This window comes from Gordionus sp. m RMFG-2023, chromosome 1 (assembly GCF_954871325.1).
Source record: "Gordionus sp. m RMFG-2023 chromosome 1, tfGorSpeb1-WG-v2, whole genome shotgun sequence".
In the NCBI taxonomy this organism is placed as follows: domain Eukaryota; kingdom Metazoa; phylum Nematomorpha; class Gordioida; order Chordodea; family Parachordodidae; genus Gordionus; species Gordionus sp. m RMFG-2023.
In genome coordinates this window covers 77,149,563-77,212,904 of record NC_088775.1, presented here as the reverse complement: position 1 = coordinate 77,212,904, position 63,342 = coordinate 77,149,563, and the positions used below count along the sequence as shown (strand labels likewise).

Below are 63,342 nucleotides of genomic sequence, written 5' to 3'. Positions count from 1 at the left end.
TAATTACAAAACATCATAGGTTTTATCTGTTGCATAATAATTTTTTAATCTGGTAGAGACAATATGTAAATGCACCCGAAAAATGAAGGAAAAATTTATACTTTTAATGCTATATTTAAGATCTTGTTCCTTATAAATAATGAATAAATCTATTATGGTCATTGTGCCCCAAACTCCCTCAAACTTCCTAGATAAATTGATAAGGAAGAGTGGCCGGGCAAAGATTTTTGTTGTTTCGGGACGAAAATTATTCGAAGAGCTTTATTATCACAAAATAACGAACTTAGTTAATCATTTTTAAGTGAATCCCTGAATAATAAACTTATATTATGAGTAAGTACGCAATGCATTATAGTTATATATAAATAATTTATGAATTAGGTAATATTATTAATAAATATATATATTTATATTAAATGCATAAGAAACATAAATTCTAAATTCCGTCGTTCCCCCGTTTATATTATGTTAGCTCATGTAAAAACTTTAGTCTATTTTTAGAACAAAACTCAGTTGGAAAAAAAAAATTCTAAATAATTATATTATGCTATTAGTCCTACTTAGAAGTTTTATAACGAAATATTAAAAGTTGAAAGAATTCTGATGAGTTCTAATTAAAGTGGTTAAAATAAAATACTTTTGGTCCTTTAGTATGATAAAAAAAATTATATATATTAAAAATTGTATAAAAATAATAATTTAATAAATTTTGACATTGAAAAAAAAATATATTAAATTTTATAAAATATAAAATAAACAAAGATAAACTCCACCTGCTAAAAAAAATATTTAGATTTCCAAGATTTTCAAAAGTTAAGTTCAAATAAATTTTATAAGGGATTTTTACTTCAAATTTTCATTTATATCATTCAAATAAAAAAATATTTTGTCACCAAAACTACAATTGTCATATTTTGACATAAGTTAATTTTGGAACAATAAATTTAAATTTTACGTTTTTTATTATAAAAATTTTAGAAAATAATATAATTCAATTAAAAAATTTTTGGCCCATTTATTCTAAATAGAAAGTGATGATTAAGCTTTTATAATCGCGGAAATATTTTAGTGATATTGTAAGATACTGTTAAAATGTGTATTATATATATTAGCTATCGCTTAGTTTCAAAATTTTTTGAAGATCCATTATTGGTAAATTACCCAATTTTGGAAATTCTATTAAGCTTCCCATTTTAATGAAATGCGTAGATAGTCGATTACGAACTTAATATAGACAAGCATTTGATTTTTTCGCCGATGTTAAAAAATGTTTATATAAATTTTATGATAGAAGAAATTACATATATTACTAATGATATTTCCTTTATATTAGCTATTATATGCAAATCTAATCCATGGGAATAAGTAGGCTTTCAAAAGCTCATTGTTTAAAAGAATTTCTTTAATTGGCCCGCCCGTGGTTTCTGAAAAAGGTTTACCCGCTGGTTCATTTATCTAAATTTTTTATTTAATCAGCCTATTGTTTACAAATATCTTGATTTTTGGAAGTAGGCAAGCCCATCCTGCTCATTTTAATATTCATCCGCCCGCCGGTCTATGATTTAAAAAATATTTGTGCCCCTCCAAAATTTTAAATTTTTATTTCCAGACCTCTATTTTTCATCTCCTTAAGAACTGATCGTTTACATGAAAAACAGGGATTAAAAGCAAAAAATTATCTGATGATTGAGGCCAATAATTGTTAAATCTAATATTTTGATTTAAATGCTAAATTAAATTTTAAATCATATCATTAACAGTAAATATTTTTACTCAGTTTGACTTTACAAGATTGAGAATCATTTTCATATTAATTAGTAACAACTGGTAGATTATGATCAACCAATGTTTTATTATTTCTATCCTAAATTGCGATGCTTGAAATAATAATCATGATTTTGTTGAATGGAGGTTATAATAAATAGTGTACAATTATTTGGACAATATTTATAAATAATAACCTGACGATTTTTTTTTCTATTAACATGATCGATTTATTATTAGGATAATTTCTGGAATGATATTGAGGGCGAAGGGTGAAATTACTTTAGAGAGAAGGGTTTAGAGGGGAATTTACCTCCAGAAAATTTCAGTCATGTAGACGCTGCCTGTAGGTATTTGTTTTACTACTATACAGAGCTAAACTTATAGCTCTTTATTAACCCAATAAAAATGTTAACCCTACTGTTATTGGAATCACTTGACCACGGTTTACTACTAGTTAGTAGTTAATAGAATACTGCTTACTTTATTTAATACTATGACACAATCAAGTGGGTATAAACGCAAAAGGTTAGTCTGAGACTTCTCTTCATGTGAACCGTATATACCCTTATTAATGATATTCTAGTTAATCGATTTTTCAAATTCCTTTAATTTCTAAAAGCAACTAATTTCTAAAACCCATTATCATACTATCTACTCAGAATTAAGAAAGGTGAACTTGAAGATTTAGCTAATACTTGTTTCTCCTAAATTATGTAAGCTAATATAGTCTAAGATGTTAGCCGGACATCAGTCATGAGGGTTAGAATGGAAAGCGGAGTTGGAGGATACATGGTCGTGCACTGTGGCGTACAAGGTATATTAATATACTTGTGTTTTGCTTTGTAATTTTTTATAAAATTTCAAAATTTATAGTTTTTGGTAGATTGTAATTAAAATGTCAATTTTCTTTCATTAAAATACTATAATTAACCATTTAAAGCTCGACTTTTTAAAATAAAACTAAAAAAAATTTTTTATAAAAAATCTTCATTTATATATATACACCAAAGATGAAATTTTTATTTCGACTTTTATTTCATAGTATAAAAAATCATGATACAATTTGACATCATTGAGCTACATGTATAAAAAAATATTTATTTATTTATTATGAAATGTTTTAAAACAATTCCTATCCTGGTTAAATAAATAAATTTCACATTTTTCACACTTTTTCTTAATTATGCGCTAACACATAGTTTACACCTTTTTCAAGTGTTGGAAGCTTCTGGCTAGTGCTCTATATTATCGTATCTAACGTCTGATATTATCTGAGGTAACTTAGATCCTTTTTGTATTTTTCTTTTACTAATTTTACCTGCCATTGATAAAGCAGTCACTATTTGAGAATTAAAAAAAAAAGTTTTATATTCATTTTTTTTTGAAGTAAATGTCTTCGATACAATAACCATGCATTCACAATGCAGGTATCAATTGAAATATTATTCGAAGATAGAACCTTCTACCTTTTATATCTACTCTGTAGCATTCCACTAGCATATAGTGTAAATCTCTCCCATTCCTTCATTATATTTTTTTAAAATACAAGGCCTAGTGATCTGAATAAAAATTTTTCCCGTCAAGAACCATCGCCTCACATCTTCTATTGGGTCGATAGTATTGAAGGATGATATAACATGAACAAATTTGTGGTCAAACCATTTGACAATTATATTATTATTAATGTCAATTTTGTAGTCGAAACTACCTCTCCCCTTTTTCTTGAGATCGCGATCGCTTTTCAAATTGCAACCTTTTAGGTAATTGGTGTGAAGTGCATTTATGGGTGAATCTATATCCATATTGACAATGGGATGATTAAAATTTCACTATCATCAATATCTGTTTCCGAAATATCACCTTCAATTATAATTATTTTATTTGACATCTATAAAAATAAAATATTTAAATTCAATGTTAATAAAATAACTTATTAAATTCCCAATGAATTAATTTGGGATCATAATTTTAAAATTGTATTTACAAAAATTTATAAAATTTAAAAAAATATATAAATTCATGAGGACATACTTGAATATTTTGTCTTCTTTATAAAATTAAGACTTTTCAGAATTTTTCAATTAAAATGTAAAATCAAGTAATTTAGAAAAAATCGAAACGGAAATATAGTCGAAAGTTACGTGATAATAAAATAAAAACAAGAGCATATTTTTTTTGATTAAAAAATATGATTGGATACATTCTATATTTATTTTAAAATGTTAAATTATGCAATATGATGATGTCAAATTAGCTCACAGGACTTTAAAGGGCTAAATAACTTAAATAAAACAAATTTGATAAGGACAATAAAAACAAGTCAATACGATACATCAGCTTAGCCACTCGACAGATTCTTATGCGAGACAGGAAAAGGTTGTGCTCCTTTCGCCTTGTTCCGGAGTTACTAGGAAAGTTTACTGATAATGACTCTAGTAGACCCGTGAAAGTTTTATGATGAGCATCTTCTAAGAATAGGCTTAAAATATAATACGAAGCGAATAATGAATTATTCGTGTTCGATTATTTTATCGAACAATTCACAATTCTTAAAAATAAAATTTACTATTCTTATTTGATTTGCATTCACATAAATGATTCAATTCGTTTAGGAATTGAAACAAATAATTTGTTACTTGATTAGTTTTCGAATAGGGCCTAATAAACAACAATCACCGTACAATTTTTTTTAAATTTTATAGCTTCAAAAATTAATGCGATTCATTTTAAAATAGATCCATTCCTCCATGGGTATATTCCCAGATCCAAATTAACAAGCGATAGCTAAATATATAACTTGTTAACGACCTCAAATAAATACCTATATTCTTATATTTTAAACAAAAATAATTAATTAAAAAGAGTAAAATCATTATTTGGATTGCTTTATGGAAATTAACTTTATTTTGACCCATATTCTTAGCCCTATCTATAAGTTTATTATAACCGGTTCAAGGGCCAATTCTTTTTTTAATTTTAAGAGTCACAAGTTTTGATTCAGGTTCTTATCTGTCCCGGTTATAAATTCTGTTTTTTTGGCGGTGTTGGTTTGGACATCGGTATCCGCTAAATAGGTGGTATCGGTGCGTCAAGACTAAATAGTGTGTTCTAAAACGAGCCAACCAAACAAAGTGGATGGCCACCTCAAGTATTTAGCAATGTAATGGAGATTTAGTACATTTTTAAGTGTATTGAACACAAGTAGACCATACTATATTGATTTAAAACTGCTTTTTTATGTTTCTATTCTGAGGCATTTGCTGAGATAGATAATAGATTCTGCAAGTTTTTAAAATTTTAAATTTGACTTTGCCTAAATATTTACGGGTTCTTTTTGATTGAAATATAGATAAAATAAAAAGGAATTTTTGAAAAGAAAGAAATTAATACATTTATTTTTTTTTAAAAAAATTTAATATAATAAATAATTATAAATTATAAAAAGTTTTATAAATGATTAATATAAAATGTAATAAAAATAATTTACATTGCCACATATTTGGGGAGTGGGGGAAATATTTATATTTTATAAAATAATAAGGCAATAGAGAATATAAAATAAAAAATGGGGTTATAAATAATTTTATAAATAAATATACATCTTTATTATAATTAACCGCAATACATGAATATTATTTTTAAATTAAAAATAAAAGGGTAGTAAGTATAAAGCTAAACATAATTACGTATACATATAATAATGGGGCGTTTTGGTCCATCTCACAAAAAACCTTTTTTTCGCAAATAAACCCTAATTTTCCATTAAAAAACTTTATATTATTTATTTGCGAGAAATCGTTTGATAAAGGAAAAAAATCAAAAATTATATACTTAAGAATATAAATAGTGTGTAATTATTATAAATTACAATAATTCATGAATAATTTCAAAATTTCCCAAAAGCAATATTTCAAGATGAGGGAATCAAAGCTTTAAGTATGTTTTGTACTTCTTCGCTGATGGCCAAGAAAGAAAATTCGTATTGTTCCTATTTTTTTTTAATAAAAAAATATTTTAATCAAAATATTTATTGAAATTTCATATATATTTTTTTCGTTTATTCTTATAAATAATAAACATAATAATAAGGAAAAAGAAAGAGTTAACTTTAGTAGCGACCATCTTCATCCTCTGATCTCTCAGGTATTCCACGGATGCTTCTATATCGATTTCTTTCACCCCTTCGTAATTATTTATTTTTACAAAAAATACGATTAAGTACAGGAAAATATATCATCAAAAATGTTGAATTTTGATGATATAACGGTGGTAGTCAAGTCATTGCGTCATTGAATAGAACTTAAAAATTTTACTCCTTAATTTTCAATCATGAATAATTATTTGCATCCCAAAAACTATTTAAATAATATCCTTTCACTCAATAATGCTCGAATTAGTATAATTCTTGAATTAAACAATGATTTTAAAAACCTTTATTTAATCGAGATAGAATCATATCTATTAATATGTACGTTCCAGTACGTCCTGATCCATCGCTTTACAAAAATTTATTTTTATTTAAAATTTTAAACATAAATTATTAAATATGAAATTGATGGAATAAGATAAATTTTTAAAAACCAACCTTTATAACAATATTATATACCTGTGTTTAGTGTTGTTAAACGACTCAATTTGAGTCGATTCTCAAAAACGGCCAACTTAATATTTAATCCAAAAAAATATAACGCAAGACTGAAAATTGTGCTAATAGATGACACAAAGGTTTGGACATCTATTAACAAAATATTGAGGCTCAGGCAAATTATTTCTGGCCAAAATATTTAGTTAGCCGTTTTTAAAATTCGGTTCAAATCAAGCTGTTTAACACTATGTGTATTCAATTTGTTTACCTGTTACAAATAAAAATGATAATTAAAAATCTTAGAATCAATTTAATAATCACATTTAACTCCTCTTTCAACGAGTATTGACATGGCCTTAATTGAATCCCAAAATATTTCAATGAGTAAATATCTTCCTACTGGGATTCAATCTGTCCAAAAAATGGTTTATGCATCTAGAGCGAAAAAATAGTATTACAAAAAAAAATAAACCTGCAATGGACAACGATAGGTGTAGATCTCCCTTTGTATGATTTGTTGATTTTCCTTTTTTATATACAAAAAAAATTAAAATAGGAATAAATAATTTTAATAACAACACAAAGGCAAAGAGCCGATCATATCTGCTATATATTTTATAAAGGGAAGCTATATAGCGTAAGCGATCGACGCCACAAAGCATAAAAAGAAGTATGATTACAGCACGTGATCTAAATCATCATAATATGTTTATAGATAAATGAAGGAATGCGGATTAGTTTCTAAAATTTTTTTACTACTTTTCAAAAATCTTAGCCAATCAAAATTTAAATTTAGACATTTTTGTATTAAAAAAAAACTTTGCATCGAGCTAAGAATCTTGCATGTAAATTGAGTGGATTTTCGATATCCCGCTCTCAAATGATACAAAAAATAATAATAAATAAAGTGGATAAGCGATAACATCGAAAATGGGCATGCGACAAATAAGAGAACATTTATTTGCTAGCTAATAATAATAGAAAAAAAAGAAATATAAACTAACCATAGTGATAATGCGCAAAAAATATTCTCTTTTAAAAAAGATTGAAAAAATATATATATATGAACAACGATAAATATACATTTCAAACCAATTACGATATCAATATTTATAAAAACTGACAAGAAATGGTTTACCTTCATTTAATTTTCGGAGGAGAAAAAAAAATTGAATCCAAAACTTTCCAAAATCTTAGAAGTCGTTATAAATTTATTTTTGTAAGAAAGGCATTCTCGAATTTTATTGATTTAAAAAAAATTGGGGGGTTTTATTTTTATTTGACATAATAATATAAATATAATTTATGTAATCTGACACGATAAAAGAGGGAATTTATGATAATGAAAAGACATCGTAATTTTATATATCTAGACTAGAGCTCACAAATCAAATTTTATCTTTAGCCGGAGTCCGGCTTGAAATTTTAAATTAAAAACATAAATTAGAATGCGCTTTTATGATGTAAGGTTTCAAAAAAAATCACTAATTTGTATTTTATCTTTATCACAGAGAAAATTTTAATTATCGTTGACATTTTTATATTTTTTCTAAAATATATAATTTTTAAATTCATGCCTGCCGGAACCCGACTTGCGCTCTAATATATACTGCGATGAAAAGAAATATACATTTAAAAAACGAAAAACGAAAGGAAATATAAATTTTTTTAGTTTTAAATTTGAATAAATTTTAAAAAGTAAATCACAATATACCATAAAGAGATGAGTATGGGGATAAGGCAAGCAAATTTTTTATTAACAATTAAAAAAGAAAAATTGGTAAAATTTAAAAAAATAGCTCTCTTTATTAAGTTTTTATTTAAATCAGTAAGAAGTAGATGCAAAAAATGGTATCAAAAAATCAGTTATAATATTCTTTTTAGAGTGACAAATTAATTTTTTTTAAAAATAAATTAAACAAATAAATTCTAAGGCTAAGCATTTAACTTCTTAAATATGATATTTTCAGTTGCATATTCCTTTGTGAGAATTATTAAATTTAAATTTTAGAGAGCATCGCATATATAACAGGGTTTTATCTCCACTTCAATTAATTTTGCAGAAGAGTAATATGTTTAAAAAATATAACCTCCCATGTTGTAATCAAGGAATACATTTTTAAATATTTTTAAAAATTAAAAATATAATAGATACTCCCTGACCTAATTTCGACAATTGTGAAGTAAAACCCTGTACTTAAGTAATTACATGAATTTAAGTAAAAAGTTGGTAATTTTTTTGAATCTAATGAATGGCTAATAATACGTCCTAAAATAAAAATAAAATAAGTTAAAAATTGTTAAAAGATAGGGAAAAAAAAGTCGTTTTTTTAACTAGAAAGTAGCTACAAAAAACGTTAAAATTAAAATTCTTTTAAAAACAAAGGTTTTAATGAATTTTAAATAAAAAAAATTTTTTATTGTAAATGTTGAAGCCCTGACTTAATTTCGACCAAAAATTGTGAAGTAGTTAGAACCCTGTACTTAGGGTATATATTACATTAATTTAAGTTATGCCTATTATTTTTTGAATTTTTTAATAAAGAATGGCTAATAATACGTTTAATATAAAAAATAAGTTTAAAAAAGTTATTTTTACTTTTTTTAAAAAAAAACAAGATAATACTAAGAAGTGGCCTAAAAAACGTTTAAAATTAATATTCTTTTAAAATCGAAAGTTTTTTATTTTTTAAATAAGATTCAAAATTTTTTAAAAAAATATAGCCTCACCCATCACTTTTGTGACTATGCAATTATTAAATTTTTTTGGATACGTTTTTTTTCATGAAAAAAAACAAGTCAAAGAAAGAAAATTATGGTTGTAAAATAATTTTTTCGATGGCTTTTTATTATTTTCTTTTAAATAAATTGCTAAATCACAAAAATGATGCCAGAAACTAATACGATATGATAAAGGAAATGGGGTTGGAGACGAAGATGGAGGAATTGTGAATTAAAATAAAAACGGCTTCAATCTCTCACTTTTTCAAACTATTTTTTTTCTCTTTATTCTTCCTTCCGTACTTCCTATATTTCTTCGCTAACTGGGGTTTTCCTCAAAAATAATTTAAACAAGGAGTGTGCCTATTTTTTGAGGATATGCATATTTCCTTTATTTAAATAATTTTCTGCTCACATTATATAAAAAATATATTAAACAATTTTCATATGCAATTTTTTTTCTAATTAATATACCCCGATAATGTTATAATTAAAAATAGGATAGAAGATATCATCGGTCGAATTTGTATCGGGTCGGATAATGCCGGCCTCTAACTGTATTGGTACACCCCTAGATTTAAATATGTAACCACCCCCATGAACCTACTTAAACATATAACGGTTTTAAAACCTCCTAAATTCGAGCAAAGTTTTTGTGTCACTAGGGACACCATCCGAGCACCAGGCCGTGTAATGGAAAGAAGTCAGGGTTCGCGTTTCGTTGGAGGATAAATTTTTCAGGTAAAAGCTTCTCACAACGTAATCATTGCACCACAAATGCTCGCTCACTAGATATACCTATTTTTTAAATATAATTTACGGAAAAAGAATAGAATAAAGTAAATAAAACATGAAAAAATAGAATAGAAGAAAATTAAATGAATGAAATTGCAAATTAGTCTAATAGGAAAGGTGATAAGAAAATAATAGACAACATAATATGATAGAATGAAGTATAAGAGAGCAAAGAAATGTGAGAAACTTCATAAATGTCGTAGAGTTGGACCCCTTTGTCTGGCCAGTACTTGAAATGGGTCTGTTTCTCCTCCAGGTACTCCTGCTTCGAAGTCAGGTTAACTATTATGCAAATACCACGATCCCATACCAACTTTTTGCATTTTTTAAGATAAAAAAAATAAATATAATGAATAAATTAAAATCTTGTGACTGGAACAACATTCAGATAAACAATCTTAATCTTAAAATATATAGTTTCGAAATATATTTTATTTTTATAATTATTCTAATTCCCATTAATCACTTGATTTTATAACAAGTTTAGGAATATTAATTATAAAATTGAACAAATTTATTCTTTATGATAAAAAGCTTACAAGTTTTTAAATCCTTTTTAACTGAATGCAAAAAAAAAGATTTATTACCTGCCAAAAGTCACATGCCGATTCGTGTTCAACAGGGCCTTGGGCCGCAATGTAAATAGGTCGTCTGGGATCTGACTCGCAAATAGGACTGGCGTTTATAAACTTGAGATAATTCGCCTTTGATTCGTTACCCTCTAAAATTGTTGAGGCATTAGTTTCTTTCGAGATTCGCGTGTTAGAGGATTCTCCGTTTTCAGTCCTTCGCCATGCCAATTCTATTCTATTGAAAGGGTAAGGTAAGGTACCCCATGGGTTCCTGGCCTGGAAAAAAATTCTAATCTGTATAAGTCTATTAAAACCGCCCATAAGTTACAACCTTCACCTATCCCTTACGGTACATTAATTTTTGATAAATATGAATCATTTATGGTTTATAATTTATTTCGAACCAATAATCTTTAGATAAAAATAAAAGGAGTTTTACATTCCCTCATTTTAATTAATAAAAGAGAAAAAACTTGAGAAAGACGGGCTCCGTTTTCGGCCTTGAGCCATATAGATCGCCTACGGCGCGATTTTTCGTCATTCTTTGATTCAACAGGCTTGATCTCCGGAGTGCTTGTCGTTTCTGAAATATTCTCTATAATTTCCGTCGCTTTATCGGCCAAATATTCCACCGAGCCATTCTGAAGGGCCGAATCGTCCCCTTTCTTCTCGGTCTCACCCGGGAGCAGCAAATATCTCCATTCCTTGAGAAGTATTTCGTATTGAACCTTTGGAGAACTAAGGGATTTGGGAGGAAGTAAATCGAGATCGGTGGAGTGGAAAGAGGAAGCTTCCGTAAACGGTGAAGGCACGTAATCACAGAGCGAGTTTGACCATTCGTTAAGCGTGAGTTGGCGGTGGGCTAAACGTTTCGACATATATTCCTTTTTGTTAATAAAAAAGATTATCTCTCATATTGGTGATCAGAATTTTCGAAAACCTATTAAACACGATTTGCATCGCCTTACAAGATCTCGATCCTTTCCTGTTAAATGTTTTCATTTTATGGGAGAAGGGCCTCCTATCCTTTTTTTCATCGCATATACTCACGCCATTTAATAATATGCCTAACATGTTTCCTCGCCGATTCCCAACCAGCTTTGTGCTAATTGGAACTTAGCTCCTACTTTCGAATGGTTAATTTCAATTATGAAAAATATTATGAAAATGGAATCCCCACTTATTATTTATCATATTAAATCATCTTAGGTTTCTAATAATTTTTCCTGAGCCTTGACTAATAAACAAATAATATGTTGTCAAAAAGAGTTTAAACGATTAAGTCATATAGATCAACCTCCTTATCCTTAATCTGATATCTTTAATAAAAAAAAAATCTGCTTTTAATAGGGGAGTGGGAATATTTATTCTATTTCTCGTATCAATTCTCTAATCTAACTAATCATAAAACACAAACCCTTAAGTTAAAGAAAATATTCAAATAAGCTCACTTCGAGATCTATATAATAACAATCTGCAAGCTAATGATATATATATTAGAATTCTGCAAATTACGGCCAGGTCCGTACCCTTATTTTTTTAAAATAATTTCGGATTAGGCTGGGTTGGGCCTAATATTTTTTAAAAATTTCGGGTCGGGCTTAAATTTTCAAATATGATATTACATTTTGTCAAATAAATTGATATATTTTAAACTCTTGCAAGAAACAAGAAGCTAATATTTTATTTGAATAATATTTTTTTTACAATAAAAAAAAATTATTTTTCCATATTTAAATTAATCCGGGCCTGGCCGGGCGGACAAATAATTATATTTTTATTTAGGTTCGGGCTTTCCGGGACAAATAAAAAAATTTTCTGGCTGGGCCGGGCTTGAAAAATTAGGTCCGATTTAAATCACTAATATATATTTAATTAAATAGAAATAGACTGTATTAGATAGGATAGAAAGAGTTGTAAGTCGTAATAAGTAAAAATTCTTAGTAAGGACAATCAATAACGTTACCAGCCCTGAGATAAAACATTCACTTAAATCATCTTCCTTTTTTGCTTCTTTAACACATAACCCTGCATTCATAGTTAGCGCGAATTATATAAAAATAGACAAAAATATAGCGTGTATGCAGGGCAACTCCTCATTCAGAGTTATTTGGGGTGGAGAATACAAATATATACCGTTTTGTATTTGTATAATTAGCCATGAGGGAAGGATAAGAATATCTTTTTAATTAATTTTACCAATACTAAACGACCAGTAGTGGGATCCATTTTGTTGATTAAACCTTCTTCGTTCCTGATAACCGCAAAATAATAATAAAAAAATCAAAAAAATATAAAATGTTAGTTATCGAAATTGTGTATTATATTATAATAAGGGATCCTAAAAGAACTTTTTTTTGTCTTACCATATCTTTCCATTAAAATTTTTACTTTCATAACTGTTCCTAGTGTTTCTGAGAAATCGAAAAATTCTGAAAATCTCGGTATGATAATTTTTAAACTAATGTTTCCATCCTAATCCCCATGTTTCTCGAAAATATATCACTTTTTGGTTACGAAATGTTCCGAGCCTCTGCAGCTTATTAACATGATAATAATTTTAAATTTTATGAAAAATTGAGTCCCTATATTTAAATAATTTTTAAAAAAAATTCTCCCACTATGTTACTTTTAACTTCTTATATACTTTATTTCTGCTATTCTTATTCCTCCTCTCTTAAATAAATTTTAATCCTTCTTTTTTTCTTACCATGTATTTCTTCTGCTCTGCGCAGACCCCGGATTATTGGTAACCAAATGATGGTTCAGACTGTTTTCGCTAAATTTTCTGGCGTCCTTTTGGGAACCGGTTTTAATCACACTATTTTTCTTTCTGTTCTTATCAGTCGTCCTATGTTGTTAGTAAATTTAAATAAGTATATATTTTTTCCGCAAACATTTTGAGAAAAAACTTTAAAGATCTTCAAAATTGAAATCCTTTTTTATAAAAAAAATTTGTGATTCCATCATGAAAAGATTTTATATGTACATAAGAATTCAAAATGATTTGAAATTTTAGGCCAAATTTGATCAGAGCATTTTCAAGAAAAATCTTCATTGGTTTTTTTCATCTTCATTTTTATTTTAAGCAGTTTACGAAAATCCTAATAAAAATAGAATCAGGAATGACAAGACTTTTAAAGTAATGTTGGGCGATTCAATATTTAGAAAATAATATATTCTGGTTATGAAATTGCTAATATTTAAGGAAGGTCATTTACTCTAATTTTTTATTCTATTTTATTTTCTTTTTGCTTTAATAATAATCAAAATAAATTTTGCAAAATTTCCCCTTCCCTGCTTACTTAACGTTTCTAGACTTTTGGGATTTGTTCGTCTCTTTGTCCCGAATGAAAAAAGCTGCCAAATTCTTCATCAACCCTATATTTTCTTGACCAGCCAACGTAGGGGATTGTTTGGGAGAATTCGATTCCTAAATAATTGATTTGAAAAAGGGATGGAATAAGTGCCAAAAAAATAAAATTAAAATCTTAAATTTTGTGTGGGCTATTTCAATTTTCCTAAAAGTAAAACCGTCGATTATTTAAATTTAGTCTTTTGACAGACATAAACAATGTGAAAATGAAGCGAAATCCTAATATTGAATTTTTAAAACAGTGAATGTCAGTAAGTTTAGGGAAAATGATAACGAGTAAGATAATCAAAGTTTTCCGGGATTTTGATTGAAAATAATAATATAATTTGTAATTCTGGTTGTTAAAAAAGAATAAAATAGTTCAAAAATTATTATTTTTAACTAATATAAGCGTAATGTTAGAGAGAAATTTTGAGTGAAGTTATCACTCTAAACTAATGAAGAATTCAATTTTGATAAAGTTTTATTCATCAATACAAATTGGTAACGCGAAAAAAAATGTGCGTGAATAAACGTAAAGAAGGAAGATATAAATACACAACTAATTTTCAATATTACCTTTTTCCTCGAACTCCGGTCCTTATCTTCGCTACTCTGTGGGGTAGCGGATTGACGTGGACGGGCCCATTTGGGGGTAGCGTACCTCGTCGCGCTTCCCTCTTTCTCGCGGCCTTTCAATCCTAGTTCCTCACTTTCCGTATTTTCATCGCTGCCCATATCTTCAATAAGCCCTTTTTCGTAACCGTCTCCGTCTTCTTTTAGCTTCTTGTTTCTGCGGTAATGTAGTAAAAGGTAAACACCTACGAATAGGAGTACCACTGTCAAGGTCACAAGTAGGACGGACGATATGAAGAGGATTTTGCTCTTAAGTTGGATCTTGTCATAGTTTTTGAGCCGACTTCTCAGGGTGCCTTCGCCGGGCTCCTCGAGGAAAAGGTTGTCTGAGTAGGAGGGAGATAAAGCCATAGATTTTGCAACTCTGGAACCGATTTGCTTGTCCTGTTGCCATATGTATGGTTCCTTCTCTAGCTTGGCCTTTATAGGGAATATTTTATAATTAAGAATTAAATTTTAAAACAACATTATTAATAATTTTTACTCTGTAAAATGTAGTGTAATTTAAATAAAGGACAAAATAAATTTAAAAATAAAAGGAGTATTTTTATTTTAATAAGACAGCACTAAAAGTATACAGATTTACACTTGACTAAATTTAGCAGGTAAAATTATCGAGAATATTAAAATGAATTATAAAAGTTTTATATTCGTATATAGGGTGGGTATATAAATATTATGAGATAAATCTGTAAGTAAACACCATGACAGGGGTAGTATATAAAGCCAAGGGTCCCCTCCATTTAGGTGTCCATTCAACATTAATTCAGAGACGATTGCAAAATATATAAAACAAATATTAAGCATATCGAAAAGTTAAAATATCATATTACTGGATTCGAAATATCGTAATTACAGGAAATTTGTTTATTAATTAATCCTATTGCTAAATTTGTAACTAAAAAATATGAAACAAAAATTATAATAAAAAAATTATATAAAAAATTTAATGAAAATAATTAGACCTATAAGTATACTAGAGTAGAGATCTGCAAAGTTAGACCCGGCCCGTGCCCGGCCCGAACGATTTAAAATAATCGGGTTCGGGCCGGGCCTAATATTTTTATAAAAAAATCGGGCTGGGTCGGGTCGGACCTTGGAAATTTTTTAAAATATATCTATAAATTTATCAATTTATATTAAATTTTTTATGAATAAAATTTTTTGATTTTATTTATTGAAACTAAACGCCATATAACATATGTCTTTTATTTTGAGTAATTATAAAAATTAATTTCTACATTTAAATAAATTCGGGTCGGGCTGGTTAATTTTTTAAAAAAATTTTCGAGTTCGGGCCGAGCTGGCAAAACTTTTTTAAAAAATTTCGGGTTCTCGGGCCGGGCCGGGCTTGAAAAATTAGGCCCGATGCAGATCACTATACTAGAGTCTAACCCCCATTTTATTAAGGCCTTAAGGAGACCCAATCTAAATTTTAGAATAGATCAACTTACCCCAAATTATGTATATTATGGCCAGTCAGCCCTTGCACACAAAATATAAATTTTTTTTAAAAAAAAACAATTAAAATTTATAATCTATTTCTATAAAAAAAATTATATTAATCCCGGTCCAAAATGCTACAAATTATTTTTAAATAGTTCCCTTTTAAAAAGATTTTCAATTATAAATTGGTAAATGATTGACGTTAAGCAGAAAAACTTTCGAGGAAAAAAAAATAAAAATATTTTAGACTTTTGGTTATTCGCGAAAAAAAAAGAAGATATAATTAAAAAATCGATATAATAGACATGGGACAGAAATCAAATCATCCTCCAATTTAAAGTGACCACTTTGATATTGGTTTATAATAAATGTGATCATTTTACAGAAGTTCTGTAAGCAACTTTTTATAATCTTAGCATAAATAAGCAAAGAATGATCAAAATAAATACAATTTGTATATATGAACAAAATAAGAAAATATAACCCTTATACACAACCGCACTCTTTAAACCTCGTCAATTAAAATTTCAAAAAAAAAGAAGTATTTTTTTTTAATTTTACGAGTAAATAATAATTTGTAACAAATTTTGAAAAGAGGTGAGAGGGGAAAGTTTGAACTTTTTATAAATATTTCTATTTGGGAAAGATTTGTCTTAAAATGATAGAGAATACAGTTTTAAAAAAGCAAGAAGAAATTCTCTGAATCAAATTAGACAAAAGTCGTTGACTCTGAGGGTTATAAAATGGCTCTTTATGAATTAGGCATATTATTTTTTTTATAACGGTAAAATTATCATACAAAAAAATATACGAATACAAAATAAAACTTGCTTTTTAAAAATCAATAAAACTTTTTATAAAAAAAAAAATTATGAAAAAATGAAAGAGGGGAGGGGTGGTTTAAAAAAGAAGAAGAAAGTTTAAGGATTTGTAGAAAAAAAATAAAACTTCCAAATATGACCATCTCCTTATCCTGAATCTCTTTAATTCGTTCCCTTCCCTGACATAATCCTATATGAAATTTTACAAGGGGTCGAATTTTGTGTAAGTTGACTAAAACACTAACCGCACCAGAGTGATCACCTTATGGAGTTATTTATAATTAGACTTATCTTTATTTGAGAAAAAGTTGTTTTGGTTATAAAAAAATAGTAAACCTTCTTATTGATTTTTCGATAAAATAAATGTTGTATACTTAATTCTTCTCTATTCTCTTATTTTCTCTTGTTCCCCTTAATTCATCTTTTCTTAACCGTAGATATCCACTTCATGGTGGAAAGGGAGGGGGTAAGGCATATCATTATTGAAATTGGAAGAGGGTAGTGAAGTGGGCACTATTGATATTAGAATAAAATTGGAGGAAAGTAGAGGAGGGATTTGTTTTTTAATTTCTTTTTTTTTGCCATGAAATGGATTTCCTATTTTCCCTTAATTTGGATTTCCATTTATTTTTCGATAATTTGGTTTACTATTTTGATTTGGTAGACCATTGAGAAGTGCCCTCCTTCCAACGTTCCTTCCAGAATTTTTTATTTGTTTTTCCAAATAATTTACAAATAAGAACAAGAAACATTTTTTTTTAACTCGTAAATTAGGTAATTCGGTAAAACGATGAAACTTTTTCTTAGTTTATCATTTATTATTATCAGAGATTTGCAGACTCCGGATGCCCCGGGTCTTCTAAATATTATAATTTCAAATATCCAGCCGGGATTAAAACATTAAAAAATCCGGGCCGGGACTAAATATTTTAAAATTAAAAAAATATACGGGGCGGGTCGATTTTTAAGAAATAAATTTAAATTATACCAATTAACCAGTTGGAAAATCATGTAATAGACCGTTTAATATTTTTTTAATGCTCATATTTTTGATTCCCTTTCGAAATAATTTACAAAATAGAAACAAAATTATTCAAATAAACAAAATTTTCAGAACGCGCCGGTCCGTAAAATGATGATAAATAAAAACCAGGGCCGACCAAAAAATTTTCAAGGCCGGCTCTAAAATATCGATCTCTGCAAGGTCTATTATTTTTGATAAATGACGGCAAATAAATTCGATTGTGAAACTAATATTTACAAGGTATATCCAAATGCTTTTAAAATTTCAGGCGTCTAAATGCTTAGGCCTTGTCCTGGTGCGTCTTATTTTTAAAATTTATTTTTGTATAGCCAAAGCTAACCAGATTTTGAACTAGGAAATCCTTATTTTTGATTTGTTTTAACATTATTATATTTATTTTATACAAATAAAACAAAAGCACGTTACAACTTACATAAATCTAAATATCCTCTTTCTTTTTAGGCTGTTTAAGGCTAAAAAGCCTGTTTTTAGAAATAAGACGCACATGACTATTTCCAGTACTTACTCCTCTAAATATCAAAAAAACAGAAAACAAGATCTGTCACCGTTTTTGAGACCAAATAAAATTGTTCCGTTCTATGGAGGGGCAAAAAAAATAAATATAATTGCCTCAAGTTATATAACTCCTTCTTAATTTTGAATAAAGCATTCTATTCAGAAAAGCAGCGCAGGACAAACTTTTTAGTTTTTGAAATAAAATTTAATAACAAAATCATAATTCTATTCAGACTGCTATTTAGAAATTCTAAAAGATAATCTACATATTACCAATTCAAAGTCGCAGCCTTATTCTCTTTTTTAGGAAATAAAACATATAAAAAAATGTATATATTTGATTTTTTTTATCTTACTTATCGGGTGATGAAACTCTCGCTCGCTACTCAGACCAAAGCGAAGAATAAAAAATTAAAGAATCCTCATAAACGTTTTGCTACGTTACACGATTCATTATCTAAGATAAAAATCTATTTTCATATTTTAGAGGTATTTTTAATCTTTATCAGAAAATGATTTTTTATTTTTTTAAATTAAGATATAAAACTTATACGCAAAATAAATTATGGAAAATAGAAAAATAGGAGAAAATTATATTCTCCTTTAAAAAAAAAAAAGATTAAAAATGAATTTACGTCAATTGACAGAATAATAAATTTAAAATTTTTCAAAATTTTTATTTTCTTTTTTTAGAAAAATTTATAATTTATTTATTTTATTTTTATTAGAGAAGAATTCCATTTTATTGATCTTTTTCTTTTTATTTCGCCTTTTTTTAAAAGATTATTGCGAAACATAGATAGATATTCAAGGTCCTTTTTACTTATTTCTTATTTAATCTTTTCTCGCTTTTTTTAAAAAACTTAATTTTCTTTCTTTTTTGTGGTGAAGAAATTTTATAATATAGATTTTAATTTAATTCATAATATTTAGCATATAATATATATGATCAAAACCAAGAATGATCGAAAACTATTTTATTTTAAATTAAACAGGAAGATATACTCGAAAATTTTAATTTGTAATAAATAATTAAAGGTTTATAAATATAATATCTAATAGGGATTCAGATCATTAGGTGATTCTTAGCAATTCTTTTCATAGTTTTGCACCCAACTGCCGGAACCTTAAAAATACTATAAATTGATCTTTTGGTGGGGAAATTTATTTTACGTATTTTGACCAGAAATTGCATATTTTGATTACTCCTTGTCATATTTATGGTGGTAAATAAGCAGATTCGAATTAGAATTAGGCTATGGCGAAATATCGTGATGTCGTTCAAACAATGCGTAACTCTTAAAAATACGATAGCATAGTTAGCATAGTTGTATAATTTACATTATGTATCTTATAAATTAAGTATGGCTTGGACATCGTGGTATTCCGCGTACTATAAACAAGGCCTTAGGGCAAAAAAAATATGCAATATATTATAGCTTAATATAAATAATTAGTAAATGACTATAGGTAATATTAATCATAATAATGTAAATATTAAGGTTATTTATGCGACATTTTTATATTACAATATTGACTTATTTAATAAGTATGTGAGAATAGCAAAAAAAAGGCACCTGCATTATTTCATGGGGGGATGAGGGGAGACGGGCTGTATTTAGTTAGGGGAGGGGGGATAATTATGGTCTTGCCCAACTAAAAAATATACAATTTGTTCTTACAAATAAATCAAAAACAAATTTTATATTTGTTCTTTTTTCCCCAAAATTAAAAAAAAATAAGGGCGGTCATTCATTTATTTGTAATAGTTTAATCAAAATATCGAGTGAAAGAAAAACAAACATATCACCTCATTAAAATTAATTGAAGGGAGTCATATATATAATATTTTAGAAATTTCGTTTGTTTCTAAATATAATAGATCCAAATTTTAGGAAGGCTAAAAAAAATTATATATTTATCCGTAAAACGACAAATTGCATTTTAAAAAAAAATAATTATATGTATTTTTTTAAAAAAATTAAAGGCAAAGTTAAGTAGGGGAAAATGTGAAAGGAAAAAATTTATCATATAATAATTAAATTATAAATTAAAATGTTAGCTAAATTTAAAGTATAATTTAAATCAAATTATAATAGTGTCTAGCCGTCAAGAAATAAAAAGATAACATAATAAAATTTAATTATGAATTTATATATATAGGTTTTCGCAAATAAATCAGTATAATAAATATTTTATTAAAAAATTCAACCAGAGCCCAGACTGATTAGTGACCCTTTACTATCTGAGCAACTGCCCAAATTTATACTTTAAATATTTTTTATAAAATGATAAGGAGGTGATTGAGTACAATGAATAACTTACTGGCTAGACTTTTATTTTTATAATGAAAAAGAGAAGAGGATTTAAATTTATTATACTTTTCAAATAAAGTGCATAATGATAATAATGATATGAAACAAATTTAACAATGCCAAATCTAATTATAATTTTATGGAAAAAAAAAATCTATTACAAAATAATATAAAGTAAATAAATCGATGTTGAAGTATATTTAGATCTGAAAATTCTAAATAATTTAATTAAAGTATTAGATACTGATTAAATTCAATTATTTCGAGAAATATATATAATGGTATATTTAGAATTTTATTTAGTTAGGACGTTCAAAATAGTCGTTAATGGGGGATATATATAGCACGTTTTGAGCTTATACACTGGATTCAGTCTTTGCTTCTAACTGATTCAACTTTAAATAAAATAGTTAAATAAATTCAATATCACTTCTTGGGTTTTGGTAATTAGCTTTGCTTCCCATCATCCACTTATTGTTCAATCAAATTAAACAAAGCTAAATATATAATTTCTAAACTATACTTTTTACCTTTCACCAAGGATATTTTTTTAGCTAGATGATTCTAATAAGACATGTTCAAATGAATAACTGGTCCGGTAACAAAAATGCAATGTGAGTGTACTTTAAATACACCAGAGGAAATCTGCATAAATGTTTTATGTGTTGCTGTTGGGTGAGAATTAAAAAATGACTTATAGAGAATGTTTTTAATAACAGAATTTATAGGTAAAATGAATGTGAAATAATTTTTTTTACTAATTATTCATTAAATGTTAGGCACAACTAAACATCGTAGTTAATGGAGTCAATTAATTAGTGGCATGTCGAAATGACAATTATTAGCAATTTGTATCATCCCTCAATCTCAATGTAATGTTTTGTCTGAATTCATTATTTCAAATATATTTTAACATTTATGTTGTTTTTGTAATAAATATATTTATATTGTAATTTATACTATTTTTTGTAAATGTTAAATTTAAGTACTCAGAGACCAGATGGGAAAAATGACTTGAATGACTTAAATTGGGTAAATTAAATACCTAACCCAAATTATGGTGTAATTTTTTGATATCATAAATTTATACTTTTTATATTTAAATATAATATTGAATAAACAATAAACCTTCATCTATCTAATTCTAACATACTTTAGCTATTAATACAATGAAGTGTATCCAAGAAATCCTAAAAAATATCATAAAGGATGCTTTTGTAAATCATATATATATATTAATTCTTAACATTAAATAGAATATTAAATTTAGCCCAAATTATCTATTAATATTAAAAAAAATTCTAAAATGAAAATAATAGGATTTCCTGTTGCTACACTAAGAGATCCTAGTAGCATCACTAAGTAGTGCGCTGGGGCTGGAGCCCATTCAAAAATTTGAAGAGCCCCATTTTGATTTTTTTATATAGGATAAAGTTAGCTTAAAAAAAGCTAATTTTGGATAAAGTTAGCAAAAAAAATGATAATTTTGTAGTTAGCTAAAAAGTAATTTTGGATATATTAGCTAAAAAAAAAAAAGGTAATTTTAAAAATAAATTTTTTATGAGGCCCCTGAGATTGTAAGGGCTATGACGCCCCTGAGAGATCCGATATTGTATTGATACTTATAAAGCCCAATGGTATCTCACAAAGTGTACTCGTAAATAAGCCATATTTTGCGCAACTAATATTTTGTCAAAATTGTTAGGCTATTGAAAAAACTCACAAATAATAAATAGGTATGTTGTTAGTCATTATTTTAATATATGAAAAATTATGTTGTTCCTCAAAATATCTGTGCCATACTAAAAAGATATTACTAACGGTAGTTTAGATCAACAAGATTAAATCAATGATTCTCTTGAAATAAAAATTGCGATCTAACTCAATTTTATCTTTTTTTGGATTTTATATAATTATTACATATTGTTTATTGTATATTTTCAAATAAAAACATTTTACTTTTTACGGTTAATGTTAGCTATTGCCAAGTCAACATATAGCAATTCTAAACAACAACCAATTATTTTTTAAAATGCAATAAGGTCCATTTTTTATATATTCTGAGATAGAATCAGGCTGCCACTTCCGATCTACTATATATCATACCCCGTAACACGAAACCACCTAGTTGGCTTCAGGAAAAATGCTAGATTCCTGCTGGAATCTAGATCTATAGGCCAAAGACGTTTTCCAAAAACGATGATTTTTTTAAAATATATATTATAACCATATGTGGCAATGTTGATCCAACAAAAAAATATATAAAATACCGATTCGTTTAACACTTCCTTTGGTAGTAACCAACAACAACCTCATATAATTATAATGTGCATGTAAGTTCTAATTAATTGTAAATGTTTATTATAAACTATTATTTAATACCGATACCTGAGATCATTAATGTTGATATAATAAACGAAACTTCGATAAAAATAATTTAAATATAAAATTTTTATTGAATAATTATTTATTTTTTTAAAAAAAATAATAATATTAGATAGTTATATATAAATTAATTCTTAGTAGGGATGTACCGATATTTTTTATGGGATCAGATCGGGCCGATATTTCACCTATTATAAAATATCGGTTATCAGCCAATATTATAAAATTTGCCGATCCGATCCGATCCTATATAAAATGGCGCCCTTAACAAAAATAAAAATTTTAAAAAAGTTATATTTAAAATCATTTATTTTTATAAATAAAATCGAAATCCATATTTTTTTTAATAATAATAATTAATTAATTAACATTCTGCCATATTGTTATTTTTTTGCGCATTCTGTTTATAAAAGTGTGCGATAATATCTTCAGAATCTGTTTTTAGTGAAGCTGGTGATATTGACAGTTACCATCGCCGCAGGCTGATTTCTGATAAATAGGAAATTTTAATATTTCTAAAAAGAAATCTTCGATATATTAATGTTAAATATTATTTTAAATATTTATTTAAATTTCATAATGTATTTGTTTATTACTTATTATGTATATAGATTAATTTTGTTACTTATTATATAAAAGTGATTTATAATAAAAATATTTTATATACTTTTAGGCAATAGAATTGAATATAAACTATAACTGATCATTATAATATATTTAAATGACATAAGTTATGGTATAATTAAATTATAGATGTTATACTAATAAAAAGTATATTACAAATTAAAACCTTGGTATCTTTACAGAATACAAAATTAAATATGATATCGGATCGGTTATCGGCCGATATCAATTTAATATCCGAAATATCGGATCGGATCGGCCTCCAAAAAGTGGTATCGGTACACCCCTAATTCTTAATTTATATCTAAAAAAAAATAATTAATTAAATTAAAATAAGAAAACATCTATAAACATTAAAATTTATCTTTTTAATTATAAATGTTTTAAATATACTCTATTTTATAGTCAATGAAAATTGTAATTTTAAAAAGGAAACTAAAGTTTAAAAAAAAATATATCACATAATTTTATTAAATTGGGTTCTCAAAAAGAAACTACTTAAAAAAATTTATTTGTATTATTTTTCTTCTTATAAATAAACAATTCACATGGCTAAATCGAGATTTTCGTCAAAAAAATATTATCTAAGCCTATAAATTTGGTCAAAAGAGGGCCAAATCTTATTGTCCATCTATACTCGAAGTCCCTTAGTAATATAGCCATATTTTGCGACAAACGTAATTTCACCCCCAAGGTCACAAGAATTTTTTTATATTAGGCTAAAAAAACTACAAATAAAAAATTAAAATTTATCATTTAAAAATATAAATTACGTCAGATCCTATGCCAGCTGACTGAATCTTGATACTTCCTCCAGCCGCTGCTTCCAGTTTGGATTTAAAAACCTCTAAAATTAAAAAAAAATAGACATTTAAAAGTATTTAAAAGTATTTGGCTAAAATTTAATATTGTAAGAATAAGAACTATGGAGTTTCCTTTTAATTTTAAAGATATTGCCAAGTTTCTTTTTATATCTAATTACAATAATATATTGTTGAATAAATGCTCAGGATTCAGGAATAACTTTCCAAAATGAAAACAACTTATTATATTTTTTTTAAACTTAAAGAAATTTTCCTAGTTTTAAAATATTTAGAATATTAAGAATCAATTGTTGGTGTCATACCTTTTTTTTAAAAAAATATTTTAATTCAAGGTGAACCGGATGATGTTTTTCAAAAAAGAATTCCAAGGAATTGAACCGGGAAAAAAAGATTTCTGAAAATTTTATTTAAAAATCTCGGGTGCCTGCAAATAAGGTCCGATAAGTTTTTAATAAAGTCGGTGTTATAATGTAATTTACGTGTGAGGGGAGAGGGTTGAGGATATAGGAAAATGATGAATAATTTCTTTCTTTAATAATCAATTTTTTTCTAAAAGATAACGTATCCAGAAATATATCAGAATTAAACGCCATTATAATATTTTAGATCAATAAAATTAAAGAATATAATTTTTAAGTGATAATACTAATTTCCAATGAGATAGCGAATCACTATGATAAGTTTATTATTTTAAATTTTGGCCTAAATATATTTGAAAGGAATTTGTTGAATTTTTTTAAAGTTATCATTTTAAAAGAAAGGTATTGAACTAACTACTTTAAGGAAGGTCAAACTTTTAATCCATTTTTAAGAAACTTCAATAGACTTCAATAAGCTAATTATGTCATATTTTCTCTTTTTTTAATGTCCAAGCGCATTTTTTTTTAAAAAAGCGACTTCTTTTAGATCTGGAGGACATGATTTAAGAGGAATGTTAAAAGGAACATATTCGTGAACCCTCTAAAAATTCTATAGAATTTGTGTTTTGATCCGAATCAAGCTTATAATGTTTTATTGAGAGAGTAATTTTAGAGATTTGAATTTTATTACGAATCGTCAAAATATTGTTGGCCTTGTGCTATATGAAGAACAAGGTGTTTTTTATAATTTTAAAATAATTATTCTCACGTATATATAGGGCTACTAGGGAGGCATTGATAGATTTGAGATTAGGGTTAATCTTGAAGACTATGTCTTTGCCTTTGATTCTATTTTGGGCAATTTTTTTTATTATATATAATTTTTTTATATATATCGTATTGGGATATGGAATTCATGAGAATTCAGAATCTTTCAATTTTAAATCACTTATTGCGACTAAATTTACAAAAATTTAAGAATCTGATTTGACCGGAAATGTATTCCCTCATGTTCAGAGTACTGACACTGAAATTTCAGATAATTTTTTCGTGAATTTTAAAACTACTCTTAATTTTATGCATAAATTAGAGAATACACGAATATTTGATTGAAAAAATTGCTTGAAATTAAAATAAAAACATCAAAACTAAGGTTTTGAGTTTGTATGTTTTGCTCTATGGGTAATATTTTAACATTAAAGAAAATATCGATCAAAATTGAAGTTAGAACATTAAAACCAAAATAATCAGGCGACTACATTATTTCAGACTTAAATTGTTATGTTAATTTTTAAAAAAAATCATTTACTTGATATTGGAAAACGTATTCAAGGGTAATTTCAGCTTTTTGGCCAACTCCGACAACATTTTATAAGCAATAGATTGATCAGTGATACTTACAAGTGAGATAATAAAAAAAAGAATATGTTACACCTCGTTTATACACTATAATATGATTCTCTTATCATTATAAAAATTAATTACCTTCAATCGTCTAATTCCACCTTTTTCCCTTCCTAACTTGTCTACCTAATTTCTCTTTATAATCATTCCTTGTTTTGTTTATTAATATCCTCCAATAAATAATATAATATTATACTTAAGATTCGTTCTAATGTAGGTGTAATCCGTTCTGACAAATTCGTACCTGCTAGAATCCAAATTTTCTCGATTTTTGGAGTCCGTGATCTGCCTTACAGGTTTAGGAGCGAAAGTAAACCAATAATTACCCTTAGGAAGTTCTGAATGCTCTTCACTAACAATATCTTCTTCATTATCGAAGTAAAAATGACTAGGCAATGTACCCTCTAAAATTCCCTTTTTTAACGCGCCGTCATCGGGGTGAGAAGATGGATCCAGATTTTTCAAGTAATTAAACGGATAATTTTCGGCGGAGAGCTGTACCCTCGAACCCTTTTTGGGTTGGTCTACTCTTTTAAGACTATCTGGAAAAAAAAATGTTTACCTAAAATTAAAGGAAGGAAGTAAGTATAAAATCAAAAAAATTTAATTAAAGGAGCAAAAATCGTGCTTTAATTATGGAATTCTTATTCCGAAATATATCATGAAATTATCCCATAATAGTTTATACTAGAAATGAACCGATATCAAGTATCGGCAAAAAAAAATCATGGCTTGTATTTTAAATAATTATTAGTTTTTTGTTTTCAAATATAAACATTTTATTTTTATCTCATTTTTACAATATTTGACAAATGGGTTTTAATTAATTACTAAATTTTATTTTCATAGATGATTTCATTTTGTGTTAATCCTAAATTTATTATATATTAAACTTACATTTTACTATTGTTAAAATTTAAGGAGATATAAAAAAAAATCTCTATAATTATGTCCTGTTTAATTAATATTGATTCAATATTTTGTTGCCACTAAGATTAATTTAGATGCAATTTATAAATATTAATAGTTTATATAAAAGTATTAATTTTACAATAATAAAATATTGAGTAACAGCAAAATTTAATTATAAATTATATACTCAGAATCAGATTATATATTAAAGTTATAATAGATCGACAAATATTATATATCGATAGCAAAAAAATATTTTATTGCAAGTTTTACAGTTTATTTATAAATTAACAAGGAAAAGCGATGTTTAATATAATAAGACTGACATATCTATTTTTTGGATTTATATTTTAAGAAAATGATTTACCAAACCTATAGTGATCGATCACTTTAAAGTGTTTGTATTTATATATTTTTAGTTATAAATAAATAATCGGAGATAGTTTTAAAAATACCTTTCTTATCCATGTAGTATTCCATCATGGCCGGACTTATATCGGCAGTGTAATCATCATTCTCTTCATCTGCCACGTTTCGGACCTTTTGACCATGTCTGTAAATTACTCTTTCCTCGGGTTCTACGTACGGTTCTTGAAATTCAAAGTACCCAGGGTTATCCTCGTATGATGAGTCGTATCGTTTATTTGGAACATCAAGACCCGAGTTCGAAGCATATGCACCCTCTATGTTATCGCTGTCGAATGGTGTTTCTTGTCCAAAACTTAGTTCCTTTTGATATTTGCGGATATCGTAAAAATAGTATAAAATTTTGAATTGAATAATATAAAATTGCAAAATGGAGGAGGGATACGTTTTTTTTTATAACCGCGAGATCGCGGTAGTAAATTATAAAACTAACTAAAGTTGAGTACCGGATACAACTGGAGTTCCTTTTTGAAAACTCAGGGGCTTCAAATTATGGAGGGGCCCATAAGAATTTTGTTTCTTTCAATGGACACCTAGATTTCGCGGCAAGCCCTGGTTAACTATTTCCAAAATAGTAAAAAGGTATTTCTTTTACTAAAATATAAAAAATAATGATATAATAATTCAAAAATCTATAAAATTCTTTTCTAAATTTTTTTTTCCTATTATATAATTTCTCATTTTTACCCCTTCGGATTACTGAAAAAGAACGAGAAAAATCGTATCCACGATCCCTCCCTTCTATTTTTTTCTCTTAATTGGGAAAAGTAACGGAAAACGGTAATATTTTATTAACAAATTAACAAAAAAAATGCATGTATCTGAGCAATTTTAATTCACTATCTCGTTGGTTTGGTATAATTTCAAATCAGCGTTTTTTTTATAAAAGCTTTTTCCGTATACCTTTTTAATTGGGAGATTTACCTCATTTTTTTAATCGCTACATTTTAAAACTAAAATGCACTTTATTTTATCTTTTTTAAATTTTTATTAATAACACTCCGCCCAAGTTTAGATTGGCGATCAGTTATTATATTTAAATTTCTAAGCAATAGCTCACTAGCTTTTGAGATAAATAGAGTATTCAATTTTATATTTTTAACACTGCTAAATTATCGAAATTGTTTATATATTTTAAGTATTTTTAGGTGAAAAAAAAAGTAATTTAATCTATAAAAAGTTTCCTAATCGAAATAGGAACATTTATTTTCAAAAAAAATTTGTCTATTGGAGTAGTTATCCCTGTAGAAAAGGGTAAACTACATTACTAACATTATCGTGTATTCCATCATTTTCCATAGTTAAATCAAATCGGTGGTCACCCATCTGTTTCCGAAATTAAAATTAAATATTGTAGCGTAGAGCAGCTAGATTAAAGGATTTATAAATATTTCGAAATTAAATTATGGATTAAATTCTAAAATAATTTTTAAACCTAATTTTCGTAATAATATAATTTAATTTAACTATACTTCTACTCCCAACATATTATAAATAAAATATAAAAAATGATGATTATTAGTATATAATGTATACATAATTACAAGGACAAATTGACTGCTGTGCTTGACAATTATAGTCATGAAGTCCGTCATAGTTTTTGGTTATTTATAATAACTAGTTATTTATCGATTTAAATATTGTTATCTCAAACATTTTAACATTTTAAAAAGGTACTTAGATGAAACCTAAAGTCAGCTAACAATGTTTATGAAAGATAAATACCAGAGTTGTTAAAAAATTTTTTTAAATCATTCTAGATATTTATAAATGTGTATCTAAATATAGATACCACATTTTTATATCTAAATATTTTAACAGCTCTGATAAATATCGTTGAATTTAATGAAAGTTAACATCAAGCATAAGTTGTTAAAATCTAGCATAAGTTTCCTCTTTTCTCCAAAGGAGGAACTAAAAATTAAATCTTAAAAGTAAGAGATTTTCATATATGGTGTGTATTTTATTTTTAATAAGTACCATTTTATTTTGAGGATTATGTCGGTCAAAGTAAAAATCGCCAAAATTATTTGATTCTTCCCCGCTATTTAAAACGTCGGCTACTAAAATAGGGCGCACATTCGAGCTTACGGGATTCGATGAGATGAATCCCTCTTCCAAGCATATACCACCGTTTCCGTCGTTACCATCTTATAAATATTGTGTTTTTTGTGTGATAAATGAAAAAATTTCAGAAAAGAATTTTGATTTATTAGAATATTAGTGGCCATAGTTGTAGCTAATGGGAAATGTGGGAGGCTATCCCCCTCGGAATTTTGAAGATTTTGTTAAAACATCTTTGTAGGTTAATAAAAATACACACCCCCATCTCCACCTCCCCAAGAAATGAATATAAAATGGCATTCTATTATAAACAATGATAACAAAGTATAAAAAAAATATATCAGGTCTATGTTAGTAGCTCTACAATAATTTAAGATAATAAATTGGTGAACAAGTAAACTATCACCAAACTACAAAAAAATACTTTACCTTATCCTATCGACACTCAATGGGTTTGGGCAAATTTTTAAAAAAAAAAATGTACTGGAATATAAATATAAGTAAAAAAAAGTATTTTTAATATAAATAACAAATTACATTTAGAAATTATGTATTTTTTAATAAATTTAAATACTACTACAAAATAAGTTTGACTCTTTTTGAAAATAGAATTCCCCCCCCCCCATTTCCTAAATATCCTACAAAAAAATTTGAAGTTATTTTATTTTAGAATTATATCACAAAGACAAAGAATTATTATAGTTAAAGCAAACAGAGTTGTTAATAGATTATTTTTAAGTATCTGGAACAGATACATCTTCTAAAGAGGTATCTAGACATAAATACATTCATTAAAATTTATATAGATATAATTTTCCCCAAGATAATTTCTATCACAATTATATGAGCAAATGCCTAATTTAAAAATTCTTTTGATAAAATTCAAATATTGAAATGAGCTAAAAAAAGATTATTGAGTTCATATCTCATCTATATACAAAATATACAATTAAATGATAAATTTTTAGATTTAAGTAAAATAACATTCTCAAAATTTTCATCATTAAGGCATCCCCATTTAAATAATTATAATATATATATTTTTTTATATTAACATAAATATAGTTTAAGGTTTTCCATGTTGTCATCATCCATTACATAAAATAAAATTTGTCTGATTTGTTATTGTAATGAAATAAAGTTGGACATAATATTTAATGAATTGAATTCAAGTATTTTTAATGAATTGAATTCAAGTATTTTTAATGAATTGAATTCAAGTATTTTTAATGAATTGAATTCAAGTATTTTTAATGTAAAAAAAAAGTAAAATAAAATTTTATTAAAATAAAAATAGATAGATACCTCTAAAATTTATCTAGATATATACTTTTTATAAGTGTATCTAGATATATACTTTTTATAAAAGTGTATCTAGATATTTTAACAACACTGAAAGCAAACATAAAATAGTTTCAAATAATTCATTGTACCTTTACTATTAATGATTTCGGAAGATATTTTGAAGAACCTTCCATTCCGTAAATTATATTGTTAAATGACATATAGCAATTGTGGAAGCTCTTCCAGATACTCTACTATAATATCATATAAACATAATATAATATGTTAATAATTTGGTAGAACTGGAATCTTATATTTTCCAGTTCTATGTCTCTTTTTTTCTAACTTTATTTTATTAATGTTTAAATAAATAGGTTGTGGATTCCATATTTATAATTTTAAAAATATTTGAATTCAAAAATTTTTTTTTTATATATTTAGCATTTAAATACAAAAAATAAAGTATTTTAAATTTTGTATCTAGTAATTTAAATACAAATTTATCCTTTTTTTTATAAATAACACTTACATTCCTTATAACAATAATATTCAAATAGAACCTCAAATCTCTATAGAAACTGAAGAAAAGTTTAATATATAAATAAATCGCTGAAAAGTGAGGAAAAGAAAATTTTTTGTTTTTTTCCAGATGATAGAGCTCTTTAATTGCTAAAATAAGTTCGTTACCTTAAATATAGAGATCTTTTAGTTCTTTTTAGTGACATCTGAGTGCGTAAAAAGAAAAGACGCAACTAAGTAGCTCGAAGTAGTTATAATTTAAGAATTTTTACATCCTTTTGAGCAAAGTCAGAATTTTTAAAAGTAAAATTTTGTCAAATTCAAAGAGGGAGAAAAAAATCATTTATGATCAAATGATTATTTTTGAAGGTAATTTGTTAAGGGAAAAAGGATATAGCGCTGGACTATAGGAGCATTCTCTCATAAATGTTTTTGATAAGTAGTTTAAATTGGTTGTTAGTCATAAATTAGAATAATTTGGCACAGCGTACGATTCAAATAACCATCAATTTTAATTGATATGTAATTAATAATTCATTTTCAATTTAATTTATGTGATATTAAGCAGTTAAAATTTAAATATATCAAATAAAATGTCGTTTCTTCTGTCACAAAATAAGAACGTCGTTAAGAAATCAATATAATTAATTAGTTGAATAAATCGTTAAATTCAAGAAAAATCTTTAAAATCCCAAGATAGGGATAAACCAGTCGAAACATATTGGGAATACATAATTTAATGACTCCTTTTTAAATAATTGAATTTTACTGCGTTAAAATTTGAATTATACGTTTAATTTTAAAATTCGAAATTAATAATTATTCAAAAGTCGATTCGTAGGGGAAAACCCAAAATCGAGCAAAAATAATAGCCTGAATCGTTCATTTAACTTGGGTAGAACTTTAAAAATACAAATAGAATAATAAGATATTCGTACTTAATTCGAAAATTTTTCGGATCGAATAATTAGTTATTAGCTGTATTCGTATGAATAAAAATCATCTCGGTGTCGTTAAATTTTTGAAAAGTAACTAGTTACAGTTAACTAATTTTAAAAAGGTACCTCGCAGTACTAGTTATATTTCGTTCCATTTTTTTTAAAGTAACTAATTACATTGAGAGTTAATTTAAAAAATTTGTGAACATAAACCGAATATAAAACTCAACATTTTTTAATAAAAATTATTTTAGATAAAAATAACAATTTACGGTTCAGATTCGGTTGGAACAAACTATAATGTCAAATAACTCGAATTAATTAATTAATTTAATTTTATCATTAAAATTTTATTATTATTCTATTAAAAATTTATAAAATTTATATAAAAACTTAATAAAACATTATAAATATCATTAAAAAAAGAATAAAGAAAAAAAAATGTGAAAATCAAATATTTTATTTATTATTGATTTATCCAAAAGTAACGCTTACAATGAATATAAATGTATCGGATACAGTATCGTCAATACCGTAATAACTGTGCAAGGAGTGATAATTAGATATTTAACAAGTATAATTAAAAATTAATATAAATTAATATAAAAGGAAAGCGGAATAAGGTAAAAAGGTAAACCGCATTTTTAAATGTGAAAAAACATTATATTAAATAATTATATATCGATTTTTTTGGTTAGTTTGTTTTTAAGAACGAGAAATCAACTCTAAAATGATATTATTAACATATAATATTATAAAATAGATGGGTTAATATTTAATTTATATTATAGCAATAACGTTAAAGGTAAGTTTATTTAGTAAAAATCTATCACCTCGCGAAAAAGAGGTCAACCTGATCATACCAATTGTAATTGGACTTGAGCTAATGAAACAATTATACATCAAATATAAAAAATCGATGGGGTCAAGGGACTTTGAAGAATCTCCTTTATTTAGGAACAGATGGATCGGCACCGATATAATCATTTTCGGGAAAAATTGGATCCCGATATCATGTGAAAAACTAATCCGATTTGTTCAAATTTTTTAAAATAATCCCTTAATATTAACTGTACTTGATCTCATTTATTTATAATTCGTTTTATTAGAGCCTAAATTGAGGTGCTAAGTCTAACCTACCCCGGATCTAAAAAGAGAAGCACGGGTAAGTTAATTGCAATAGGGTTTAAACTATAGATCGGTTGAAAGCAATATTTTTTGATGAAAGAAAAATCATGAATTTTCAATTATAAAAGATTTTATTTTAATTAAAAAATTCCCCATGCCAAAAAAATATTTTAAATAATTACCCAAGCCAGCCCAAATTTTTTTAAGCGGACCGAGAAGATCTATAGTTTAAACTAGTAATGAAATAGTTAAATATAAGGCAAGTAAAAGCTCATATTATTTTCAAATACTGTTTTTTTCGTATTAAGGGTCCAATTAAAGTTAATGTATAATTATTATTCTTTTTTTGAAAATAATTTTTTAGCTTTTACCGCGATGTTTAAAAAAAATGCCTTTTTTAAAAAAAATTATTTAAAATCACATTTTTAAAGTTTTTTTCTTTCGTAGTTTAATAAATTATTCAAAATATTGTATTTATAAGTAGATTATTATTAAAGCTGTCCGTTTCGCAATTTTTTTTTTCACGGATCTGCGATTTTAAAAAATTGCCTTTTTAAAATTTATGGATTCATCTTGAATGGTATGCGTTAGACTTATAGCAGGATGATTACCGGCTATTTAATTAGTAGCCTAAAATTCAGAGACCTGCAGAGAACCATTTGCAAGTCCCGGCCCAGATTTTTTTTAAAAATAACTTTTTGACCCGGCCCGGACAGAGTTTTATATTTTCACGCCCGGCCCATGTATCTTTTTAAAAATAAATTTTCAGGCATGGCCCGAATGTTTTTTATATATATATATTTATTTTATAGATAATATAATGGCGATTCAAAATTCTAAAATATACGGCCCGACGCGAATAAATTTTATAATGAAAATATAGCAAGACCGGGCCTGCAGGTCTCTGCTAAAAATTAAAAGCAAAACTTTTTTAAAAAACAAAAAAAACAAGAAAATAAAAATAAAATCAATAACACCAAATACTTAAAACAAACCTAAATAGCGTATTCTGGTTCAAAAGTAGTCTAGGCTAAACAATCATGACACAGCCGAAAGATTTTTTTTATATATGGAAATAATATTTAATTTATAAAAGAATTTGGCATTTCTAGCTACAAATCTCATTTCTTCAGAAATAAACTCTTTAAAGATTTTTTGCTAAAATAATTATTTTTTCAAACTCTGATATTTAATCATTTTATTCTTATGGATTTTATTTTAAAAATATAATCAGAATATTCTTTACTTATATTATCTTGTAAAAAAATTCAAAGTGTTTATTCTATTTTATTTATAAAATTCTCTTCCTAAATTCTAGTATATAAAGGTTTGCGGAAGTGTCAATCAACACGAAAAGATTTCGAGAATTGTAAGACAGTGTCAAAAATCACTCATTTTTTTAATTTGAATATTGGAAATTTTGAAGTACGAGAAATTTAGGAATAGTATATATTGAGATGTCATGTCGTCTTATCCCATCAGTATTTACATTTAATTATAATTTTTATTATAGGTACTTTTACAAATTCCTTCTCAAACTAAGACTCCAATAAATTAAAATTTAACACCAATCTTACTGCAAAACATAATCGAATTAAATAAGGAACCCATAATTTTATTTAAATTATATCAAATCAAGTTTTTTTATTATGTGATATGTGATTTTAGCGTCATATGGCTTCTAATGTTATGGATAGCTAGGTATCCCGCTTTCCCATCTATGGGACCTAAAAAAATTTGAGGCAATATGAGAAGCCCTCTACACGTTTATGGGCAGGCCGCACGCACCTGTACGCACATTAGCTATTACTTGTTTGTAGATTAATTTAAAAGGCGATGGACCAAATAAACTACACCTGTTAACAGCAGATTAATTTAATTTATTAACGGGAGGGGGGGGGGGGGTTGATTTTAAATTATAAAATTTCTAATATTAAAATTAAAATTAATGACACTAGGTTTGAGATATTGAAGCCACGACTATCCGAACGTCCAGTATAAAGAAAAATCATTTTTTTAAATATATCTCTCATTCTTATAATAATAAAAAAAAATAGTCAAAAAAATGCTCTTTTTATTAATGAAAATGGGTTGACCAGTGATTAAATATAGTTTATCCCACGACCATCTTAAAAATCGGATCGATTTTTCGGTCCGAGTATTTTGAAAATGACTAATATCGATGCCAATCCGATATATCGGATAGCCTTAATGATTTTAAATAAAAGGGAGTCTTCAAAGTTCGTTGATAGAATCGGTAATTTTTGATAAAAGGTCTATCGGAGTGACCCTCGATTTCAAAACCCTCATAACCAGAAATCGGAACCGAAACTAAATCGCAAATAGAACGGAATAAGGCTGGATATTAAAAACCCAAGATTAAGGAAATATTATATTGGTATTGAGACCAAAATATTGATTGGTTTAGACAATATTTTCTATTTCTTGTATTAATATTGGTATATATTGGTTTATATTGGTATTATTGGTTTAAATTCAAATTATTAATTAAAAGAATAGAAATAGTAATTTAAAAAACCTGTAATTTGTAGTTATAATAAACATTTTAAAAAATCAGATTACTGTTAAAAACAGGCTGAGAATCAACTCTCAAAATTTTACTGAATCCAAATCCTTTTTATAAACTAGGAATTCAAGTAATGTGAACAGGCGCATAGCCAGGAATTTTCAACGAGGAAGGGGGGGGGGGGGGGCTAATTTAAAAATATTGGTAATTTCGAACACAAATAATAAAATATTAAGAGCGAATATAATGATAGTTAAAAAATATTATAACTATATAAATAGGTATGGTAAATCAAAATAAAATATAAAATTAAACATTTTATAATGATTTAAAATGTTAGTCAAAATATCGTTCATAAATAGAAATTCAATCTTCTTTGCGATTGGGCCAATTTTTTAATAATTATAAATCGTTTTCAGTATATCATCAACATCTATCATTACTAACACTATTTAGTCTTTATTCATTATAATATCCTAAATGAATAGATAAAAATTGAAATCATGTAAAAAATTTACTTCCACAATAAAAATTGTTAAATATGGTATTCCACATTTTATTTTATGTAATCTAGTTTGATACCCCTCTTTTGTTTTGTAAGTACATAAGAATTAAATAAATTTTTTTAGGTCTCTCTTTTGATTTGAGTTAAGCACATTAAAAGTAAAACATGGTTTTTGTGTTTTCTTTTACTTAGGTTTTTCTTACCTTTGGAGTCCTTAGTGAGGAGTTCAGCAAATATAAATTAGATATTTACGTCCGGGAGATCGCCCCCCCCCTGAATCCTGAGGTATGAGTTCCGAAAAGTATAGGGGTTAGGTTTTATCCCAAACTAACAACCCTTTTTGCAAAAACGTTTTTTTCACTTTGCACCAATTTTAATTTAATTTATAATTGCGCGTTTTATTTATAAAAGAGACTAATTATTAGTTTAAAATATTATTTTCAAGAAGATATTTTTGATAAATAAATTTTGGATTTATAAATTTTTTATAATTAATTTTTTGTTTAACCAAATAAAATTTAAAAGAAAGATTTAGGTGTCATTTATTTTTACCAGCGTTTTAATTTTCTTAAATAATCTATAATGACTCATACCAAATACAATGACGAGGTGCCACCTTCCTACCCTTAACTGAAGACCCGCAACTTCAAAAATAAACCACAATTACACACCAATATTGCTATCACAGTATAGAAAAGTTAGTATTTGCACTAAAGAAATATTGGATGTAAGCAATATAAAGAAAGTAAAAAAACTATGCCCCAAATAATCGAGTATAATAATCCTCAAAAAACGTCAATCAAATTTAGCTAATAGTATTTATTTAAAAATATTTAGCCAATAGTATTCTTTTAAAAAATATTTATCCAATGATAATCATAATAGCAAATTTAAGCCAATAATAATTCTAAACAGTTGCATTTTTAACCATTTAAGAAGATCCAAATAAACAGTTGCATTTTTGACCATTTAAGAAGTAAAACATAAAATCCAAATAAACATCTGCATTTTTGACCATTTAAGAAGTAAAAATTTTATCTAAGGTAAAAAATAATAATATATATTCTTATTAATTATATCTAAATTATAACTTTACAATAAATCATTGGCGTACGCAGCGGGGGGTACCAAGCCAAAAAATGCAGATGCCGGATATATTTTTCAAAAATATTATAGTTTATATTAATTTATATTTGTTAATATTTATTCGTATCTCTTAAATATATATTTAATTACATTTAATCACATTTATCTACTAAGTTATTTTATCAATTAATATCGATTTCAAGTTTTCCGGCATAATATTTACTATTATTTTCAAATTTTTAGTGGCGTAATATTTATCTACCATTTTTAAATTTCTAGTCAAATAATAATTATTTCTGAAACTTCTTGTCCAACAGGGAAAAAGAAATTGCAACCTTGTCCAACGAGATAGAGTCTCCGCCATCAAGCAGTAACAGCTTTTAAGGAGTTAGAAGAGCCAATATTTGCTATTACTAAAATATCACAATGGTCTGAAAGAAATATTTCCTCAGAAGCAAGAAAATTATTGGATTCAATGCCTATTCCAAATTTTATTTCTCATTAGAATGTATTATTTAATTATATAACTATTTTAAGTAATACTTTTCAAAACATGACATTGACTTAATTAAGAAGATGAGAATAGCGGAGAGCATTTTATCAGAACTCAAGGAAATTAGGGCTAATGATAATGAAGAATTTCATATTTTATATTTTATTGTTGAGTCAAAAGCAGAGCTATACGTGTTTAATATTTGTCTCCCTCGACTTGTAGCAAGGCAAGCTCATCGTTAAAACATTAATATAGGATCAGTAGAAGAGTATATCTTAAATATAAATACATTTATAATCCAAATAAATGAATTTTTAATTCATCATGCAGCACTTACTAATCTGCAAATATTACTTCCACAAAAGCCTTCTTAACCTTTTTCAGATAATGGAAAAAAAATATTTGTTAGATTATGAAGATGTTAAAGTTATGATGTCTTACTAGCTGAATAACTATGTTTATAAGATTAACTATAGTTGATATAGTCCCAAAAAATGCTATGGATACTCTGCATTATTTCAAACACATTTTAGATTAGATTCCCAATGTATTAAAAGGGTTTATAAACTCTTCCCATTAGTAAACTAATGAGAGAACATTCTCTTTTTTAAGAAGAATAACAGAGGCCTGCAGAAGTACCATTTGCAGGGCACGGCCTGTATTTTTTTAAAGATTATTTACAGCCCGCCCTGGGTTTATTTTAAAAAAATTTCAGGCCCGGCCCGGCTTTTTTTAAAAAAAATTTTAGGCCCGACTAAAATTTTCAGACCCGGCCCGGCTTTTTTAAAAATAAATTATATTTATTTTTGATTTTTATAGCTAATAATAACGATTTCAAATATAGGCTGTATTAAAAAATACAGCCCGGATTGGGTGTTTTTTTAAAATAATTCAGGCCCGGCTTGGGTTTTTTTTTAAAAAAATTTCGGGCCCGGCCCTGGTATATTTAAAAAAATTAAAATACTGTCCGGCCCGGGGGCCGGGCCCGCAGGTCTCTGAAAAACATACCAAGAAGTACAACATCTGAAAGTAGATTGAAAGGTTTGGATCTTTTGAATATTCATAGACATTTGACGACAAGCAAGGATGAGATAATTGAAAAATTAGCTCAATCACAACGAAGATTGAATTTTACATTGTAAATATATAACATACAAAATGCAATTATTCATAAGAAGCTTTTTGTGTAAAGGCTCAAAAAATTCAAATTTCTATTATGGGTCATTTAAGTGATTCTTTACATATAATTTTTTTATAATTCAATTAATTTAAAATTGTGTATTAGAAATAGTTATTAGTCCTAATAAATTTATGCTTGATATTTTTAAAAAACAATAATATTTCTTAAAAAAATTTATTATCCCCCCCCAGACCAAATTCCTGCGTACGCGCCTGCAATAAATAATAGGTTGCTTCTAATGAGTTTAACAATTGAAAAAGGATTTTTTAAATTTATATATTCAGTATGTCTTAATGCTAAGTTTAATTCTAAATCCAAATAAACAAATGTATTTTTGACCATTTAAGAAGTAAAAATCACCGCCATATCCATATATGAAATAATATTTCACTTTTATTGTACATTTTTTATATAAACGTTTATAATATTTAATTTCTATTAAATTGTATGTATAATTTAGAAGGCAGCAGATTTATTTTATTTATGAAAGTACTAAATTATAATTACAATTTATATTATTTAATTTAGATAGATATTCCTGCACAACAATCATTGGTATAAGAACATCATTGTGTCTTGCTCAACTCTAGGTTCCAATGTTGTGATTCCCTAAATCTTTATGGAAAACCCCTCAGATGGCAGATTCAAGAACTGCTGTCATGAGGGTAAAATTAAGATACCATCAAACAGATATATTCCTTTTTTACAAGACTTTTTATTTAATCCTAACAATGAATTTCATTCAATTCATCCATCATTGAATAAAGGAGAAAATTCTGATTCCCCGTCATTCTTGAAGGGCTCTCAGCTACTTATATATATTTATTGGGATTGGTGTATATTGTATTTAAACAATATATCAAACCAATATATTTAATTATATATGGTTTATAATGGTGGTATTGTAAACAAGAATATATTGGTATTGGTACCACCAATTGTTTTTATAAACTAAAAAAATTTTTGAGTAAATCATGTAACATCGAATAAATTTGGATAGGACCGGCATATATAATGTTTCGAAATTTCTGAAATCATTAAATATAATAACAGGAGTCATATTTAAGTCCCCTAATCCTCTAAAATATTAAGTTAAGTGAGTGATTTTCTCTGCGCTGGACATAATAATGCTAAAAGGATTTTAATAAAATTGCTCAAGAGTTCATATTAAATCACGGTGGTTTTATATTTTAATTTTAGCCCTTCTGTAGCCAATAACATAGCTTTCTTAGTAATAAACTCTTTTTCGGGGAATTATATTTTGAGAAGAAGAAAACTATGGCGAATTGAGAAGGCAAATTTTAGGGTTATAATTTGTCATTTGTTGAAAAAGAAAAACATGTGAAAGAAAAGTTAAAACGAAACTTATAGATTATTATTTTATTCTGATCATAATTCTGACTCGGATTTAAGAATCCGAGTATCCTCAGTTGGAGTTCGTCAGATTAACTGGTCCAGAGACTCCTACTCCTCTATTTTAGTGGGAAAAGCGGTTCGGTGACCCTCCGATCGCCGTCTAACTTTAGCGGATATTAGCAGGTCTCATCCCTACGAATCTTTCAAATAAGTGTAGAATTTTTTTTAATTGCAACTTTGTTTTTTTCGTTTTTTAGCCAAATTTGTTAGCATTAAGAGAAAAAAATGAAAATATTATTTTTTTAAATTATTGATTTTTCATCCTTTATAAAAAAAAAAAATTCAAACAAAAAATTACATTATTTATTTTATTCTTTTTCCCAAATTAGTTTTTGAAAACCAAAGAAAAATGGATATATTTATTATTCACATTATTTTTGTTTTGCGTCAAAAAAAAGGAAAGCAAAAAAAAATGAAAAGGCAAAAATAATTACTTTTTTAAAATAATTTTATTTCTTTAATTAAAATATTAATCTAATTAAAATTTAATTATGTTGGACAAGAATTCAAGTACTATCTAATTTTATAATATAAATGTATAAATAATAATTTTTAATCTCGACAATGTAAAAGTAATTGAGGAAATACAATAAAGAGAGGTAAAAAGGAATGAGATTGACATAACAAATTAATCAATAATTTAATCATCTATGTTAAATAAATATTATAAAGTTCCATTCAGGGGGGGGGGTGAGCCGTTAAAAGCAGGTGTAAATGGGAAGACCCGGATAGTGGAAACCTAGTAGTTTGATTAGGTGTCACCATTTTGATCATTAAAGTCTCTCACGTGGCTAGCTTTATTTTGGCCATTTTGCACGATTCATTAAGAGGGCTAATTACCTTCCATAATTATTTTTCTCTCTCCTTCTCCCATTATTTTTTTACCAATATTTCCTTTGCCTGTTTTTTTTAATATTTATTTTATTGTTCGTAATTTTAGTGGTTTTATTTGTCCTCTTCTCCTACCAGAATAAATCTATAATTATATATATTTATACAAATTTTATATTAATAGATTTCAATATAAAATCAATAAATGGACCGTCCCATCCCAGCATAAATTTATACTTAAATTTATAAAATGGGGAATAAATATTTTTAAATATTTTTTTATTAATATATAAAAAAATTTAGTCTATAAATAAATTATTTTCGGGATTTAAAAAAAAATTTATATATATATAAAATAATTTAAAGACAAATTGTGATATGGGTATCATTATAATTTATAGCTATACTATGCCTAAAACAAATTATCCGACCTTTAATTCGATTTTATTCGATTCGAATTTTAGAATAAGAATACGAATATGGAAAATATATTATCTGTCGAATAATTTTTTTACTATTTTATTCGATCGAATTATTTGGAATTATCATAATTTAAAATTATTAACATTATTTGAAAAGAGTTTGTAAACATTCGAAATTATTCGTATAATATTGAAAATTATTTGTTAACTTTATTTTTTTTTCATCTACAAATCATTTTTTTTAAATTCTAATACTTTTCATTTTTGAAAATGTTTTTATGGAATTTAATTCTCTATCCGAATCGAATAATGTTGTTATTATTCGTAGGAAATATTTATAATGTAAAAATTCGATTAGATTAGTTTTTTGCAGAATATCTCTAAATCAGATTTGTAGCGCTTCTGTCCAAAAAAATTCTGCCGAATCCGGGTGATAGGATTTTACTCCCCGCAGGGTAAAAAAAACGTGCAACTTGTTCAAAATATATTTTTGGGTTGGAACAAGCCAACCAATATATATTTTTAAAATCTTGAAAAAAAATTATTTATATCTTTGGCAAAAAAAAAATTATGAGTGGAGATGAAAACAATTTTAAAAAATATTTAAGGGCCGGGCTGATCTCATCCAGGTCAAATTTAGAAGGGTGGGGTTTGTCCGTAAGGCTTTTAAATTAACAAGAAGGCTTGTCATTTTAAATCATAATTATATAATTTTTTTATTTTATAAATGATTTCACTATAATAAATTAATGAAAGAAACTAAAATATTATTTGTTGTAATGTTTAAACAAAATTGTTAAAAAAATTTCCATTCCTTTTTGTTATATTATCGCGACAAGAAGAGGATTTTAAAATATCTAATTAATTACATTCAGCTAATGTTGTTAAATGGCCTGATTTAGCCAGTTTTTAAAAAATGGTTGACTCAAGATTTTGGCCAAAAGTAAAAAAAAATTTGGCTTAAATCTTGATTTAGCCCCTTTTTTAAATCGGCTATGGAACTGTTTAACAACACTACATTCACCCATAAACATTGCAAATATTTTAAAAGAAAGAGATTATTAACTTTTAGAGAATTAAAAAAAATACTAATCATTCGTAAAAGTAAGTTGGTTTTTTATAAATGAAAAATATTTTTATTTTTATGACATTGGTTCCAAGATTGATGGTAAATAAAAATCAATATAAATATCGAATGGCTTTTTTAGTAATAATCGAAAAATATCGGATCGAAGAATGCGTGGATCGGCCTTAAAATTTATTATATGGTATTGTATCATTATAAATAAAATAATTAGAGAAATAGGATAGAGGTCAACCAATAATATATAGTATAATTTTAAATAATTTTGACAACTTCATGATAATATCATTCCAAAGATCTTACCAAATAAAATTAATATAAAGTATCTTCCACTACAATTATATAAGTTATAAAGACTTATTTTAATTTTTTTTTAATAAATAATTCTATATATATTGTTGGCTGAAAGTGTATGAATGATTATTGAAAAATAGTTAAAATTTGAATTTTAGGAACACTTAATAAGTGAATCAGGTCAGAGTCCCTCCGTTCCATCCGATGCGGATTCGTATCTTTCTATTCAAGGCTCTAGTCTACACTGAACGGCATTCAAAAATTGTTCAATTAGACCCTATAGGGACTCGTTAATTTTCCTCTCTCGAAGACTTTCATCCGCTAAGGATACTTGTTTATAACTATAAAATTTTCTAGAGCCTATTATAAAGTTATATTTTAAAAAAATGTATATTTATAATAATGAAGGGAAAGAGATAATAATATTACGAGAAGGAAAAAAAATCAATTATCCAATATAAATTCAAAAGAAAATTCGAATTTGAGGAAGAAAGAAAATATAAATCTAAAAATAAGTTGATATATATAAAAAATATAGTACCAGGATAATATAAGTGTATAATAAACTTAAATATTACATTTTTAAAAAATTGTCATAAATAATTTATCTGTTTAAAATACTACTTTTTGATACTACGTATTTTCTTGCGAACCACGTTTTAGGTGAATAAATATTATAATTTTACCGATGCTTTTTAATTGGTTCAAAGGTAAAACGATTACATCATCCATTCATCGATTACTTGAAAACTGAGAAAAAATCGATTATATTTTTATTTTAATATATAAATTTGAAATTCGATAGCGTTCAGTTTGGCTCTTATATTAGGGAAGACCTGGGCGGACCGGTATGTGTAACTTAATTTCGTAGTTCTTTAAAGTATAGGCTTTGTAAAGTGAGATATTAATTATTACCAAAATAATCTTTTAAGACAATTATAAATAACTAATACCCCAGATTGGTTATAGTATATCATAAAAGGGAGCGAATTAGGTTCGAATCCCCGAGAGAAAAAAATTATAATTTTACGACAATACAGATGTTTATAATTTTGATGATCTTTAAATTTGAATAAAAACTATGAATCCCAAATTGGTATAATATTGAAAATTATCCGATAGATTTTCGAAATTTAGGAATATTTTTTTAATAATTATAAAAAAATTTGACTAATAATAAATTTAAATGATCGTAAGAATTTTTGGCATTATTCGTAAATATTTTTGAAAATCATAAATTTTTCAGAAAATACGAGAATTATTTGTTAATTTTTAGGAAATAAATTTTTTAAAAAAATTTTAATTAAGCCACTCTAATTAAATTCTGGAATTTCCAATGTTAATTTATTTTTTTATTGAATGATCACCGAAAATTGAAAACTTATTTTTATAAATTTAAAATTACAATTACTCAATTCTTACTGACCTTTTATGTAAGATTATGAATTTCGCAATATAAAATGTTATAAAAAAATTGGGTGATGCGATTGAATATCTGAAAAATATTTATTTATCTTTTTAAAAAGAATTCGTTATTCATACCAAAATTTAAGAATCAAATAAGAATACTTATAATTCGATTCGACATTATTTTATATATGATTTTATGCGTAGCCTCTACTCACTTTCGGGATCTCGGGCCAACCCTGAAGGACTCTTAACTAGAATTACAAAATTTTTCGCATTTTTCTTATTCTAATCATTATCATGTCTTCTTATCTATTTTTTTTACTATTCCTTATTGTATCTTAGCGACTAAAAATTTCTCATCATTATGATTTCTTTAATTTTGGATTATAATAATAATATATCTTGCAAGTAGTGTTCTTAAATAAGCCTAGAGACTTGCTCATAGGTAGCCGAATTGGGCATCTATTTGCCAAATCTCGAGGCTTACATAATATTATTTTGGCTAAAATCTTAATCGAGCCGTTTTTAAAAATCGACCCACAACATTATTTGCAAGAACATTTTTAATATTGCTTATTCTATTTTTAATGCAGTACATTGGCATTTAGGGCTTGTTAGTTCTTAAAAAAAATATAAAAATTTATTCTTGAAAAATAAAATTTTTATAAGTTTCAGAAAAAGAAAAAAAAAGAGCTGTTTAAATAAATAACATATTATCACTAAAATAAAATTTTATTTGTTTTTTTTTAAATACAACAATTATAATAGAAATAATTATTACAATTCATTCCTATGCAGTGCACTAGTTTTTTTTTTTACCTATTTAAAATTTTAAATGGTGGGTCTGAATAGAGAAAAAAAAATAATACACCACTTATTTTGGTACTATCATTTTATATCAAAATCTATCATACATTTTTATAACCAAAAAAAACATTGGTGTCGTCCTAAAGCTACTTTTACAAAAATTTAGCGATAAAATGGGATAGGTTTAAATCGCTAAAAATTGGAAATCCATTCATATCTCATAGAAAATATCAAAAGTAATATTGAAAATAATATTAATAGATGCTAAGGAAAAACACTCGTATTTATATTGACTATTGACTACAAATAAATAAAATATCATAGTTGTTCCCAGAATTGGGAACATTTATGATTTCCTTTATTTTTAGCGATTTTTTAAAACTTACAAAGGTTTGTTTTCCTTTTATTAATTATATATTTTAATTTGCTTTTAGGAGATTTATAATAGAAATTCCCAATTTTTCTTTGTTTTTAGCGATTTAAAACCTAGAACGTTAAAATATAATATTTTGCGTATCTGGATAGAGAAAGAATGCATATAACATACATAAATTTAAGAAAAATTAAGATATTCTATGGTAAATTGTCGTAAATTGTTTTATAAGTATTAGTTGAGTAATTACTATATTTTTAAACGTTTAGATCAATTTTTATTAGCCTGCTAAAATATCGGTTAATATCGGTTAAACCGAGTTTTTGGCAAAAAATTATCATTTTAACCTCTGAGTTTTTCTTAAAAATATATCAGCTCAAATTTATAAGAAAGTAAAATAAATTAAAAGGTCTTAATGTTAACTGATATTCTCCGACACTCGTCTGTAGATTGAGACAAATTAGCCGACATTTAGCCACTATCCAACTATACTTAGCAGGTCACATTGCAAGTCGTAATTAGTGTTTTTTCAAAGAAATGTGTTTATTTATAGGTCCTCTATCATCACTTAAAAACTCGAATGAAAATGGTTTTTTTTATCAGATTGGGGTGCATAAGATCATCCCAAAAACTGACTATTATTATTAATAATGAAAAATTTTAAGAAAAAAAAATATGAGGCATATATAATAAATGACTTTATAATAATGATAACATGTTTTCTATCAAATAATTATTAAATTTTTATTGAAATATTTTAAAAAAATGTTTTTTGCCTCTACTGAACAATTTTAAAAGGGTCATTTTACAAGGTTTTACAATGTGACCGACTTATGCTTTCATAATAAATAATTTCTGTTTTAAAGTTGTAGTAAAACAGTATTTTATTTATAATATTACTAAAGAGATATGCAAATTAATTTCTTTTGAAGTGATATATACCAGGAAAAAAAAATCTATATTAGCAGATTCCCCTCTTATTCCCTGTGCCTACCTATTTAAAATTAGCAAAAAAAAGAAAATCAAAATCAGTCTATCTACTTCACTTCTTCCTGATACCCCTCCAATTTCAATGACGATCTTGCGTCATACCCCTATTCCCCATGTGTCAGGTGTAGGATTTCAAAAGGATCTAAGGTTTTTCCTTCGTGCTTACTAAAAATAGGCCCTAGGACCGTAGTTAGTATATATGTACTTCTATATCCTAAGATTATTAGTTAAGGTATATTCCTTATAGTACAAGAATTCGACTTTTTTAAATGAAAAAAAAAATCAAATGAGGATTTATGTGCCAAAAAAGGAAGGTTGAATTTTAAACTGAAATAAATTACTTAATAAAGTTATGTCTCAGCAGCAGCGTTATTTATGAAGATAATAACAGCCCAAGGCAGCTGATTCTTCATGTTATTGATTATGAAAGATAAATATCAGAGACCTGCAGAGGCAACATTTACACGGCCCCGCATGGATTTTTTAAACAAAATTATTTTCGGCCCGGCCCGGGTTTTATAATTTTAGACCCCCGATTTCTTTAATATATTATAATTATTTTTAATTTATATATCTAATAATGGCGATTTAAAATATTTAATTTTAAAAAATATAGCCCGGCTCGGGTATTTTAAAAAATAATTCCGGCCAGGTCGTAAATATTGTCGTAGTTGAAATAATCCTTACCCTTAGCTTCCCTTCTTACTGAAAACCCTAATAATTAAGGATATGTAACTTCTTTTTTTATATATCGAAACGACCAATTTTTTTAAACGTCTGTATCTGTATCCGATATATCAAAATAGCGGATAAAAATTTAGTTATATTTTATTGTGTAGTGATTGGATAGGCCTATAGGGAAATATTGTTAACCTAAGTTAGAGACTATACTAATAATGCTTTTAATGTTGTATATTTTAATTAAGGGTTCTCTTTTTTTTAAAAAAAATATATATTTGACAAACCTTTTTTTAACCATTTGGACGAAGAAGGCAAACGAAAAAATAATCAATAAATTTTGTATTAGCAGATATAACTAGAGAGTCAAAATTATATTCATTTTTAAAATAAATATAATGGAAGAAGATATTATAAATAAACGATGATGATGGTTAATGAAATTGGAAAAATATAATTTTTTTAATTAAAAAAACAAATTTCTATAGGAATATAATTTGTTATGATATTAAAAATAGTGTTTTTTCATTTTTTAGGTTTAAAAATAAGCTAAACCCCGAAATAGGGTCAAATATAAAAACCGGAAGCGGAAGCTTCTCTTAAAATTTTATAGGGGGTCAAAAAGCCCTTTTTAGAATGTTTGAGAATCGAGATAAATCAGACCAAATGCTAACAAATGTAAAACTAATTTATAAGTATATTCAAAATTATGTTGAATTCATTTTACATGGTTTATATAAGGCTACATTCAAAAACAAAACATTTGCAAACTTTATCGAAAATCACAAAAAAACGTGGCCAAAACAGTCATTTGGTTAGGTAACGTTAAAGTTTTAAAAACTTTGGAACTTGTATGGTGTCATTAGGTGAATGGTCAATTCCTAAAAAAATTTCATTGATACTTTTGAAGAATTTTCTTTTTTTTTAGTAAGTTTATCATTTTTAAGTGCCCCCTCCACCTAAAGTTAATTTTATTCTTATTAATAGAGTTTAGAATTTAAACCTTAAGAATGAGGATTAAAAAATATTATAAAAACGGGAAACAGAATCTCTTTTAAAAAGTCCAGGAAAGTCTTTTGATAAATATATGTTGGCTTAATCTGGGTTCTAAAATTTTCTATCATTTCATCTTCATCTTTACTTGTTTCAATCCTTTCATTTCTATTTTTGTTTTCTTTCTTTATCTCTTTTTTTCTTATTATTTTTTTCTTTCATAAATTGATTTTGTTTAAAAAAATATTTTGATTCTTATAATATATAGTAAATTATTTTTTATGAGTAAATAAATTTAAAAATGGGAGTTCAACTTCTGCATGACCCTTATTTCTGTATTTGAACTTTCACAATAAAAAGATTTTATTTATTTTAACCCTTCATAGTACAGGGGAAAAAAATAGCACGAAATTCTGGATGCCCTGCTATATCTTAGAATAAAATTTAAACATTATATTAAATAAACTCCATAAAATTTTATTGTCATTTTAAAACCTTCTGATAAATTTTGCAAATTATACAAAAAAATGACAACTTATTATATAATGTAACAATATGAAATAAATAGAAATATATTGATGATGACAAATGTTTGAAGGCTCAAATATTAATATAATATAATTTTAAATCAATAAAAATAATGTATAAAAATCCAGAAATGAAAAAAGTTATACGGATGACTAGTGTAAATGGCTCGTTTTGAGCCGATTTTTAAAAACGGCTAACTCAATATTTTGTCCAGAAAAATATTACGCAAGCCTCAAGATTTTGCTTATAGAAGGAACAAAGGTCTAGGCATATATTATCGAAATCTCGAGGCTTAGGCAATATTTTTCTGGCTAAAATATTGAGTTAGCCGTTTTAAAAAATCGGCTCAAAATGAGCCGTTTAACAACACTACAGATGACCATAGGGTCTATGTAGACCTCAAGCTCCAAAAAACCATTATATCTCATGGACTATACAAATTTAAAAATAATTTTGCACATATATAATTTACATAAAAATATTGAGTTACTAAAAATATCCAGGCAAAAATATAGAAAGAATCTTGAGTAATAAAGTTTTTAAATGACTGGATATTCATAATCCCACCTATGCTATAAAGGGTTAAAATAATGTTAAAATAAAAATAATAACAATACTTTCAAATTTCCAAGATAAAAAGTAATAAAAAATTGTAATTGTTGTATATTTCTTATCCATAACCTAACTTTAGCAAAAATAATGGAAAATAAATAAATTTTTTTTTTTTCATTTTAAAAATAATGATCTTTAATTTCAGAGAGAAAAAATTAAATTAATAGATTTTAATTACAAAGATATAAAATGAAAATTACTTGTATAGCATATTTTTCCTTCTTGGCAATCATCATGATTAGAACACTCTTGTATAAATGATATCAAAAAATTTATTATTATATTTTATAGAACTTAGTTATTTTAATTTAATCAAATACAACTGAACAATTTCAATTTAATCAATTATAAACTTACCATAAATTAAATTTTCAGAATTGTCATAATCTGTATTTTGATATATATTGTTTGATAAGAAATTATCACTATCTACGTAATCTAAATTTGTAATCCTTGTAATTTTATAAGAGCTTATAAGCAAGATTAAAAGAATAGGTATATTGAGCTGTACAGTTGTTAGAATCATTCCAATTCATAAATTAGGCTATCATCATGATATATGATAACCATTTCAATCTAACAGAGCATAACAACGTTATGATTATATAATTATTAAAAAAAATTAAATTATCCTATTAGGCACTGAGCTACATTACATTTATGATAGTTATATAATTTTCAAAAAAATTTGTGGAAAAAAATTTAAATATATTGATTCGAAATTATTTCACGAGAAAAATCGATACTACATATTACTTGATGAGATGATGACTATCATGTTTTCAAAAGTATTGAAAATAAAGGGATTTACATAATGTGTTCGTAAAATTATAGGTATTAAAAATGAACATTTACATATAATTAAATATCTAACACGATTAAGATTATTGATTAGAATATAACTATAAGTATCAAGTCTGTAAAAACCCAATTATGTACGAAATATTAATTAGCTAATAATAATATTAATAATTTTTATTATGATTAAAATCTAATTCCAATATTGATTTTTTAATATACTAATATGATGGAACTCTAAAAAATTTATATTCTTAAATATTAATAGTGTATAAAATCTTCGAACAATTTTTTTCATGGTAAGGGGTATTAGATGACTTTTTTCGTGATAATATACTTTATTGGATAGCTTCTGATTCTTATTTGATGGCGTTTAAACTTTTACATTTGTTTTATTGATTTTTACTAATTTTTTAAAAACCCATTCCCCCCCCCCCAATTTGCGGTACATTTTTAAAATATGCTAACTCTAGACAATTATTCTGAATTTCATATTTTGTCATTTATAATATTTTGCATACAAAATAAACTAGCATAAAAATAATTAAAGCAATACAAGACATTTCTAAAAATAATATTTTTCAGTACAAAATCTATTTATTACAGTATAAAATATTTTCGATCTCTGATAAAAAAAAAATTTGCGTAAAGAATTACAAGTGATAAAAAAGGGAATTGATAATGGTTCTTAAAAGCAATATAAGGCTATACATAGGCGTAGCCAAGATTTTCCTAAGGGGGGGGGGGGGGGGAATTAAAAATAATAAATTACTTGTATATACATTAATATAAAAACATGGTATTAATTTATTCCAAACAATTATAAGAAATTTATTTATAAGTAAGTAGATATATAGTTGATATTCCTCTATATATGGAATTAGTTACAAAATACTAGGTAAAATTCCATTTTTACAGACATATTTGATAGTTAGAGAATATATTACAGTTTATAATTTAACAAATTTTACTAATCAATGCTCTTGATAATAAATATAGCAACAATTTGCATTCAATTATTTAACGTCATCTATTTATTATAAATAATAAAATATTAAAAATTAATCTTCATATTATTCAAGTTACAATGTCTGTAAAAGATATTATCTGATTTCCTTATCAATATTTTTTAGTTTTCTCGCTATATTGGTAAAATTATTTGATTGTCATATGACAATTGATAAAATTAGATATACTGTAAATCTACGACATATAATATTTCACTGTTATTGTCCTTTAGTTTTTTTATATTTAATATGATTTAATTTTATCAATAGTTTTATAATTATATTTTAGTTTTATTAAGATAAATAAATTAAAATTACTCACTTTATGAAAAATTATATTTCATATATTATATTATTTAGTAATTTTATAGATCTATTATTAATAATTATAACATTTCACTTAAGACTTATCTTTAGCTTATATTCCATTTATTAAAAAACATTTTTGGTTCATTTTATATATTTATAAATTTATTTTCCCAAAAATGTATAAATTATGATGAATAGTTTTATAAAAAAATATCAACCTTTACATTCTTTCTTTCAAATTATTGTTTAAGATATATGCATACATTTTTGAGGGTCAAGGAGTGGGGGAGGGGACTTAGGGGGATATTATTTATTAGCTAAAAATGATATTTACAGAAAGTGATAAATTTCTGAAGGAAGGGATTTCCCCTTGCCCCCCGTTGGCTACGCCTATGAGGCGACAAAAGGTCATGAAACTAATATAACTCTCTGTTACCATTTTAGACAATGTTTTATAGAATGGACTAATAAGGAAAAATTTATCAACAATTTTTGAAGAAGAGAATATAAACGACCAATCCAAATCATCAAACTATATGGTGACTAGAGCTTCCTCTTAGATGACATTATGGAAGCTAGATAAGTAATCGAGAAAATTTTTGTGAGATATTAAATTTCTTTAAGATTATCTTCTATTTTTATTGATATATAAACGACTACACAGTTGACCATTATGGCTTATCTCTTCTAAAGATTTTTACTATTTTTGTTTTATCAATTTATCTAACATAATAAATTCTGATATGGGTTACCATCGTGAGTGTCATGGCTATGACTGCAAATTAACCAGCATCTATTATTTGTGTGTCTATGTAATTTAAGATTATTACTATAGCTGCTGAGAGCATATGATTGCATATTTTAGATAAGCAATAATGGTCAACTGTGTAGTCGTTTATATATCAATAAAAATAGAAGATAATCTTAAAGAAATTTAATATCTCACAAAAATTTTCTCGATTACTTATCTAGCTTCCATAATGCCATTTAAGAGGAATTTCTAGCCACCATATAGTTTTATGATTTGGATTGGTCGTTTATATTTTATCCTTCAAGAATTGTTGATTTGGTTTAGCCTATAAATTTTTCCTTATTAGTCCATTCTATAAAACATTGTCCAAAATGGTAACAGAGAGTTATATTAGTTTCATGACCTTTAGTCAATGTATCTTGCTAGAATTATATAACCTTATGTGGTTTTTAAAAACCATTATCAAATAAGGCATATGATGAATTAACTAATCTTTTTTATCACTTGTAATTCTTTAAGCAAAATTTTTTTATATCAGCAATCGATTTTATACTGTAATAAATAGATTTTGTGTTAAATAATATTTTTAGAAATGTCTTGTATTGTATTAGTTATTTATATGCTAGTTTATTTTGTATACAAAATATTATAAATGACAAAATATCAAATTCAGAATAATTGTCTAAAGTTAGCATATTTTAAAAATGTATAATATATTAATATAAAACCCGACCGAATGCTGGAAGCGAGCCGAATACCCGCAAATTGGAGTATGGGGGCGAAGCCCCTCGTAATTTTTTTTTTAGTTGAGCCCTCTGAGATTGTAAAGGCTAGCGACGCCCCTGCATAAGATTATTTATATAAATTTTTTTGTTTAAAATTATCTGTACAATAAAATATTTTTTTTTTAATCTATCAATATAAACTATTTTTAGAAAGGTAATTTTATATTTGGCTCTTCAACGTTGATTTTTTTTTAAGATAATAAACAAATTACACTGAAAAAAATTTTGTTTTTCATATTGGAACATTTTTTATTTTTCATAATATATTAAAATGTAAATGAATATTCAACTTGCTTCCCTATATATATATTTTTTCAATACAATAAAAATAATATTATTTTTTAGCGTTAATATTAAATCTTTTAACATTGTAGAAGTAGTATTAATTTTATTAGCATAATGTAGTATGAAAATATATTAATACCTAATAATTTTATAAAATAAATGACAAAGGAAGAATGCCTTTTATACTTCTATCGACACTTAGTCACTGATATTATTTATGTAATGTATAAAAAGTTTCAATGACTATATACACAATAAGGGTATATCGCATACGAATACCAATATATTTCAGATTGAGCTAAACCTACTTATCTTAGTAATTTGACCCTTAATTCATTAGGGTTTTCTCTTTGAATTCAGAATATTTATCTTATTACAATATATTTCAGATTGAGCTAAACCTACTTATCTTAGTAATTTAACCCTTAATTCATTAGGGTTTTCTCTTTGAATTCAGAATATTTATCTTATTAAGATCAAAATTTCTAATTTACTCTCGTGGATCTATATGGTCTTCTATTTATAGTATTGATTTAATAAAATTTTTATAAAAGTAATTATTAGTAATTTAACAAAACAACTTAAAAATTAATTATATAATACAATGATTTTATTTTTATAATTTTATTTAATAGGAAGTTTAAAATCTTTATAAAATCAAATTTAAAATTTAATTTTCTCCATATAATTTTTGATTTTTTATATTATTTAAAACCTGATATACTATTAAAAACAGTAATTATATGTTTATCAATATCTTTGATAATATATAAAATAAAGTAAATGACGAATAACACTATTATGATATTATGTGATGAAGAAAATTTAAGTAAATTTCAATTGGAAAATTTGAGCCGAAAATGGGAAGCATATGAAAAGTTTATTGAAAATTTAGATGAAATGGTGAGAGATTTAAATATTTCCACTGATTATTCATCAAATGAAGGGGATATCAAAGCATCCAGTAAATTTTCCGATTTATATAAATGGCGAGAATCAATGGCTTCTAAATATGAAGAAAATGATGAAAGCCCCATACCTAACCTATTACAAAACTCTTCAAATCCCGATATGGCTAGCCATTGTGTTTATAGAAATAGAGTATTAATAATTTGATATTTTAAAATATATAACTTTTATTTAGTCTGGAAAGCTTATTGTGGGCAAAAAACGTGGTAGAAAATATAAAGGCATTATCGAGAAAAGAGTTGTTAATACTCAAAACATATACGAAAAACCATATTTATCTTTAAAATGTGACAGAAATACAGATTTGCATGATAAAATTGCTCCAGATTTAACAAATTCTTCAGATAATATTGGTATTAAATCAGAAACAGTTTATAATACTAGAAAGAGACATTTTTCTGTAGAACATTTAAAATACCCAGATGAAGATACATATAGTACAAAACATTCTATGCATATAAAAAAAAGAAGAGGAAGACCAAAAAAATTTATTTTTGATAATTACAATGTTTCGAAAAACATAACATATATGCCCGAGACTTCATTTTTAAATACTTCCAAATCTGAATTTTTTGATAATGTTCAAAATATTAATGAAGTCAACATTACAAATAATAACATAAAACAAGTTAGTTTATCATCCTTAAATAATAAAGATATTCAAGAATTTAAACAAGAAGCAGTTTCAGATAATGATAAAATTGAAATTCTTTATGCAAATTTTAAATTAAAATATGAAGAGAATGTAAAAGTTTCTAAAATTAAAAATAAACCTTTTGTCAATGATAACAATGAAAGTGATCCTAATAAAGAACAAATTCCTGATATATTAATTCCTGACAATGATGATCAAAAGCTCAACATAATAGCACCTAATATATTGACACATATATCATCAATAGAATCAAAGTTGACTGATAACATTACAAAGTTTTTATACTTATAATAGATTTTATTGTAATTTTATATTATTTATAATAAAATGAGGTTTTTTTTAATTTGTTGCAAATAATTTAATAATTGGGAGTAATTTTTTTAAATTAATTTTTATCAAATCTAAAATAGAACATCATAAACCTCAAATTTTATGGTTTATTAAGATTTCTTTAAAAGTGTATATAACATTTAACCTATTAACTGGGGAATTGTATATAATTTATATATGACTTTTTTACATTTACCTCAAGCCTAGGTTTAAAAAAACTTTAAAATTGAAAGTTTGCATGCTCTAGGTTTTAGCTAGTAAAAGACATAATATAAAAAAAGTTTTTAAAATTAAATTAAAATATAAAGTAAACTTTATAAATCAATCATTCATTTTAAATAGATTCTGTTATACTTCTTGTTAATAGTAGGATTATTCTTGGCATTTTTGAGTAAATTTAAATTTCAAATATTCCTTTATTAGTATTATAAGAATATGAATACTCAAAATCTGATTTTAGAAAATGATTATAAATATTTTCCCTATATTATAAAATTTTAATAAGCTGGAGTGTTAGAAACTTGCCAAATCGTTTTTTTTTCCTGAGTCTACCCACACACCTATATTTTTTTTTAGATTCAGGCCTTGCCTATTATGGTCATGGTCCAAAAATTTAAAAAAATCTCATAAGGTCATTTCATGCCAAATCAACCAAAAAAACGAGATTTTGAGATGACCATCTTTTAAATGAATGAAACTTGACATGATAGTTATTTATGTTATATTTTAGTAAAATAAGAATTTTAGAGTGTTGTGATATATTTTTATGCAAAAATCAAATATATTTTTTTCCAATGAAATCTCTATGCATTTATCTATTCTTTAACCAAAAGTCTGCAAAAGTTTATTTAGATAATGGAGATTGTAACCTTTTTAATTCTAGGTTCTGTATTTTTTTTACTAATTTTTACTCTGACAGATCAGGTGCACAAAATAAAAATTGATTTTTTAATTATAAATCTGTTATCATGAATCAGATATTGGCATAGTAGCTGAATGGCATTTTTCAGCTTCATCCCATGGAAAATGTCTATGTGATGGCCTTGGACATACATTTAAAAAATTAGCAGCATGTTCAAACAAGCCTTCAGCACTGGACATATTTTAACATCAGTTGATTTATATCAGTTTGCAAAACAAAACACTGGTTGATTTGTAATGGAATGAACCTATAGGGAAGAAATCTTAAACTTGAAAATATTTATTTATGTTTACATTAATATTTTCAGGCCATGGGTCTTTATTTTATTCATGGTACTGCCAGGGCCAAGCTGACGGGATGGCCCTGCAGGACTATGTAGAATCTACTTTTCACATAGCTTTAACTGATAAAAATAAATGAAATGTTAAAATATTTTACAATTATTTATTTATTAATAATTAATTCTTAAAATTTTTGGTAGAATCTTGAATGCCTTAGAAATAAGCCTTATAAAATAATTATTGTTTTTGGGTTAATTTTAGGTAAAGGAAAAATGATAATCACAATAACAAAACACAAAAATAACTGCCTATATCAAACTGACACTTTAAATTTTAATCGATGCCAGTTGCCAATATTTAAAATAATTTGCCTTTACATATTTATTCAAATTTGCCTAGGCGATTTGCAAATTCTTAGACAAGATAAGAAAAGAAGAAAATTTTTTTATTTTTGGCTATGTATTTTTTACTTTAAAAAGAAATTTATTGTTGGGTTTATTTTTGTTATGACAGACTTAAACCAATAAAATAAATTACGACTACAAGTTTTCATTTATTAATTAATAAATCAAAAAATATGTTTTGGGTGGTGAAAAAAAAATCTTACATTCATTTTTTTGGAATTATATTTCATAAATGGTATCTGTGCTAGTTGGGTAATTAAAAAGCCCGATTCGAGTCGATTTTTAAAAACGACCGGATTTAAGTTTTTTTTAGCCAAAATAATATTATGTAAGCCTGGAGATTTAGTTCATAGATGGCAGAAAGGCTTAGACCTCTAATGTTCTTAAACGGCTAGATTTGGCCAATTTTAAATTAAGATTGCTAAAATAATATTAGGCAAGTCACAGGATTTGGTTAAATAGCCTATCTCAAAATTTTCCGGCTTGCATAATATTTTTTGGCTAAAATAGTTTAACAACACTTTTGCCAATCTAGATGCTTACATAACATTATTTTGGCAAAACCTCAATCGGGTAGTTTTGGAAAATCGACCCGATTCTGGATTTTTGACAACTCTAGCTCTAGGCGTCTTTATTTTTTGCCGATTCGAACGGCTAAACCGAGTTTTTATCCGAAAACTATCTTCTGACTTGGTAGGTTTTTTTACCTAGCGCATTTTCTCGGCACGCACCTGTATATTCAGGCGAATTAGAGTGTTGATCCAACCATGGTTATATAACGCTACTCACACAAAATATCGGTTCTATAAAATGGCTAACCACATTTCGAATTCAGTCAACTTTGCAAATTTTATGTCCTAATTATGTATGAGATTTTTTACCAAAATCTAAAAAGAAGGAATACAATATTTTATAAATGATACATTTATTGCTTTACATTCAAACTTACCGTTTTGAGGATTTATCAATCAAATCTTTATTTATTTAAATATAATATATTATGTCATATTCTTTAAAAAAAGATCCCCTTGAAAAAAAAACTATATTCTGGTTTAAAAAAATAATTTATTAAATTTATTTAATGAAGTATTTTATTATTGCAATAACCAAAATTTTATATTAATATATGATTTATTTGTTACTCGAAATTTGGAAAGAAGATTTTGTTTCTTAACTGATTCTAAAACTTTCACATAGACCCAACCCAAACTCACATATTGAGGAATCCAATAGTAAAATTGAATTGAGCCAATAGAAACAGTGGTTTGGAAGATTTCTATTAATATCTTTACGAAAATTAAAGTATCAGTCAAAATTCGCATTTTTACAGTAAATTTTAATGTGAAAAACAAAACAATAACTAATTTCTTTACAAATCTAATAGCAGTTATCCGCCGCCTACCTACGCATCTAGCAACGATGATCATGATCCAAATATGGAAGCCGATATTTTCATAAAAGTCAAAGGGAACAAGGGCAAGAAGGACACAAAAAGCCAATGTACGCTTATTTCTAGCACGGAGTCTAATGTTTTTGAGATCGTTAGAACGGCTACCCAGAGGGGTAGGCCCATGTTCATAGATAATATGGGATTCACTTACAATATTAAAAGGGTATTACGAATTATTTTTAAATAAGTGTATAATAATTATTATTTGTGTGGTTTAGTAGTTACCACAAAAAAATACATAATCCCATCTATTATTCCCGTTAATTTTTTTTTTACCTGTTTCGTTCTTCTGGCTTTTCTTTATTCCCTTGTTTATTTCTTGATTCCTTTCTTACATCCTTCTTTCGACTGCTACTATCGTTATTTTTTTATATCTAATCTTATATTAATTTTAATTCTTATCTTTCTTTCCCTCATTATTTTTATTTTGTTACAGGTAAAGCCAGACGAAATTATATGGAGATGTAGTGTTCGTAATAAATACATCGAGTGTTCTGCCATCATTCTCCAACAGAAATCTGACGTGTCGATTCCTTTCAATGACGAATTCTTTCATCCCGAAATGTCATCGGATTTGAGCCAAGCCAGTCCTTTCTCCCTTGTGGATCATTATATCAAAGCATTTCCCCACCTGTTTAAAATTGACTCCACAGATGTTTGGTATAAGGGGCCTATTAAACACATTCATTCGCCATTGAAAAGAGTGGTCATTGAGAAGATAAAATTGACGGCCCAAGTTTGTATATTATTCCAACTTTGAATTATTTTATTCACCTTTAACAAATTAGTGATAGATATAGTTGGGTAATTGTCTATTTATAGTAGGTTAAACCTAATTTTTTTCTCAGCCTAGGGTTTAAAAATAATTATAGCTTAATTTGAAGAAAACGGAGATAAATTAACTTCCCCTTGACCTCAACGGATTATCTTTCTAGGTCACCCCTTCTAGATTGAGCTGAATTAGCCGAATTTTAGCCATTATCCAACTTTAGTGATAGAACAGCTCTATTTTTTTTATTAATATTTTTATTAAAATAAAGCTATTAAAATTATTGGCCGGTCGGACAGACATTCCGTCAAAATAACCTGCATTAAATATCCACGGACATGAATATACTTAGATTATAAAAAGATAGTTATGAATATTTATTTAATCTAAAAGAATTGAAATGCTCTTGAAAAGGGATGATATCTTAATTTTAACGCAAATCGGTTTTTAAAAATGTACACTTCTTTTTTTTTGGTCTACATTGGAGATACAAAATATTATAGATGGTTTGTCAAGACGTTTTTAAGCTTTTTAAATAAAAGTAATGATAATTACATCTTGTGTAAAAAACTAGAGGCCTGCAAAACCCGAAAATCTGTCAACACGTTCGGTGGGTTAAGTTATTGTAACTAATTTTTATTACGGGTTAATTTGGAAACATTTTTTTAGATGGCCTGATTTGGAAATATTTTTATTGTTACAATTTTGAATTTAATTAGAGATAACAATTCATAGCTTAATAATATATAATTTCGTTCATTTTTTTTTAAAATTTTTTTATATTTCGATTTTTTGTCAGTAATGTAATTAATTTTATGAGTTGGGTCTAAATTAATAAAACGCAAAATTACAAACGCATTAATTTGGAATATATTTATTTTTTTTCGATTTTTATAACTACATATATTTTTTTATAATCAATGGCACTATGTTTCGGACATTTTCTATGCGGGCAACATTCTATCCTATCAATTTATAACAATTTTAAAAAAAAATCCCTTTGCTGATATTTATAGATTAAAGATATGGCCAGACAGAATTATTATGAACATCCATCCCTAATATTAGACTCCATGATCTCTCCTAACATTGATAGCTACGATATTAACCCTACAAATTCAACGGTAGATTTTGACTTCATTAATTCTGACCACATTGAAACTAAAGCAATAACTGGTTGTTCTATCACTGACGATAATTCTTTTATCGCCCACGATAACTCCTCTAACCTAATGTAAAAAAATATTTGAAAACTATTTTACTGACTTTATAAGTATTAATAATTATAATAATGAGATAATTTAATTGAAATAATATTTAGGAGGGGTGGAGGAAGGAAATGGGAAGAAAAATAAATAAGCATTTAATACGAAAAGAGGAATTAGAGATGTATATAGGATGGTTTTTTTCATTAATCTAGTTTTAATCTTCAACTCCACGATAACAATTGAAAAATTGAGTCTTTTTACTATGTTTACACTATTATTAATTTATTTATATTTAAAATATGCTGATCTGCTTTCTTAAATAATTTTTTTTATAGCCTTCAAAACCCGTGTTCTTCCTTGTCGCCACGTCTGCCGTATACACAATCCTTACTCGTGAACGCCCAAAGGAAGGAATTAGTCAAGGTTATGGTCCGAGCTAGACACAAAGAATTTTACCGGGAGAGGGAAAAAGCTAGAGAATTGACTTCTAAGCGACAGAATGCTCCCTTGACTTCTGGAATCAGTCGAGGAATCAAATCCACGAATATGCGTTTATATTTATTTAATTTTTTTTAAATTTACAATATTTTATATCTCTTTTAGTTAAATCTCTTTAATTTCAAAAAAATATATCTTAAATTTAACTAAAAATGAAAGCCATTTTTTTTAAAGAAATATAAGGGTTATTTTTAAGGTTCCCCTGTTTTAAGGATTTATTTTTTAAAAAGATTTATCTGAAGGAAAATAACACAAACTTCTCTGAAAAATAAATAATTTACCTTATATATTTTTTTTTAAAAAAAATCATCTTTATTCATTTAAAGTCTACTTCTTTTTCATACATTTTTCGATTGTAATAATTATAATTTTCTTCGGTTGTTTTCTTCCCTTTATGAATTATTTTAACCTCTTGAATATCTTAATATAGAGAAAATATTTGATGAAATTTTAATCTGTCTCTGATTATGATGTATATCAAGGAGTTTATATATCATTTTAAAAAAATATATATAAATTTGATTAAAACTGGAGATGCTTCTATATCGTGAATAGCATCTCTATGACATATCCTTTTCATTTTTGTTAATTAACCAACTATTCTCTAGTTAGAGTCTTGCACGTTCAATTTTTTTTCAGTCCCAGCTTTGCTCAGCTCAGAATTTTTATTAATTTTTTAAGCCCGAGCTGGGTCCAATATCATAAATTTTTTTGGTCCGAGTCATAAAGTTTCAACTTTTTCAGGCGATAAATTCATCAATAAAATGTAGCCTCTGCCTTTTGCCCAAAACATTAATGTTATATTTCCTTCCTATTCTTCCTTTTTTTGCCTAATTGAATATCATAATTTATAGAATGAATAAAAAATAAGAAAAGTTTTAAAATCAAGGTTTTAAACGATATTACAATGTAAGGAATAAAATAAACACTTTAAGCTAGATTTCTTCCCTATAACCTTTTTAAAAAATTCAGATCATGGAGTGGGCCACTATCTAAAAAAAATTTGCAACCGACACAGTAATTCGTGAGATAAATTGGGATTTCAGGTCTCTATCGAAGCCTAGCCCTTATAATGCCCAAATTTCTAGATTTTTTTAAATTGTAGCCAGAAAGGAAGAAATATAATGTATATAATATCTTTCCATCGACAGATTTAATATCTTTCTTCCCCCTTTTCTAATTAGTTTTGCCTCTTTTTTTTTATCGTAATGTGATATTGTTTATAGTTCTAATCATAATCTTTCCTAGTTTTTTTTTAAAAAATATAAAACATTTTTAAGTTCTATCTTTTATGTGCAAAATATTATATATATTTTTTTTAAAAACATTTTAGTTAACATCACTCAGACCCATGAAAATCCATTTTTCGACGATTCAGAAAATTTGGGATATTATTCATCCACCAAACAAGACGAATCTAATGTCTTACACTACGAAAAGAAAGAAAATATCTATTTCAAATAATTTTTTTTAGAAAATTTTGTTTTGTTGTATTAAATTTTATTTATATTTATGTTTCTTTTATTAAATATAAAAAATTAATTTCAATTATGATTTTATGTAAATATAGTAGTGTCGAAATCCTATTGTTTTTATCAATCTTGCATCCCCCCCCCCCAATAATGGAGATACTTTATTCAATATTGGAGATTCATTTTAAAAAAAATACTACACCTTATTCTATTTTGAAGAATAATAATTCATGTGTTAGCTAGGCATCTATCTCTAATTAAATTATTGATATAAGATGTGTGATAATTAAAGTGGTGTTTTTATGCAAATTAATAATATTTATAATTAAGAGCATCTATTCCCCTCTTTCATAAGATAGAGTTGATGTGTGCATAGAAAATGTTTTGTATATTTTTTTTCCTCCATGGTAATTGTAGCGTTCTTTCTTTCCTCATTTTGTCATTGAATTGATTTGGACCGACCATTTCTGAGATATGTCATCGTTTTTGCAGGTGCGAGTCAGTCATGTTGGTTTGCAATTTTTGTCATAATGTGATTTATATATGTTAATTCTGCTATAACTCTGCAAAAACGCTATTTTCATCCTGACCCCTTCAGATTTTTTTTAAAAAAATTTGTGAATTGACAGAATCTATTAAAATATCTTTGGTATGTTTAATTGACTAAAAAATATTTACTCAAAGTTTTATTTTCATTCCAATAGTCACATCCACAAACGGATCTTTTTCGCCTATAAAATTAAGTTTTAAAATGCCGGTAAAATTAGACATTTTGCCAAAGAAGCGAAAGTATTTTTATA

The 63,342-nt window shown here is 26.1% G+C and overlaps 2 protein-coding genes across 3 annotated transcripts; one reads left to right on the top strand and one right to left on the bottom strand.

Annotated features, from left to right (window-relative positions):
• Window positions 1-5,260: 5,260 nt before the first annotated feature.
• On the bottom strand, window positions 5,261-50,259 carry LOC135922778 (uncharacterized). Its single transcript, XM_065457246.1, has 20 exons — window positions 50,007-50,259; window positions 49,850-49,897; window positions 29,468-29,637; window positions 27,517-27,790; window positions 26,346-26,691; window positions 26,055-26,141; window positions 25,515-25,594; window positions 24,336-24,409; window positions 14,375-14,851; window positions 13,746-13,873; window positions 13,151-13,291; window positions 12,640-12,694; window positions 10,914-11,324; window positions 10,456-10,716; window positions 10,056-10,181; window positions 9,705-9,871; window positions 6,825-6,878; window positions 6,199-6,263; window positions 5,875-5,948; window positions 5,261-5,755 (listed from the first exon to the last, which is right to left on the bottom strand). The coding sequence occupies exons 1-20, from the start codon at window positions 50,173-50,175 to the stop codon at window positions 5,678-5,680; spliced, it is 3,285 nt and encodes a 1,094-aa protein (XP_065313318.1). The 5' UTR covers window positions 50,176-50,259; the 3' UTR covers window positions 5,261-5,677.
• A 4,093-nt stretch (window positions 50,260-54,352) lies between these two features.
• Window positions 54,353-62,694, top strand: LOC135931331 (uncharacterized). Of its 2 annotated transcripts, none has more exons than XM_065468369.1 (7): window positions 54,353-54,685; window positions 54,729-55,483; window positions 58,533-58,758; window positions 59,032-59,331; window positions 60,381-60,598; window positions 60,908-61,122; window positions 62,404-62,694. In XM_065468369.1, the coding sequence occupies exons 1-7, from the start codon at window positions 54,368-54,370 to the stop codon at window positions 62,532-62,534; spliced, it is 2,163 nt and encodes a 720-aa protein (XP_065324441.1). In that variant the 5' UTR covers window positions 54,353-54,367; the 3' UTR covers window positions 62,535-62,694. The 2 variants fall into 2 exon arrangements, with proteins under 2 accessions (XP_065324441.1, XP_065324440.1); XM_065468368.1 differs by having other exon boundaries at window positions 58,530-58,758; window positions 62,404-62,692.
• The last annotated feature ends 648 nt before the right edge of the window (window positions 62,695-63,342 follow it).

Coding starts and splice junctions, on each gene's coding strand:
- LOC135922778 (XM_065457246.1), bottom strand. CDS start 50,175: ATGATTCTAACAACTGTACAGCTCAATATACCTATTCTTTTAATCTTG. Junction 27,791..29,467: donor ATAATCCTCAAAATAAAATG/GTACTTATTAAA, acceptor AAATATCAAAAG/GAACTAAGTTTTGGACAAGA. Junction 26,692..27,516: donor ATACTACATGGATAAGAAAG/GTATTTTTAAAA, acceptor TTTTTTTTCCAG/ATAGTCTTAAAAGAGTAGAC.
- LOC135931331 (XM_065468368.1), top strand. CDS start 54,368: ATGACGAATAACACTATTATGATATTATGTGATGAAGAAAATTTAAGT. Junction 55,484..58,529: donor TTGACTGATAACATTACAAA/GTTTTTATACTT, acceptor CAAATCTAATAG/CAGTTATCCGCCGCCTACCT. Junction 60,599..60,907: donor GATAACTCCTCTAACCTAAT/GTAAAAAAATAT, acceptor TTTTTTTTATAG/CCTTCAAAACCCGTGTTCTT.